Source organism: Vigna angularis, chromosome 7, assembly GCF_016808095.1.
Source record: "Vigna angularis cultivar LongXiaoDou No.4 chromosome 7, ASM1680809v1, whole genome shotgun sequence".
Classification (NCBI taxonomy): domain Eukaryota; kingdom Viridiplantae; phylum Streptophyta; class Magnoliopsida; order Fabales; family Fabaceae; genus Vigna; species Vigna angularis.
In genome coordinates, this window is record NC_068976.1 from 29,035,850 (window position 1) to 29,107,938 (window position 72,089).

At 32.7% G+C, this 72,089-nt stretch overlaps 5 protein-coding genes across 6 annotated transcripts; 2 read left to right on the forward strand and 3 right to left on the reverse strand.

The window, feature by feature from the left end:
* Nucleotides 1-10,898: 10,898 nt before the first annotated feature.
* LOC108337742 (uncharacterized) lies at nucleotides 10,899-11,660 on the reverse strand. The gene has a single exon (XM_017574326.2). The coding sequence runs from the start codon at nucleotides 11,586-11,588 to the stop codon at nucleotides 11,088-11,090; it is 501 nt and encodes a 166-aa protein (XP_017429815.1). The 5' UTR covers nucleotides 11,589-11,660; the 3' UTR covers nucleotides 10,899-11,087.
* Nucleotides 11,661-22,750: 11,090 nt separating this feature from the next.
* Nucleotides 22,751-23,737, forward strand: LOC108336656 (protein OCTOPUS). Its single transcript, XM_052880721.1, has 2 exons — nucleotides 22,751-22,792; nucleotides 22,892-23,737. Exons 1-2 carry the CDS (start codon nucleotides 22,751-22,753, stop codon nucleotides 23,735-23,737), a joined length of 888 nt encoding a protein of 295 aa, XP_052736681.1.
* Nucleotides 23,738-37,722: 13,985 nt separating this feature from the next.
* On the reverse strand, nucleotides 37,723-40,577 carry LOC128197877 (uncharacterized). Its single transcript, XM_052880722.1, has 6 exons — nucleotides 40,132-40,577; nucleotides 39,852-39,906; nucleotides 39,585-39,698; nucleotides 39,281-39,363; nucleotides 38,226-39,198; nucleotides 37,723-37,887 (listed from the first exon to the last, which is right to left on the reverse strand). The coding sequence occupies exons 1-6, from the start codon at nucleotides 40,575-40,577 to the stop codon at nucleotides 37,723-37,725; spliced, it is 1,836 nt and encodes a 611-aa protein (XP_052736682.1).
* An 11,094-nt stretch (nucleotides 40,578-51,671) lies between these two features.
* Nucleotides 51,672-53,826, forward strand: LOC108337795 (GDSL esterase/lipase At2g24560). Of its 2 annotated transcripts, XM_017574391.2 has the most exons (4): nucleotides 51,672-51,838; nucleotides 51,905-52,326; nucleotides 53,175-53,430; nucleotides 53,554-53,826. In XM_017574391.2, the coding sequence occupies exons 1-4, from the start codon at nucleotides 51,712-51,714 to the stop codon at nucleotides 53,745-53,747; spliced, it is 999 nt and encodes a 332-aa protein (XP_017429880.1). In that variant the 5' UTR covers nucleotides 51,672-51,711; the 3' UTR covers nucleotides 53,748-53,826. The 2 variants fall into 2 exon arrangements, with proteins under 2 accessions (XP_017429880.1, XP_017429879.1); XM_017574390.2 differs by having other exon boundaries at nucleotides 51,672-52,326.
* A 9,206-nt stretch (nucleotides 53,827-63,032) lies between these two features.
* LOC108338507 (exocyst complex component EXO70B1) lies at nucleotides 63,033-65,514 on the reverse strand. The gene has a single exon (XM_017575424.2). It carries the CDS (start codon nucleotides 65,082-65,084, stop codon nucleotides 63,177-63,179), a length of 1,908 nt encoding a protein of 635 aa, XP_017430913.1. The 5' UTR covers nucleotides 65,085-65,514; the 3' UTR covers nucleotides 63,033-63,176.
* Nucleotides 65,515-72,089: the final 6,575 nt, after the last annotated feature.

Consider the following 72,089-nt stretch of genomic DNA (forward strand, 5'->3'; position numbering starts at 1 on the left):
TTAAACCATTTGATTTGAAGAAAAGAAAACTGAGAAGAATTACTAAAGGTGTGTTTATGGTTCACTAAAAGAAATGTGCATCGATGTGTGGAAAGAAGGTAGGTATATGGTCCAATCGAAGTAGAATAATAATATATGGATGAGTTGGAGAGTGAGAAAGTGATGTGGAGAAAATGGTGTATTATTGGTATGGGAGATAGGAGAGGGAATCCACGTGAAGAACTGAGTAAATTAATAAGATACAAGTCAAGAAGGATATGCCAGCTTTCTTGCTTGTGTAGCGTGCTCATGTCGCCCATGTTTCTACCAAGTCCCACCTTTTTCTCCTCTCATTCTTTCTACCACCTTACTTTTTCCAATAACAAAATAATAATAACAATAATTAAATTCATTTAATTACTTCTTTTACTAAACCTCTTCTAGTGACAAGTCATTCATCAAAACAAGTTTCCAGCTATTTGAATAATGTCCCTCTCTCTATCAACACTTGTAACTGTTAACTAATATCTTATACCTTCATAGACATATTTATATTATTGAAGAATTAGTTAGAGACTATATATATATATATATATATATATATATATAGCATTGAGTTAACTGATCATTTATATAAGATAATCTTAATAATTATTATGAAAGGATCATTTGCTATCAAGTTGTCATTTGAATACTCTCTAATCTTGTAAATTTAAACTTTTCAACTTCAAGGTTATTAATTTTTAAAAAATAATTTTAATCCTACAAAATTAATTGGTAAACTAAGGTTTACATCTATTTATGTACTATAAATTCCCTTTATATCTTTAGGATGTGAGATTAGTAATATTTTTCTCATATCGAGACATATAAATTTTAAATGTGTAACTACACGTTAATTTATCTTATAGCTACTTAATATAGTGAGCGACACAATAGACTTAATAAACAATAAATATTACTGAGGTAGACTTCAGATGACCTTGATACCATCTTAACTAGTAGACTTTTAAATTTAACATAATTTTAACTAGTAGACTTTTAAATTTAACATAATTTTAAAAAATCAACTTGTAAGCTGGGGTTAATAGTGTAAAATTGTCTTATTTCTAATTGATGTAAGATCTTCAACATCGTAGTAGTGTAGTGAAGGATTTTGGCACCTATTTTTTTTCCATATTATACTTTGATTCCTCAACTTAAGTATATCTAATCGAGGTAGAAAATGAGGGTTTTTTTACTCCAGTTCCTAACCGAAGCATATACTTCTATAATAGGCTTTGGTTGAAGACAACCAAAGTCAAATACAATTAAAAAAAGATTGAAAATAAAAAAAATAAAACTTGAAGTAGAGAATAGGCTTCAGTCTAAAAAAAACTAAAACTTATTTGACTATATGCTTTGGTCTTCCTTGAGTAACTAAAGTTTATTCTTTACTATATACTTAGGTTTTTTCTATAATTGAATCCTATTCTAGAATTCTTTTAAAATAACTTTTTTATTTTTCTTTCTTCCTACATTATGAACTTAGACAAAAACCAAACAACCAAAAACATCCAAACACAAACCAAATATATCAAACATATAAAAAATATAAATTTTTAAGAACCTGGAATCTTAGAAGCTAGGTATTGCGACAATGCAAAAAGCATTTTGGAAGTAAGAAAATGTGTGCTACAACAATGCAAACTGAATGCAAAACTTGGACACAAATGACGACACAAAATGTGTGTGTAAGGAAGAACATAACGAGCCTTAACGAAATAGAAAAAAAAACGAGGGAAGAGAGAATGAACAAGTGAGCCAACGGTGGAAATGGAGCAAGATGAGGAAGAATGGAGAAGACTGCAGTGGTGGAGAAAATGGCAACTCAAGAGTATAGCAGGGACAGAGAAATGGAACGAAGTTTGCGTTTGTAGTGACAATGGAGAAATGACATTGACGTTCGTGTCTCCCAATTACAAAAGAAAACAAAGGAGCTCTCAGCAGTGCAATGAAACAAATGTCTTTAGTGGATGTTTTAAATATCCGAAAAATTAACCTTTGCAAAGAAATAGACTTCGGTTATTTATAAAATCGAAGCCTATATTCTCTTAGACATAGATAAAATCCAAAAATAATAATGACATTTTTAAAATTTTAATACTAGTATAGGTTTTAGTATTTTAAAATCAAAATTTATAGTTATGCAAAACAATTTAAAACTAATTCTTTTGATTTTTTTTAAACTAAAGTCTATTAGACAATTTCAAAAATGTTTTTTACACTAGTGTTAACGCAAGAAAAATTTATTGAAAATATCATATTAATTATATATAGTTGTGTATAAATGAAAATAATCCTTACATTATAAACTATGAGTTTCCTAACTTTAACATATGTGATATTAATTTATCATGCTAAAATAAGTTTTGAAATATAATAAGAATTTTACCTAAAATAGAATTAATGTTTGTACTTTGAGTCGCAAATCTAAACTGAGATGAAAGCATCAACCTTAATTGCGACCAGTCTGTACTCTCGCTCGTTTCCTACGATAATGGGTCGAATATTAAGTGTTTAATTAAGGTATATTTTGACTTCTATTTTATTGTTTACGTTGTTCCAATTACACCTGTTCATCACCTAAAAGTATAACTCATAATCGCTTTAATCTAGTCCCACAACAAAATAATTAGCAACTGAAATAATAATGTCAACCAAAGCCTTTTTATTCCTTTTTCTTTTCCTGATTCCGTGAGTAGACATTGGTGGCTAAAATGCATGTTCTAATTAGATAATCAAATGTAAACCCTGCTTAATCATTGGAATGTGGATCTAATTCAGGATGCCACCATTCATGTTTGGTGTTTAGGGTGCATTCATCGATTACTTAACTAAAAGCAAACAAATTATAATTACTCTTAATTTTTCATTACGAAAGTTAAGGACTTTTCAAAGAAATTATTACATGGTGTCGCATCATTGTCATTGGGTCCATCTTCACGTCATAAAAAATGAATATTTTTATTAAAAATTATAATGTTGGTCTCTCTTTAATTTCTTAAATGCCATTTTTATTCTCTATTTTTTTTATTTTTGTGTTTAGATTCTCTAATGTTCATAATTTTGTTCTCTCTTTAATTTTCACACCATATGCAAATTTTCGTATTAAATTAAATTTGTGGATTTTTTTAATATAGAACTAAAATATCAACCAAAAAAACATGGGACTAAAATTGCTTTTCAGACATTTAAAAAATAAAATTGTAATATAACTATTTTAAAATTAGAGAACATAATTCTGTCAAAAAAGTTGAAGAAAATAAGTCATCTAATTAATACATAATAATATCAAATTATATAATAATTTATCATTAAAAGCATTAGTTTGAATTTCAACTTCTCTGAAATGTATGAAAATTAAATATTCTTTCACAAAAAGAGAAAGCAAATTTGATGAAATATTGACAAGGAAGAAGTCACCTCTAGGAGAGGACATGTGGCAGTAGATAATTAGATTGAATCATTTAAAATAAAATAATTTTAAACATAAGAACTCTAGACTCAAGATCAGTCTATTATCTGAGGAAAACTTTGTCACTCTTCAAAGCTCTTTCTTCCTTCTCCGCCTTCTCTCTACCAAATCTCTTTACTGAGCCATTTGATTTTCGGTCAGATGGTGTCCAAGCATCCACAACGTAGAAACCTTCAAAATCGACTGATCAGTTTCGGGTCTTAGTCGGGTAAGTGGCTCTATCCATTTCTCCGTTGTTCTTGAACAGGGGCATGCAACCTTTGCTAGTTGCATGCGTCTTGTGTTTTTCCTTTTCTGTTCTCTGCTAAATTTTGAGCTATAAGTGATGTTTCCATCATCATTTTGGTGGTTGTAGGGCACTGTTTAGGTTCTTCACCGAGTAGGGTACTGTGCAAGCGGTGTTGTGAGGTAGGTTGTTCAACTCCAAGGTAAGGGAAGCTAGATATTTTTTCTATGGTTTGTATGAACAGTGCATGTGCTATAATCCGTAATATTCTGCTGTTTGATGAACAAGTTTGTGTTTAGAGTGACCTTGTTTTGTATGCATCTGTATGAGCACATGTGGAACTGTGAATTGATGTTGTAAATTGATCTGGGGGAAATGTATTATTGTGATTGAGTTCATTGGTGAGGTAGAGATGTTATGAAGGTTATTAGATAGGGGGTTAAGTGAAACTATAGTATTTTTGGTGCAAATTGGAGGAAGTGAGGTAGTGATTTTGGGCATTGGAGGTCTTGAGTGCAATTGGGTTGTTTGGGTAGCTCAGATAGGTCAATTTTGAGTTGTTAGGAACATCAAACTGGTATAAAACGAGTTACAAGTGGTAAAATTGAATTTGGGTCACTAAGTTGTTGATTTTGGTGTTCTAGAGTAGAAATTGAGTCTAAATCACTTTAGAGTTGTGGTAGGAACGTTTATAATTAATTAGACAAGTTTAATTAGGTCTAAATCACGAATTAAAGGTCTTAGAAGTTGGTAAAATGGCCTAGAAATGATAATGGGGTGTGTGAGTGCATAATTCTGCAGAACTTGCGTTCTGTAGATTATGCAGTCTCGTTATGCGAATGGTCTCGCATAGCGAGTCCCTATAGAGAGTGCTCACTATCTGGGTCATTCGTTGTGCGAGCTGGTGCGCTGTGCGAATGACCAGAGGGTGCTGCTCTCTGCCTTGTGATTCGCATTGCGAATCCTGTCGCTATGCGACTAGTGGTGGCCTGGAGCCACTGCCATTTTAATTAGAAAGGCGAGATAGGCGCAAAACGAAAAGGTTTGGGGGTGTGCTCTCTGTTTGAGCTCTCGCATAGCGACCTGGGTGTGCTATGCGAGAGACCTGAGGCTTGTAGCCTCAACGAGTTAATTCGCATAGTGAATTGGGGTGCGCTATGCGAGACTCTCATGTCTCGCCTTGCGAGTAGGATGCGCTCTGCGAATCCTCTGAGTCCAGATTTCTCTTTTGCTCTTGCTTTGGTTGAATTAAGTGTGTGAAATGATTGGAATGCATAGTATGATGGTGGTAATGTTATTACATTGAAAGTATGTGAATGTATGAGACATGTTTGGTGGTTGAATATAACAAAGTGTGATTATTGGACGTAATTCCATGATCCTCAAGGAGAGGATCTATGGTGGTGCCCTTGATGTGTTTTAGAATGATTTGCATGGAAGCTCAGTATTGGGGGTTATCCTGAAATTATAATGGTCAATCATTCTCAAGTAGAGAGGATTGAACCATGTCGTGAGTAGTAGTAGGAGGTCTTTGTCTTGGAGGCTTGCAGTATGCTCCAAGGCGCGGTACAGACTAACTTCGTGAGTGTGGTAGGGTGAAACCCATTGGCAACGGCTTTGCAAAGCAGTAGAAGCCACCACGAGTGCATGACCCACCATAGCTCGGTAATCATTCTAAGTCCGGACGAGTCAAGTTCAAAGTTCAAAGTGTAACAAGTTATTTTTGTGTAGTCTAGTATATCTATCTTTAATTGCATATTGTGTGTGATTGTTATAACATGATTTTTGTATACCTAGCTCACCCTTGCTTCTGTGTTTGTGTCTTGCTTGTGTGTATTTTTCTTTTGCAATGATCATTGGATGGTGATTATGCTGCAACTTAGTTTGTTTAGGATTTCTTAGTTAAGTTATATCATTTTGAAATACTTCGTTATATAGGAAGTTTTAAATTATGGCTTCTTATTGGATGATTGTAATCTTAACAACTTATCTACAAGTCTACTTCTAACTGTTTAATTATATTTTATTTGATGATGTCAATATTATATATTTTATGTATAATATGAGACGTTAGTATTTGGATTTGTACAACGCAAGCATGTGTTGATTAATTCTGATAGAGGCCTTTTAAATTACCGATCGTCCTTAACGATCGTCACCACTGATCGGTAAGGACTCTCAGACGATCGGATGTACCGTTCGTCAGGTTTTGTTTACTTCTCGTTACTGGTTCTGTTGTCTTCTCACTACCGATCGTCTTCTCTCTAGGACGATCGGTCTAGGAAGCTGACGATCGGTCTAGGAAGCTGCTCGGTCTGCGTTCTACTTGTCTTAGTTGTTTCTTTATTTTTTCTGTATAAATACTTTGTTTTGTTGTTTATTCTGCAACTTTTCAATACAATTCATTTTCAGTTTGTTCTTTCTAGTTTTCTCTTTCTCGTTTCTCTGATCACTTACATGGTATCAGAAGACAAATACTTTCTGTTCTATTCTCATGGCTTTCTCCATTTCCACCACCGATTATCTTTCTAACCCTGCTAATCCTCTGTTTCTCCATCCCGGTGAGAACCCAGCTCTTGTTCTTGTCACTCCTCTCCTTTCTGACAACAACTATCAACAATGGCGGCATGATATGCTCGTTGCTCTTGAAACCAAGAATAAAGAACAATTTGTTCTTGATACTATTTCTTGCCCTTCTGCTGATGATATCCTTCACCAAGCCTGGAAACGCTGCAACAAGATGGTGATTTCCTGGTTGACGCGATCCATGACGCTTCCCATAAAACAATCTGTTATGTGGATGGAATCTGCCTACGAAATTTGGACTGATCTCCTTCAACGTTTTTCTCATGGTGATAAGTTTCGTATTGCTGATCTTCAAGAAGCTCTTCATTCTTGCAAACAAGGTGATTCCACTGTATCTCAGTATTATACTCGTCTTCAAATAATTTGGAAAGAGCTTTCTCTATATCAAACCATTCTTGTCTGTACCTGTCATTCTCCTTGCAATTGTGGATTATTGATCAAGATTCAACAAGATCGTAGTGATGATTCTGTAATCAAGTTTTTACGTGGGTTAAACGATGAATTATCTTCTGTACGTTCTCAAATCATGCTAATGGAACCCATGCCGACTCTTACCAAAACTTTTTCTTTGATCCTTCAACAAGAACGCGAATTTCACAATTCTTCCTCACAAATTCCACAAGATTCCATGGCTAATTTCAATTCTCACGATCCTCAGTACAAGCCTTATAAGACCGATCGTCCTGGTGCTTTTTCTGGTCGTGGACGAGGACGCATTTCTAAATTTGGTGGTCGTTCCAAATACTGCGATCATTGCAAAAGAACCAATCATACTTCTGATAATTGCTGGATCAAATATGGCCTTCCTCAAGGTTATAAACCCATCATCAAACTTAATTCTGCCATCTCCAATCCTTCTGCCAACCTGACTGATGGTGTTTCACACACATCCACTGATTCTTCCGCTGATAAAACTCAAATTCAATGCACTTTTTCTCAAGATCAGTATGACGCCATTCTTGGTTTATTGAAACAGTCTCAATCTCCTACTACTAGGGAGGCCAGTGTTAATCAATGCACTCCACAGTCATCAGGTTCTTTTTCTTTACTTAATTTTTCCTCTTGGATTATAGATAGTGGCGCTACTGATCATATATGTTCTTCAAAATTTCTTTTTCATTCTTTACATCCCATCACTCCTATTTCGATACGTTTACCAAATCACAGTTTTGTTACTGCTAAATTTTCTGGCACTGTCATTTTAGGCAATTTGATTTTGCATAATACTCTTTTTGTTCCCAATTTCTCTGTTCATCTTATTTATATTTCTAAACTGTTACATTCCAATAATTTCTTCATTGTTTTTCATCAAAATAGTTGTCTCATTGTGCAGATGGATACTTACCAGACGATTGGAGTAGCTAAGAAATACAAGGGCCTTTTTTATCTTCTTAGTAATAATCCAACAACTACTTCTGAATTAAATTTTTTTCATTCTGCTTTTCATAATAGTTCTAGTGATTCTTGTAATCTGTGGCACATGAAACTTGGACATCCTTCAAATAAAGTTTTTAAAACTTTAGCTTCTCAATATAATGATATTTCCTTTCAATCTATTGATGATTGTGATGCTTGTGCTTTTGCTAAACAAAAACGTCTTCAATTTTCTGTTAGCAAAACTAAATCTCCTTGTTTCTTTCATCTCATTCATGTTGACATTTGGGGCCCCCTTTCTATTTCTTCTATTGATGGATACAAATATTTTTTAACTATTGTTGATGATTATAGTCGTTTCACATGGATTCTTCTTTTGAAACACAAATCTGATGTTAAAACCTTACTTCCAAAATTTATTCTTTTAACTGAAAACCAGTTTTCCTGTACACTTAAAATTCTAAGATCTGACAATGGCAAAGAATTTCTTCTTAATGATTTTTATTCTACTAAAGGTATTTTTCATGAAACTACTTGTGTTGCTACTCCTCAACAAAATGGCATTGTTGAAAGGAAGCATCAACATATTCTCAATGTTTGTCGTTCTCTCCTTTTTCAATCTAAAGTTCCTAACATTTTTTGGTCTTATGCTATAAAACTTGTCATTCACATTATTAATAGACTTCCAACACATTTTCTTCACAATAAATCTCCTTATGAATTAGTTTATTCTATCAAACCTGATTTTTCAAATCTGAAAGTTTTTGGATGCCTATCATACTCCAGCTCTGCTACTGCAGGACGTACAAAACTTGATTCCAGAAGTACTAAATGCATTTTTCTTGGATACAAATCTGGAACCAAAGGGTTTGTGCTATATGATTTGCATTCACATTCTATCATCCTTTCACGAAATGTCATTTTTCATGAATATATTTTTCCCTATAAAAATTGTTTAACTTCACCTTCCTCTCCTACACATGATGATAATTCTGATGTTATTTTCTTTGATTTTCATACCGTTCTACCTATTTCCACTGCTCCAAATTCTTCTCCTAGTAACATTTCTCATCCTACTTCTGATAGTATCATTATTCCCACTGTTGAACAACGAATTTCTCTTAGAAACAAAACTCGACCTACATATCTAGATCATTACTACTGTGGTACTACTTCTGGCATTCAACCAACCCATACTACCCCGTATCCCATGCATTTGTTTCTTTCTTATAATAATTGTTCCTCTAACCACACTTCCTTTTGTCATAATATTTCTGCTCAAGTTGAACCTTTTTTCTTTTAAAGAAGCTAGCAAGTTTGAATGTTGGAAACAGGCTATGAATTCTGAACTTGCTGCTCTTGAAAGAAATCAAACATGGACTTTGGTGAATCTTCCTACTGGTAAGAAACATATCAGTTGTCGTTGGGTATATCGTATCAAGCATAAGCCGGATGGCTCTATTGACAGATATAAAGCTCGTTTAGTGGCAAGAGGTTTCACTCAAACTGAAGGATTGGATTACTATGAAACTTTCTCACCTGTTGTTAAAATCACCACGGTTCGGCTTGTTCTTGCTCTTGCTGCCATCAATAAATGGTTTCTTCATCAATTGGATGTCGACAATGCTTTTCTTCATGGTGATTTATCTGAAGAAATATACATGAAGCCTCCTCCTGGTCTCTGTTCATCTACTCCTAATCTCGTCTGCAAACTTCAAAAGTCTCTTTATGGTTTAAAACAAGCTAGCAGAAACTGGAATCATAAACTCACATCTGAGTTGTTTTCTCTTGGTTTTAAACCAAGCTCTGCCGACCACTCTCTTTTTATCAAACATTCTCCTTCTGCTATCACTATTATTCTAGTATATGTTGACGATATACTTCTTTCTAGAAATAATCTGTCTGAAATTACCACCGTCAAAGATCATCTACACAGCAAGTTTCACATTAAAAATTTTGGAGATCTCAAATTTTTTCTGGGTTTTGAAATTGCTAGATCTCAAGATGGGATATGTATTAATCAAAGAAAATATTGTCTTGAATTAATTTCTGAAGCTGGTATGTTAGGCTGTAAACCTGCTTCTACCCCTACTGATCCTTCTATCAAACTTCATGCTGATGACGGCCCTCTTCTCACTGATCCTTCTTCTTATCGGCGTCTCATTGGTCGTCTTCTTTATCTCACTCATACACGGCCTGACATCACTTTTTCCGTACAACAACTTAGTCAGTTTATCTCCACTCCTCGTCAACCTCACATGCAACAAGCAATGAGGATTATTAGATACTTAAAGAATGCTCCTGGTTCTGGTCTATTATATGCCACAAATAACTCCTTCCGCATTCATGCATATTTTGACTCTGATTGGGCTACCTGTGCTACCACTAGAAGATCCATCTCTGGTTTTTGCGTTTTTCTTGGAACTACTCTTATCTCCTGGAAATCAAAGAAACAAACTACCGTTTCCAAGTCTTCTTCTGAAGCCGAATACAGGTCTTTAGCTTCCTTAACTTGTGAATTACAATGGCTGCAATATCTTTTAAAAGATTTGCATATACCGTGTCCGACCCCTTATTCTGTTTACTGTGACAACAATTCTGCTATCCACATTGCCAAAAATCCCACCTTTCATGAAAGAACCAAGCATATTGATATAGACTGTCACGTTACTAGACAAAAGCTTCAAGATGGTCTTATCAAACTTCTTCATGTTTCTTCTACCAATCAAGTTGCAGATGTTTTCACTAAATCTCTCTATCCTTCTCCTTTTAATATTGTTACTTCCAAGCTAAACATGCATAATATCCATGTTCATCTTGAGGGAGGGTGATAGAGGCCTTTTAAATTACCGATCGTCCTTAACGATCGTCACCACTGATCGGTAAGGACTCTCAAACGATCGGGTGTACCGTTCGTCAGGTTTTGTTTACTTCTCGTTACTGGTTCTGTTGTCTTCTCACTACCGATCGTCTTCTCTTTAGGACGATCGGTCTAGGAAGCTGATGATCGGTCTAGGAAGCTGTTCGGTCTGCGTTCTACTTGTCTTAATTATTTCTTTATTTTTTCTGTATAAATACTTTGTTTTGTTGTTTATTCTGCAACTTTTCAATACAATTCATTTTCAGTTTGTTCTTTCTGGGTTTCTCTTTCTCGTTTCTCTTATCACTTACAAATTCTGAATCAAAATTTAATTAGTTCAAACCAAACAAAAAAAATCAAAAGAAAAATCATATAGCACTGCAGAAAGTAGTAACTCTTCTATATCCACAAATTTAGATATATACTCGTACATTTAGAAAAAAAGGTCATGTTACATTTTAACAATTCAAGTATTGAACCATCTTCGGTCCCACTCAAGATTCCGGTACCGGCCGCCGGAAAAACCAAACAAAAAAGAGAAAAACCTAATCTTCCGAGATACTCTCCAACCGCGGCCGCCACAATCCACCACGCCCGTTCCGGCGATCCCGCCGCGAGCATTTCTTCTCCTTAGAAATTACTGAGCCTTGGTCATCACATTGTTGTGAAGACGACAAATCGTTGTTACTCTTCTTGGAACACACTTTGTTGTTAACCTCGTTCTTTTCATTATCAATATGACTTGTGCGGCCACTCACATGCTTGACGTGCCTTCTCTTCTCCGGCGGCAGCGACGCCGCGGGGATCAAGAAATAGATGCTTCCTCTCTTTAGCTCAGTCTCCGGCGAGAGGATCAGAATCCGGCGAACCACGCCTTGGGAACTGGGCTTGCTCAAAACGTGGTTTGGATTGGCCTTGAGAACTTCCCCTGCCGTGATTGGACGCGTGATTTCCTCCACGCAGCCGTTCAGGTGGACTATACGGATCAAATCGAGAGCTCCACACGGAAGAACGCAAGCCAAACAGCACCTTAAGCTATTTCCCATTGTTGTTGCTCTGTGAATGAAGTTCCTCTTCCTCTGTTGTTCCAAACGTTGAATGGTAGTTGTTGAGTTCTGTGTTTGAGATGCGTATTTATACAGCGAACGAGCGTGAGTACGATTATAATAATGCAAATATGAATTTAATAATAATTGTGGAGGGGAATTGACGAAACTACCCATCAGAAAAGAATGGTTTTCAATTTTTTGCGTTTTGGCTTTCTCGCAGTCACTCTCACATGCTATGGTGGTGGGGTTCCTTCCTTCTGTAATCTTTCATCGCTTCTTAGCCGCCTAGGGTTGCTGCCATGTAGTTAATTGAGGAGTGTTAAGATTAATTTCCATCATTAATTGATCTTAATTAAGAAATTATGGTTCTCAAATGCAGACTTAATAATAATAACGTTATACAATAGTGAGTTGACATTGAAAACTAGAGCTTATCAAGTTGGTAACGGGTTCCTCTTCTTTTTCTCTTTTTGCTTCAGCTTTATACCTTTGTGCACGAAAACATGAGCCTTTTTGTGGAAAGTTTAAGTAGGCGTGTATAATATGCGGTTTACCCTAATTCAGCTTAGGCACGCAGTCAAAACTTATCCATAGAAAAGTAAGAAACAACCAGGAAAATACTTCTGACTTGACATTACAATTAGCCGAACTTACACAATAATTTCCACACCATTCTTTTAGTTCCTTTCATGACACAAAAAGAAAATCAACAATGCCACGTTTAACATATTCTCGATTTACACAGTACAAAAAAATAGTATCCTACAGTATAGACAATAAATATGTCTCCTTTGGCCATTTTATTTGATAAAAAATAATTAACTGGTATAGATATGATATGATAGTCATTTTGAACTCACAGTTATTTTATTAGTACGTTAATTGTGTTGAGATAATGGGTAAAGTAACGTATGTAAGTCTGAATTTTAAACATTGTTTTCATCTGCACGTACAATTTTATTTTGTAAGAAGTGTGAATATCATACTGTAAACATGTCACTGTCTGCTCCCAAAATAACAACTTATATAATGTACTTTAACTTTGATCCTCCTAATTTCACATATATGTATATAAAATAAATTCAATTGTGTCTTTGATCTTCTTAAAAGAGAAATAAACTTCACTCAAATCAGACACGATTTGGAGGAAAATAAAATCGTAATGAATAATGTTTGAATCGTTTTTGCGGAGATCGAAGATTTGGGACTGGAGATTTCAGAAAGTTTTTAATTTATCTTTTTGTTTCTTATTTTATCCACGATTAAATTATGTTATCATGGATTTTGTTTTCTATGCCTCCATTCCAAAGTAAGTTTCCTTATGAATTCACTTTTGCTCATTTTTCTTTTCCTCGTCAACAATAATAATTATTTATGTAGGTAAGTACAATCTACATATAAATTTTATTTTGTAAGCAATTATCTATAAAAAAATTCAACCTTTTCTTGTAATGGATAATAAACCACTCTTCTTTTATCCTTTCTTTTCTATTTTTACAAGTTTTGTCGTTTCCATTCTTTTAATACATTTTGTTCTTGTTATGTTTAAATGGTTTTACTTCTTTCCAGAAACATCAACTACATCTCAATCATAACTAGTATTTTTATTTAGTCATTTTTGTCCTCCTCAATTGTCTCACCTTAAATTCTACCTTATTATATACTCTCAACTTTATTTAAACACATAAAATTATTATCATGTTAGATAATTAAAGTGAGTTTAACATCTACATTTAGTAGAAGGGATAAAGTTAAGCGTCATATAAGATGTAGACCTATAAATCTAGTATTAAGACTTTGGGTTAAAGATAGTGTCAATTTTTATGTGAGTTTAGTTTATATCTGAGAGCGTATTCTATTAAGATGAACCACAATATAAGTAAATTGGTACTTGTGGTTAGCTCGAACATAGGTTTTAAGATAACTTATATCGCAGACGACTCTAATAGCACTATTAATTTTTTTATGGGAGATTCACTCACAAGATAACACCAATGAGATATTGAGTTTAATTCATATAAGAGATTGATATCATTTTTAACCTAAAATCTATTAAGACAATAAATTTATCGATATTTTTTCTTATATATGTTCAATTTTCTCATATTTATTTAACATGAAATTTAAAATTATACTTGAATTTTCCAATATTATAACATAAATGGAGTTTCTCCCAATTCTGTTTTGGAAAATTAAATTTTGTTGCATCAATAGTTTTTTCGTTCTTAAGGTACAACTAGACCCGTCAATTTTTCGTGGGTTGGGGCCAGAAAAATCCACAAGGCCAAAAAGTCCCTTGTAGAAGAAACCCACTGGACCAAAATATCTTCAAAAGCCCTGTGAGTCAGGGCCAATCCATGGACCTTTTTTTTAGAAAAAATGTTCATTTTGAATACAAGAAAAAATATAATTAACTCCTAATTTGTTATAAAAATAGTTACTATAGAAAATAAATTGAAATTTTTATAGGAGGAGAGTTCTAGAATCAAGAAGCAAAAGCAAAATGACAATATTTATTGGGTTAGATTCTCTAAGTATATAATTAAAGGATCATTTTATAAATTAGAAATTTAAATATTTAATAAACGCCCTTTTCTTAGGTTATAAGTCAGAAATTAACTTTCTATCTAAAATTATCCTAATTGAAATTTAAGAGAAGATTTTCTCTAATTGAAGCTCTTAATTTAAAAAAAATGAGGCTTCTTTTTTTTTAGAAAGCTATTGAAAAAGAAATTAAATATAAATGATTTTCTTTTTCATTTTATATTCAACAAATCATGCTCATAACATAAATAATAAGTAAAAAGAGAAAACTCATAGGATTCAATCTCGCCGTACTACTCACTCAAAATGTTTACATTTTAAATGTCATAAACATAAACATACATTTATGTTATGTGTTCTAATTGAAAGTTAAAAATAAATTATTTAATGTGTTAGTTAAAGAATTGAAACACTATAACATTTGTCATTCTTTAGTACTTTTAGGTCTATTTAAAATTTTCATTTTTTTATAATTTTTTAAGAAATTAACTTTCTTTTTATAATATATCTTATGGTAATTTTGAGAAAAGATTATCAGAGAGAAAAAAATAAAATAAAACATAAGTTTAATTTACACATAAAATATTAATACTATTTATGATCCAAAAAATTTAGATAATAAATTTTTGAATTATTTTTAATTTTAAATAGTTAAAAATAGATTGAGTGATATTTTAGAAGTCGAGGAAACAAAACAGTGATTCTTTTTAAGAACCGTAAAAGCAGTGTAAATATTAAATCAATTTAATATGTTATTATCTCTCTTTGGGGTTATTTTGATATTACTAATTATATATAATTTTCTAATAATTGGTGTCTGCGTTATAAGACATGATTGTATTAAAATTGACAACAAAATAAAGCATTTTTATAATATGTTAGTAAAATAAATTTGTAATACTATTTAGTTGTATAAAATTAAGTGTGTGGTTTACAATTGTTTTTAATTATTTAAAAAAGTGGTTATTTTGAATATTAAATATTCTATTAAACTATAATTAATTAGTTTTATTTAATAATTTGAAATAAAAAATCAATTACATGAATATAAAATTTAGTACTTTTAATAGTTACTATGAGAATATTGAAGTTTAGTTTCCAAAATTTTTTTAGTGGGTCTAAACCCACCTTAACCCTGACCTTAACCCCCTTGAGAGAGAGCTTTGGGGTTGAGGCTTTTTTTTTTACCCCCATTTGAGAGACTTCTTAAGATGAGGCTTTTTCAAGAGTGGGTTAAGACTAACTCTGGAGTCATAAATCAAATTGACAGCTCTAAGTATAACTAAAGATGACTTTGATTCCATTCTATTACCCTAGCATCAACTGTTAAATTTGAGATATTTTATAACTCTATCTTCACAAACACACAATTCTAGAACATAACAATTTTCACTCATATAATTGCATATCAAGAATGTTTTCACTCAATTTTCCTTTCGAATACCTTACCAAGTCTAGAATATTTGATACTTTTAATTACAATGTTTTCATTCAGTTTTCCTTTGCATATTTTCTTTTCTCCGGTAAACTAGGTGCATTTTGAAATCTTTCTTTCTTCAAGAGTTTGTCTCTTAAGTATTCCCAAGTTAAAGCGAAACACCTTATAGAAGAGATTTCACATCTCCACATTCTCTTAATGTATTCACTTAAATTATTATTTTTGTTATAGAGCAAGCTTAAATAGAAAAATATAAATTTTCATCAATGTTTAAAATCCATATGTTTAGATTAAAAAACTTATTTTAGTCATGTTTATGGTTTAAAAGTGAATTTTTCAATTTTATAAAATTAATTTATAAAATAAGATTTGTATCAATTATATATATGAAATTGTTTTATCTTCAGTCGATACGTAATTCACATCTATGTATATATATAAAAATTATTTACTTATATAAAAAATCATTTGAATATTATAATTACTTTTTTCTTCAAGCAAGATTTCAGAAGCAAAATATCTGTTTTTTTATAGGAAAAAATTATGTATTGCTATAACTATATATAGAATTACATAAAGTAGATTCCAATTACATACATATATCCTTCTTGAATTTCTGCCTCAACTATTCAAATTAGCCCCTTAAATTTCACCTCTAATCTCACAGTAATTAAAACCTCATACTGAACTAAAAATTCAGTACAACCTATGACTGTGTTCAGGAATAGAACTAGTCAAATTATCACCTTAACATTACTCCCATTAACTCCAAAAAGTCACCCAAATATCATATAATGAAACTATGTAATGACAATAAAAAATGTGCATGAGTAGTGTAAAAGTGTAAGGTAAATCACTTGAACCGTCTCTAGTCCCTGCCTCAACGGGATCCTATCACCATAGTTAATCTAGATTATTCTAAAATATTTTTTTTTCTGAGAATAAAAAAAAGTCGGATTAAAAATACGATCTATTACTTCAAAATCGTAAACATGTATTGCTTAAATCCGTAAATATTTAATATTTCCCTAATCTTTAACTCTTAAAAAACTGTCTATAAACAAAAAAAAAACGTATAGCTTATAAAATATAAATCATTTAAGTGTGAAAGTACTTTGAAATCTAGTATTTTCATCCCTTTCTACGCACATGTTAATATGTGCGTAATCTATTTGTTTGTACTTAAAAATATGACTAAAACATTTTTTTTTAAATAAGAAAGTTATTTTTAAGATAATTTTTATAAGATAAAAAGAATATCTTTTAAAAGAACTATATATTAATTAGAGAAGCATTTTTCAGGGATTATCCAAACATAGTCTGAATATTCCTGACATATTTTTCTTGTATATTTTATTTTTCTGCTAAACAGAAATTCATACAGCCTGATCTTAATTTTTTCTGCTAAGGAGACTATATTCTTTGATGTTGTGAAAACACGTAGGGAGCAGCTAAATCAAAGTATAGCACAAACAGAAGAAATATAGTAATAATATAAACAGAAAAAACAAAAAACACCAGTCCCCATACAACTGCGAGGCTTGATCAATCAAGATCAATCATGCCTGTAGATCCAGAAGCAACCGTGGGAAATAGCGTGCACCTAATAACTTTAAATACTGCCATTGAATCAAGAAAAAAATTCAGTCTTTCATCATAAAAGACAAAGGAAAAAAAGTTGGGGAAGAAACCAAATGGAGATAAATGCCCTCCACGCTTTGCAATACGGACAAAACCAGAAAACATTTACATTATCGATATATATTTATAAAGTAAGTTCTTTTTTATTTCTTTATTTCTTATTGAATTTCTTAATTTATTTTGGTTTCGAGGGTTATTTTTTATATTTAAACCTTTTGTAAAATTTATTTATTAATGATTTTAAACTTCTATTATTAATTTAATCTAAATTTAAACCTAATTCAATACAATATCAGTCTTCCAAAATCAATTTTGTCAATTGAATGTTAGGTATTATGTTATTTTAATTCTCATATATACAAATATGTCTTCAAGGATACAAATTTATCTATGGAAAGTTCAATACAATTGTACGACCAATTTATTGATTATGGTTCATTAATGTTAACTTAGTACAGCCAAATTAAGGTACGGTGGTAGAGATGTAATTAAGGATAGAAATCTGAGATTTGGAAAGTACCGTTATCTTTAAGTCCTAGTTGGTGTCCTATACTCAAAAATGGCTTATTAAGTATTTGACTGAAATTCTTATATAAGACATGTGATTATAGTTTATGAAAAACAATCATTTAAGCATTTTATCTCCAATTTTCTTAGCATCGAATCCATATCCTAGACCATCAATGTTTAATAAGTAAAAAATTTTAAAATTAATTCAAATTTATGTAAAAATTAGTTTGTAAAATTATATTTTTCTTTTTTATATATTATAAATTAATAGAATTTCAACCTATCTTTTATTTATTTTGAAACATATATATTTTAAATATGAAATAAAACATTAATAATGATATAATGTCAATTTTACGGCGAGAATAATATAATAGATCTAACATAGAACAAATCTATCATAATAAATTTTGAATAAAAATAATATTTTCAAAAATAAATTTAAAGTTAATTTAATCCTACAAAATTAAAATTAACTTATAAAATAAGATTTATACTAACTTATATATACTATAAATTTATCTTATTATTAGTTAATATTATACTACAGTGATAAGACAAATGTAATGGAAAAAGCAAATTCAATGAATCATAGTGTTGTTGGATACCCTGAACAAATTTTGTTAAATTCGGAACGATGTAGACATAAATCATAAGGTATAGATATTTGTTTTTTAAGATAAAATATAAAACACTTAATCCATTTTAGAAAATTAAAAAGAGTAAGAAACACTAATTTTATATTTTTTTATTTCAATATGCAAGTACCTCTAGGGATACACGTTAACTAAACACATGTATCTGGAATACTCTTATCTGAGAATTGATTGATCGATATGATATGCGTACGCATGCAGTTTGTCTAAAGTTTATCTAAACCCTAGAAAATTGCTTATGAAGATTGTAAGAATTTGAATATTTGCATGTACGACAAAAACCAGCATACACATGGGGAATATTTACCAAATGCAATACAAAGTAGGGTGAGATGACACAATCCAGCTCCTTCACGTTTAAAATTGATTTGAATACATTCATGTTTGAAATTTAAAATTTGCTGTATTTCTTTTTTTTTTCTAAAACAAAAGTGGAGTTGTATTTCAAATAGAACAAAAAAAATTCCATAAAATGTTTTATATAGCATAATATTATATTTTAATAAATTTATTTATTTTAAAATGTCTATTATAAGCATACTTTTATTTAATTTTATATTTCATTTTAAATTTCAACTATAGATGATATTAAATAGTCTAAACGATCTGTTTTATCTCATTTTAAATTAAATGGTATCCGGATAAGTCAGCATATATACAAATTCACCTTACAAATAAGCTTTTATATTCTCTTTTTCATAATACTAATATAAACACATACATTATGTCTATGCACATATATGCTGTACATATATATTCTTTTTATAATAATAAAAAATAACTTTTATAATTTTATTATAAATATAAATAATTTTTATAATTTTAAGTAGATTTATAATTAAAAAATACTTAAATTTAAAAAACAGTCAAATAAAAAATAGTTAATTTTTTTTAAAAAAATTACTTAAAAGATAAAATTGACTTATAAAACTTTTGACTTGATCATATCGAAAAATATTAAACAATTAAATATGGTATTTGAGATTATTTATTACTTAATAAAATAAGAGAAGATAAAAGAAAAAACACACACAAAAATTTTACTAATTAAATTCCTCCTGAATTTCTCATTAATTTTTAATTAATATAACATAAGTAAGTTGCTTGATTATCTTAAAATTTCGTACTTTAAACACATTTCACATACATAAAAGCAATAACCAAAAATGGAATATTCTTGAAGAAACTATCAAACATAATAATAAGACATATTTCAAATCTAGATGTACAAAAATTCACATTACACTAATGCGAAAAGTTGGCTATGGCTACGGAAAAAGTAATGTAAGTAGTATGGTTACAATTTGGTAAATATTAGAACAACTTTTTATGTATACACTCCTTTGATTTTAAATTGAGGCTTTAGGTTTTTGACATAGTGTTGATTTATAATATGTGTACTTTTTACATAAATTGCTAGACATTAATATAAAAAGCACCTCACTAAGTTGTGCAATCATACAGTGTAATTTTGAGGGAATTAAGAATTTGAAAGTTAAACGCAATTTATATTTTGGAGTGCAAAATAAAGAGGAACTAATAATTGGCTTGGTTGAATTGAATAGATTGTGGCCAAATAATATGAAAGTACGAACCAGCTTGCATGTCCATCAAATCAGCGTAATCATCCGTATAGTCAATCATCTTTCTCATACACGTATTTAGGGTTCTACTTCAAATGTGGACCATTATAATAATAATCAACTCATTTCCAGGTCTCAATCTATAATTGGATAATTGGGACCACCACCATTGTCATTTTTAAATTATTTCAAATAATTTCGCTTCATCATACTTATTGTATTTCATTTTAGTTTTTTCATTTAAAAATTAGTATATATATATATATATATATATATATATATATATATATATATATATATATATATATATATATAAACAAATTATTGGATAAAAAAAGTTTAGAATAGGAGCATGCGTGAGTAGACGGGCTTTCAATTCAATCGAGTATTTTATTTTAAACGGATAAGATTTTTTGAGGTTTTTTTTAATGAAAAAAATAAATTCAAGAATTTTAAAATTTTCTATCGCGTTAGATCTTTAGCTGTGAATTATTGGTCACTAGTTTATTTAAAACAAAAGTTCAGACATATTTCAGAATTTCAAATAAAATAGGTTATCACTTCATCTCTAATAAAATCCACAGTTGAATTATGAAGGAAGAGAGACCGTGAAGTGTTATATGTGCAGCTGGTTATGTTATATAATTATTTAATACACATACAATATTTAATTAATTTTTAGGGTCAAAGAACTTCTGAAGTAAGTTGAGTATTAAATTTGAATTAGAGATTGGGTCAATGCTCCATTAATTAATTTAATTGGTAGAAAATATTTTTCTACCGGATTTAGAGCATGACCATTTGAGTTGTTTACTTAGTTAGCAACCGAATAAATAAAAGTATTTTATAAGTTATTTAATTTTATTATGAGTTTTTTCTTTGTGGAAAACATTTGGATGGCATTCTTCAAATAGCTTATAATTTTTATATAGGTCAGAGCTTAATATTTGTATATTAATAATAAAAATTTTAGAATATAAGATAAATTAATTTATTTTAATTAAAATGTATAAGTGATTTTTTTTTTAAAGAAAGGAACTTATTTTCATAAGACATAAGGACAACATGTATGATCTCAATATCATAAAATTCTTAGACTTATATTATATATGTATAGATTGTTTGTCTATCAGAATCTTTTCGAAATATACAAAAGGCATGCGAAATAAGATGAAAGAGAATAACATTGTTTTCTTGAAATAAAAATATATATTTTTACTTTTTCCTTGAGATTCTAAAAAAAAATGAGAGATAAGTTATATGCAATGTTTAAAAAAAATTATAGTATTAACTAAATGTCAATTAACATCTGAAAACTTTTATTTTATCTTTAAAAATTTTAGAAATATTATTGAAACAATTGATTAAAGAAATAACTCAATTTCTTTGATATTCATTCAAGTCTTCTGAAATTTATAAGTATTTTTAAGACATATTTACATATTTCAGTAAAGTCTTTAACATAGTCTTTTTATTACTGATATATATTGGTAGTTAGTATAAGAAATGAATCCTCACCAAAGAAGAAGAAAAAATTGTAATGTCCCTATTTTGCATGGGTATAGCTATTATATATAACTTATTCTTCATCCAAAAAATTATATATATATATATATATATATATATATATATATAAGTTTAAAATTTTAAATTATATGTACTATATTAGGAATTGACAAGAATTAAATTAATTTTTTTATTTCTTTTATAAAGCATAACATTTAATATTAATAAATAATAAAATAAAAATAAATATAATAAAGAGTAAAAAAAATTATTAAGATTTTTTATTTCTTTAATTGTCTTTTCAGTTTCTCACATATTAGTCTTATTTTCTATTCTTACCTATTTTCTTTTATTTCTGAGAAAAAACACTCATTACTTTTACTCTCATTTTTCATTTGTTATCTTCCATTCTTAAAAAAAAAAAAAACTCTCTCTTGTCTCGTTTTAGAATGAAATATTAGTTTAATAATTAACATTATATTTTATCTTAGGAGTATTTTGTATATTCACTTTTTATGAAAATAGAAGAAAATTTTTTTACTATGTACTTTTTCATAACTAATTTTAATTGTGACTTGAGTATTATATATTTTTTAGTATTTATATCTCTCAATTTTTTATTAAATTATGATAAATTACTTTTAATCTTCAACTTTTATAAATAAGTATATTAATGAGGAATAAAAAATATATTCAATTTTTAAAATTGATAAAAATGAAACTATCCGTCAAAATAAAAATATAATATATTCAACTTCTTCCCATATTCTCAAATATGATACTAATAATCTAATTATTCAATTAGAAAATCATCTCTTAAAATTTAAAGAATTATAAATGAGAAATTTCATATTAATTATTTCGAAGATTAAAAGAACGTCTTCAAATATAAAAACATCATGAGTCAAATAAATAAATTAGAAATACTTATTTAAAATGTAATATATATATATATATATATATATATATATATATAATTTTCAAAATATCTTTTTTCTTCAAAAGAAAATATCTATTGAAATTTCAATCTAATTAGTTAAAAATATGTTTTCTTTTTGCTAAACTATTCATCAACTTTAGATATTGTAATTTCTTTTATAATTATAATTGTATTAAATTATGTATTCACTTTTACTGTATTAGTGATACTAATTAAATTAAGGGTTAAATATGTTTTTTGTCCCTATTCGCAACTTTGATGGTTTTTAATTCTTGTAGTTTTCAAACTATTAGTATTAGTCCTTAAAAATGGACGGTGTTAAGTTTTAGTAGATGTGGCAAATGGCGATGCCAGGTTTGATGCCAGTTGCGCTCTGCATCTCTGTCACGTTAGTTTTCTTTTTATTGATGAGATTAAGTGGCACGAGTTTTTGATTCAAATCAGATTAAGAATTAGGATTGTTAATTGGGTTCTTAATTAAGGAAGAAGAGCTTGTTGCCATCGTTGAAGAAGAGGAGGAGCTGAAGACAATGAAGGACCACATCGACCTTGACTCATCACAAGCGAAGCAGCAAAAAGCACGTGACTTCAAGGACCTCGCGGGAAGCTTCTTCTCCGCGGCTTCGGTTTTCAGCAAGAAATTGCAGAAGTGGCGGCAGAAGCAGAAAGCGAAGAAGCGGAGGAACGATGCTCTTCCGGTGGAGAAGCCGATCGGGCGACAGTTCCAGGACACGCAGTCGGAGATCACCGACTACGGCTTCGGGCGGCGGTCTTGCGACACCGATCCAAGGTTCTCACTGGACGCAAGGCGGTTCTCCCTAGACGCGGGGCAGTTCTCGCTTGACGCCAGGAGGATGTCGTTCGACGACCCTCGGTACTCGCTGGAGGAGCCACGGGCGTCGTGGGACGATTATTTGCTCGGACAGAGCAATTTTCCGAGGATGCCGACGATGCTGTCAGTGGTGGAAGACGCGCTGGTGCAACATGTGATGAGGACTGATATGCAGATTCCTGTGGAGGAGGAGCCGGTGAATGACGATGAGAGCGTTCCTGGTGGGAATGCACAGACTAAAGAATACTACTCTGATTCGAGTTCTAGGAGGAGGAAGAGTCTTGATAGGTCTAATTCGATTAGGAAGAGTGTTAGTTTGGAGGTGGATGAGTTGACTAACAATGGAAGCGGTGGTGCGAATGGGAATGGGAATGGGAATTTGAATGTGAATGTGAATGCAAATGCTAAGATGGCTCCTTCTGGAGTGGATTATGTGCAGGGTGTGAGAATGGGGTTTAATGAAAGGGAATTCGGGTCGAATTCAATGCGGGAATAAAAAGATTATTGCTTGGTGGAGAAATGCTTATTAATTTGATTTCAATCAACAACTCGTGCCACTTAATCTCATCAATAAAAGGAAAACTAACGTGGCAGAGAGTGCAGAGTGCAGTTGGCATCAAACTTTGCCTCGCCGTTTGCCACATCTATTAAAACTTAACGCCATTCATTTTTAAGGACTAATACTAAGAGTTTCAAAACTAGAAGAACTAAAAACCATGAAAGTTTTGAGTAGGGACTAAAACTAAAATCGTATGATACTTAAGGAACAAAAAACATATTTAACCCTTAAATTAAATATATATATATATATATATATATATATATATATATATATATATATATATATATATATATATATTACAAATTTGCACACCCAAATTGAATAATTAGGTGAACTTGTACGTCAAATTTAGGATATCTATTGTACTAGGCTTTTATTACGCGTGACTCGTTTGTGGCTACCCTAACACTAGAATTTGTCATCGGTTCTACATAAATGCATCTACTCACATATTTACATAAAAATATTATTTTTAATATGGTTTTTTTATTTTTGACATATTTGTATGATACTTAATTTTATAATTATTTTAAATTTTATATTATATTTAAAAATTCGGAATTATTAGATTAATGTTATTAAATTAAGGACAATATTTTTAGTTCAATGTAAAAGAATAATAAAATATTCATTACTGTTAATATCTCTAATTTTTAACAACAACATAAGTACTGTTAATACTTTTGCCAATAAGTTTAATGTCATACTAATTACTTAATTACATACTAATGTATTATAAATATCTTAAATAATTTCTTTCTCTAAGTTACAAGTTAAACCAATTATCTCAAATATGTAAATACGAATACAAATATGGAAATAATTTGTCGCTATCTATCACTTTATTTTTTATTTTTATTTTATTTATTATTATTTATTTAATACGTACATCTTAATAAATATAAATACAATCATCTTATAAAAAGTATCAATACGTATTTGGTTTACGTGTATCTCCTTCATTTAGCGTTAAGAGAATATATCACTAATCTTACTTGTAAAGATATAATAATCTCACTAAATTAGAAGTTTAAATTAATCATCATAATGTGAAGTACATCTAAACCAAAATTTAAAACATAACGTAAAAGAATTAAACTTACACACGGTGAATATAAATGTAGAATGTCGTTTTATAAGCTGTATAACGTAAGTAACTTTTAGCAATATAAATTAGTATATTTCAATCCTTTTATCTTTTATAAGAAACGAATTTATAATTTTGACTTTTTAAGTATAGTATATTCGTAATAGTACGATTTTAGATTTAATAAAGTCAGAGACTAAAATTATATATTTATAATATTCGAAAAAAACTTACTTTTATTACAAATATCAAATTAGCCTAATTAGTAGAACTAAAACTCGAGATATTAAAAAGTACTATTATAATTCGTGAAAAAAAAATACGAGTAATGTTTCAAATAAAAGAAGGAATTGATAAAGGAAGAAAAGTGAGTTGATCCACGATTTGTTCTGATTTGGCAAAGATGAGTCAATAATTCATAAATTCATATAAGGTGGAATGGATAGAACATATATATATATATATATATATATATATATATATATATATATATATATATATATATATATATATATATATATATATATATATATATATATATATATATATATATATATATATCGGGAAATAAAGGAACCCTACCATTTATTTGGGAAGTGACCTAAAAATAAATTTGGTGAAATGTCATGTCTTACTATGTATGATCTAGAGTGAGTAAGGTTTGATTTTTTGGCACCGTCCAAATCTATAACTGTTTGAAAAGATTCACGATCGTTGACTGGGCCCTTGTATTATTGGGCCACTGCTATTGGACCCGTGTTCCAAACGTGTAACTAAGATTTGTAGTTCTATTTTATTTATTATTTATTTGTGGTAAATGTGTGATACTTTGAATTTAAATTTTGCGAGGATCACGTGTTGGAAAATGTGGTAACTAACACTGCAATTACTTCATAAAAGAAAATAAAAACAAGGAGAATAGGAATATAATTCAAATAAAAAATAACATGAATCAAATTTTATCTCTTAAATTATCATTTTTCAAGTATGTGTTCAATCACTCTAATTAAATTAAAAACTAAACAAAACAAACATGGTGTAGTAGTTTCATCATTCATCACCCAAATTTCTCTCTTTCTTTTTCTTCTTTAGATTCCTATATATTCAAACATAATTTCTTTATCTAAATAGTACATAGATAACCAAATTCACTTGAATTCCGTTATTGATTAAATCGATCAAATGATTGATATAGACTTAAGGAGTGTTCTTTTTTAAAATAAAACTTTGACATTAGGAGAAAACGAGGATTTTATAGTGACTTATTATGACAGGTGAAATCCACTTGTCATAATAAGTTGACCGATAACATTTTCATAATAAAAATTTGAGTTATTATGAAGTAGTTTAGGAGACCTGTAATAATATGTCAGCACAAAGACAAAATTGGAATTATATTTAAAATATATTATGATAGGTCTTCTTTATTATGACTTTTAATTTATCACGTGCCATAATAAATGGGACATAATGACAAACTTGAAATTATGTTCAAAAGATATTATGACTGATGGTAAAACACCTCTCATAGAAGCCCTTAATTTCTAATTCCCTTGCCCTTGTTTGTTCTTTGTAACACTACTCTTCACACTTCTGAACTCCTACTTTCTTTCCCCTCGTGCACATGTTCCTTATAACGCGTATGGATCTCTTTTCTTAGTTCATCATTTCGTTCACCATTGAATCGACGTCGTGCAAGAACACTGACGTTGGTATCGATATCCCCGTCATGGTACACAAAGAAGAGAGATCATTGGAAGAGATCAAGTTCAGAAGAGTTCGCTAAAAGCACCCGTGCTAGAGTTTTGAGAAGAAGTTTTGATCTTCAAGCGCATTGGGGAGTCACCGAAGCATTTGCGAAGGGCCGGGTAATGAATGCCCCCTTTTGTTCTAAGGTGATTGGGTCTGGTCAAGCACTAGGTGTCCATCACCAATGATTCCACCCACTTCAAAGAGAGCTTCATAGATCTTAACTTCCCTGCTCCACCCGAAGAAGACAACCCCAACGTTGTTTCTGATGGCCAATTTCATGACTGATTAACTCATTACATGGGTAAAGTCCTCTGTTTTAGTATATTATTTATATTTTTTTTATAGTAGGTGAGAATTAGTATTCCATTGGATTCATTGTTTGATCAAATGCTTTTGATGGTATGATGATAACTTATAATTTATGTTTTCACCAATTGTCTGTTGTGCCTAACTCTAGAGTTATACATGCCACTGAATTGTACTGGCTAACCATTAAAATTTCATCATCATGAAGTGCATGAATCAACTAACTTTGTTTCATGTTTGTTAACTCTCTATTTTTCCCCATTTTTCTGTGTTTAGAAGTCATTTTTAGTTTCTTTTTTTGTTTTTAATTGTCTAGAATTAGGTTAGTTTTAGGTTTTTCTATTAATTATTTAGTTTTATAGAATTTTAGTTAAAAAATAGGTTTTTAGGTGTATGTTTAATATTTTTGTAAATAAGTAGGAAAATAATATTTTTTTAGAAAATCTTTTAATAAAAAAATTGTTTTTCTTAAATAGGTTTAATTTTTCTTTAATTGTAAAATTTCCTTTTCTTTTCCTTTAATTGTGGATTGATTTTCTGTAGATTGGGCCATTTGATGATTGGGCTGAAGTACAAATTGGGCCACTGTCTACAATAATAGGCTGGGTGTTGCTCCCTCTACCACCACACCTTTCTCCCTCCACCTCCCCTTTACTATTTTGTCCCTCAATAAAATTTTATTTTTAGGGTTATTATTTTTTAATTTTACCCATTCACAACCTATTTTATTAATAACCTATTCTAGTCCCGTACATGAGTAAAATATTTTTCTTTCATTTTAACATTATATTTCTTCCTCTTTTTCTTTCGTCGTTGTGAGATACTACAAGTTGCAAAGGTTGGTGGTGGTGAAAAGAATTATCAAGCAGTCTCCCTCTCGTGGTGTAGTGCGTAGAATGTTTCCTCGTATTCGAATAAACCTTGAAATAAAACCCTAAAATAAAAAACGTAAAACCTTAAAATAAAAAACGTAACCTTTAAACGGAGGTGACATCCCTCAACGGATGTCAACATCCGTTTAAGGAAAAACAGATGTCAACATCCGTTTTACCTTAAACGGATGTTGACATTCGTTGAAGATGTCACCTCCCGTTTAAAGGTTACATTTTTTATTTTAGAGTTTGTTTTATTAGGTGACATCTCCATTGATGTATACTTCCTCACGCTGGTTGATGCTTTGGACGTTCCTCGATGTTCCTCCACACCACGACGGCGACGCTCCTTCACACCACGGCGGCAATGGAAGCTTTCAAACCAAAAAAAAAAAACTAGGAAGAAAAAGGAATGAAAGTGCGGGAGGTGGGGAGGTGAAATGAAAATGGGGAAAGGGGAAGAAAGTTCTGTGGGTGGGTGCTGGAAAAGTAAAATTAGGGTTTCAAATTATTTAAAATAGGGTAAAAGTAAAAATCTTTTTAACTTAAGGATATAATTGTATTTAAAATAATGTGGGGAGGTGGAGGAAATATAGGGTGGTGGTGGAGGGAGCAACACCCTAATAGGCTTTAAGTGAAACACATGTTTTGGACCATCAGTGTTTATTGAAGTGCACCGTTTTGAGGTTGGCAGCAGCTTCCTTAGGGGTCCTTACCTCTCAACTCATTTGGAGAAAAAGATCCCTTGTGCTAAGGCTTCAAGGAAGAGAAAGTGAGCGCGAGAGAAAGAGGCTCCATGGCCCAAATGCCACTTGACTAGAAGCTTAGTGAAGATCGGGGCACGTGCGGGAAGCTTAATCAGCAGAAAAGAAGAAGAAAGATGAAGAGGATGATCGAAGGGTTCAGAGAGAAAGAGTGAAAGAGAAGAAGGGTTGATCGTCCGATTGAAGAAGATGCGTGAAATGTCAGAGCGCAGGTTCTCTTTTCTCTTGAACCCTATAAAAAGGGTTTTGTTGTACTAAGTAGAGACTCACGGTGGAGGGTGACAGACTCCACTCGAGTGTGTTGTGGTATCACGAAGGGTGACAGACTCCGCACGAGAGTTCTGAGTAGAGAGTGAGAACGTGGCGGGTGATACACGCTGCGCGTAAGGTATAGATCGCGATTCATTTCTAGTCTAGGTTTACTCGCTTTTCATAGGTTAGATTTTCATCATTCTTAAACTGTTGATCGGGAAATCACGGTGGTGACAACCTGTGAGCATCTCAGTTCTTCTTTTCCGGTTACATTCTTGTAATTTCTATGTTTTCTTCTTAATAAACTCTAATTACATTGTGATTCTGTCTTTACTTCATATTGATGCAATTTAAATGTTTCCTCTTGATTCAATCATGATTTTAGGTTGTTAATTGTTCTGGATATTGATAGATGTAGTTCTGTTTCAAGTTCTGTTACCTTTTGACAAGTGATTAACATATTTCTTAGTTTTCGATTTGGTTCTATTATGTTTCACTGTTTAGATTTTAATTGATTCATTCTATTTTTCATGTATGTGTTACTTTTATGTTTCAACATTTAGTTTTACCCAATTTTAGGTATATTTTCTGAATACATTTAATTTCAAATCTGTTTTAGGTATTTTAAATTTCTTGTTCTTTTATTTCACTTTTTTTTTCTCTTTAAATAGATTTTAGTTTTAATTCTTTTCTTTTTTTTCATTTAGATTTTTCTACTGTCCCGACCTTGCATTAGTAAATAATTGCAATATAATACAAGATTTAACTTTACATTTTCTAAACTTAATTTAGTCGAGTCCTTGGATTGATACCTAGGTTGTCCTTATATTTCATTAGTAGGGAAACTTAGTTTGTTTTGATTTTGTGTAACCAAAAGTCAATTTAACAATGTTGCTACACAAAAAACAAACATGACATTAGTTAGGAATCTAAATACTCATAATTTCGATCAGGTAGTGTATTACTTTTAGGAAGCATTTCCTTAAACAACTAAAGCTATTCTATAAAACTTTTATCAGTCCACCCATTCAGTGTCTTCAAATTCATCCACCTTAACACTTCTAATAATTGTGTGAAGTTAGTTGAAACAAGATATAATGGAGTCTCTACATCATGGACATATTTTCATACATCGCTTCAGAAAAGGATTGTACTCAAACATCATAGATCATGTCCTTTAATCTATTGTCCGTTGTCTAATCAACAAATTCATGTGTTTCAAACATACTTGGAATGTCTAACAATTCACCATGACACCCATGTTGTATAATTCTTCAGAAATCCATCGCACGAAAGATGTTCTCCAATTTTGGCAACATCAAATCTTCTCTCATTCAACAATTCACTCAAGAATATCACATCTTACATTTTTTGTACATTACCAACATTACATTGAGCGAACTGTATAAAATTTTTCACCCTTCTCACGTAATCATTACCTATATGTGGTAAATTAATTTAACTCTAATCCATATCTACGTGATCGAAATTAGTTTTCTATCAACGCATATCTAAGGATCACTCAATGAAACAATGCAAGATAAAGAAACAATGCACTATCACATGACACAACACTAACATTGACATGTAAAATTAATTTTAAAAAATTAAAAAGAAAATACTACGAGCTGACAGGTGACACATACAAAAACAAGGTTAATGTCAACTTAACGGAATGGATCATATTGAATCTAAATTTTTTATAAAAAAACTAAGGACTCAATTGAATCAAATATAAATATAGGGACTAAAGCAAATTAACACTACAAATGAAGGGACCAAATTAATAATTAAACCTATGATCACATAGATTTTTTATGTATATATATATATATATATATATATATATATATATATATATATATATATATATATATATATATATATATATAATTGATAAAAAGATTCAAATTCTCAAATGCAATCTATAATTATCTAAATTTTATATTACACTGATTTCATTTAAATGGATCATTCTTAAATTTAAAGTAATATTTTTGGATTTTAAGTATGATCTATTTTATCATATTTGGATTGGCTTTAAATTAGATAAATTTTTGGATTTTGAAATCCAAAGTTGAGGTATATAAAGGTAGAGCCAAGTCAATTGGGGCTTAGGATGACCTAAGTCAACCAAAGTCAAAGAGTGAGTCAAATTGGTTGATTCCAAGTCAAGTTGAGTTAACTTGGATCTATGTTGAGATAAGTTGAACTAGGTCGAGTCATGTCAAATTAGGCTTAGGTTGAATTGGTTCTGCCTGGATATAAGATATAGTTGAGTTAGTTTTGGTCCAAGTCAAGACAAGTTGGACTAGGTTGAGTTGAGTTAGAGCCAGGTTGAACTGGATCTGCTCGGGCTTAAGGTCAAGTTGAGTTCACCCAGGCCAAATGTCAAACCAAGAAATGCTAGTCCAGAGGTCAAGCCGAGACGACCTGGATTGAAGGTTAAGCCAAGTTTATCCAGGCCAAAAATCGATGTGTTTGACTACATTGAAGGTTAAGGCAAGGAAATCCAGCCCAAAGATTGAGTTGAGTCAACTTGGGTCGATGGTTAAGGTGAGACAGCCTAAACGATGGTCAAGTTCTGTCGATTATAACTAATGGTTGAGTCGACTCAATCCATCACTCCAGACCAAAGGACAAGTCGATTTGGTTTATGTCAATATTGAGTTGAGTCAGATCGAGTTTAGTCACCCCATACAAAGGATTGAGCTAAGTCAGCCTGGGTCAAGCGCAAGCCAAGTCAATCTGAATCAATGATCGAACCTAGTCAAGTTGAGTTGATGGTTGAACTTAGTAAACTCAGACTAATGATCAAACTTATTGATCCAAATCAATGGTCAAGTTAGATTGATCTAAACCAATGATCAAATCAAATTAGTTCAGACTAGTGATTGAATGAGATCAGTCTTGACTAAAAGTTGAGTTGACTCATCAACCTTTGATAGATTGGACTATTTTATTATCGAAATATTTTTCTTCCTTCCTCCTCTTTAAAAAAACATAAAATGTATATTTAGTAATTGACAAGTAAAGAATTTATAAACTTAAAATTATTATTTGTAAATATTAAAATACGCTCTTATTAAAAAATGTAATGTATTTATGTTAGTAATATTAAAATCCTATTTACTAATACATCACATAAACTTTTAGGTCATACTTTAATTTGTATGATTACATTAATAAGACTTATAGTTAATTCATACACAATAACGTATCACCTTTTTTCTTTTAAATTTCCATAAATATATGTTTTCGTCACATAAACATTACCAACTTTCTATTTCGTATAAATATATGTTGTCTTTTAATGTAATATTTGTTTGGTAATTGTAATCTCCAAATTATGTCAGCCACATTTACTTACAATAGACGGATACTTTTTTATTGATATATAAAAAAAAAGTTAATATATTTCTTCTGGACCCTGAATGAATAACGTTCATATTTTAGGCCATTTCTTATTACACCTTAAATGTTTTCTTCCTGCACCCCTTAACGTTTCTTAATCTCGCTTTTACCCCTTCAGTGCATTAAAAATCCTAATTGGTTTTTTGTCTCCCATCTTCCCCTGTCTTCTCCACGCTACCGCATGCACCTCATCTCTACTTTTCTTTTTATAAAAATGCGAGCACCTTTTCTCATCTCCTCCACCCCTTTCTCTTTCGATTTTTTTTTCTCTCGTATGAGAGTACCTCCATGCCAGGAACCACCATCCTGTGCCTCCCTTCTGACCAGAGCCTTCGCCAACGAAGCAGGTCACCGCCACTCTGCCTCCATCCCGAGAACAAAGATTATGCACCCCAACTCGCAGCCGTGCTCTCTTTCTATATATATATATATATATATATATATATATATATATATATATATATATATATATATATATATATATATATATATGGTGTTGCTCCCTCCACCTTCCCAATTCCACTACATCTTTTTCTAATTACAAAAATAACCTTTCTTAATTATAAAAATAACAATTTTTACTTTTACCTAATTATTTACTTTAACCCTAATACTCATTTTTACTTTTGACTGAGCCCTACCTCCCAACTCTCCTTCTCTCTCAGATTCTCACCTCCTATCTCCACCACATCTGTTCTTCTCATCTTCCATCTCTCCTCCATATCTGTTTTCTTGCTTCAGCGACGGTGTGTGCAGTGGTCATTAGGTCTACGAGAGGTTAGTCGTTTTTCATGATAGTTTTAATTTTTTTTTTAAAATGTATTGAATATGTTGTTTTGCTATGGATTTGTGGTGGTTCTATGTTTTGTCTGTGCTGTGTGCATGTGTTCGGAGAGAGGAAGAAGATAACAGGCCATGAACGGATGTCGCATATCGCATAAATGTTAATTAATTTATAGAGTATTTAAATTTAATGATTTTTTCTAATTTGTTATTTATTTATATCTAAATTAAAATTATTTTATTTAATGAAATAATTATTATTAAATTAAGGTTTAAACCCTCGGATGGTTCTCATATATATGTGAGAATCTCAGTTCGGTCCTCATATTTGAAACTGTCTCAATTGGGTCATAATATTTGTAAAATTGAACAAATTTTACCCTATCCGTTAAGTTGTCCTAAATGGTGTTAAACTGTGAAGACGTGTTTATGCTGATGTGCATTATTTAATTAGGTGGAATTTTTATTTAAATTAAAAAATTATCACATGTGTCAGCCCCTTCCCTACCCAAAATTAGGGTTTTAGATTTGGGAAAGGGGCTTCTACTGTTGCACCGTCACGCATGCGAGAATAGGGTTTCGCCTCTTCTCCTCTGCCGCACCGTGGAGATTCATGGTTGTGCTTCTCTTTTTGCAATTTCATAGATGATACAGGTGAATCAAACTCATGGTGTAAATTAGGAAATCTTGATGAATAGATTTTTGCAGGGAATTTTCTACTGGGATACGAAGGTAGAGGCTTGGTGGTCACGGTGTTGTGGTGGTGATGAGATGACTGCGCAAGGTTCGCAAGAGAATTGGGGAAAACGATATTGGGTTTTGCTGTGTAGGTATGTGCGATAGTGGAGATGAAGGAGACGAACATAGTGACGCGGTGCATGGTCGCGGGGATTTGCGATTGGGGTTTTTCTTATTGTAGGTCAATGTTGATGGTGGGGAGAGCATGATTCTGGGTTGGTTTCTGGTGGCTTCGAGTTGCGAAAATGGTGACTTGTTGTGAGCGTGTGCCGCACGATTCTGGAGAATGCCATGGAAGAGGCTTGCGATTTGGCTCACAGAGATTATGGATGTGTTCGTGGAGATTTGCGAATCACAGCGACCATGGAGGCGTCGTTGGCGTTCCTGTGATGGTCTAATGCGATGGAGAAAATTGGGTGGTGGCGTGAAGTCTTGCGCTATTGATGGCGGATCTTGTTTGAGGCAAGGTAGGCGTTGTATGTACTGTGAAGAAGATGATGTGTTGATGGAGGAGAACGAATTAGAGTTACGCGACGGCCTTGCGGCATGATGGTGGCGGCACAGTTGCGGCACGACGACAAAGTTGCGGCACGGCGACAAGGGTTATGAAATTAGGTTTTTTGTGGAGAGGATGATGAGGTAGCAGTAAAAGTTATCAAATTCCACGTCATTATTTAAAATTTATTTCCACGTAATAAGATCACACATATCAGTATCACCACATCAGCAGACTTTAAAGCCGTTTACGACAACTTAACGGATATGGTAAAATTTGTTCAATTTTACAAATATTATGACCCAATTGAGACAATTTCAAATATGAGGACCCAACTGAGATTCCCACATAAATATGAGGACCATCAGAGGGTTTAAACCTTAAATTAATGAAAAAAATAATATTAATTTAATGAAATAATTATTAATTTAATTAAAAATATTTTTGTCAGAAATGGTAAGAACATGAGGTGCATCTTTTAGTTCTCATGGAGAGAGTTCTCGAGGAGAGAGTTCTGCACAGGGTGAAGGTAGGAGACGACCTACAGCTTTAGCTCGGAGAAGACGTGCAGCTCCAATTTAGGATGACCCTATAGCCGAGGACCGAGCGTTTGAGGAGGAGGCATATAAGGCCTATGAGGGTCTTGTTCACGAGGAGGCATTTGAAGCTCCTGATGACAATAATGAGGAGGATGAACATGTCGATGTTCCTGACATACAGGAAGAGGATGTCGATGGATTTCCTGGAGGTCCACGTGATACTTCATTACTGACTCACTATGTTCAACATGTTGCTTATGGTATTTCGCAGGGCCGGGTGAGTGCATAACTTAAATTTTAATTATTAAGTTTTTTTCGAATACAATTGATATTAAATATTGTTGTGTAGGATCGAGGGGAGATACTGAAGTTGATCTCGCATGGTAAAAAAGTTAATAATTTAGGACCGTGCGCCGAAGGAATTCAACACATTGCGCCGAAGATATTTGCTAAGATTACGTTGATAAGGGCTTGTTGCTCGGTTTCATAGAGAGATGACACTTTGAGACGATTAGTTTCCATCTCCTTGTAGGGGAGATGTCGATCACTCTTGACGACGTCTCCACTTTACTTCACCTTTCGATACTGAGACAATTATGTGATTTGGAGGAGTTGGAATTTGAGGAGGCTCGTACAGCCCTTGTAGACTTGCTCGACGTTGATGGTGGCGCAGCTGGTGCTGAGATGGAGGATGCACGTGGTCCGAAAGTCAGAATCAACTGACTTAGAGAGATATATGTTCAGAGGTGTCAGTCGCAGCATTGGGACTATGCTGCCAAAGCATATCTGTTGCATCTAGTAGGATGCACGATTTTCTCAAATAAAAGTGTCACTTTTATACGCGTGTCTTACCTACTATTATTTAGAGATTTACACGCGTGTGGCAGATATGCTTGGGGTGTTGCTGCACTCGCCCATTTGTACGACCAGGTCGGGGATGCGAGTCTGGCTTTCACGAAGCAGATGGCTGGATTTCTGACTTTGTTTCAGGTATAGACATATACCCTTCACATTTATTTGATGTACTTATTTCCATGTTCAAAGAAGAAAGATATTTAATTTAATAATTGCATTTTTAGAGTTGGATATACGAGCATTTCCCTAGCATGGGAAGGAGGCGGTTGATGTCTTCTTATGATGAGACCACACCACGTGCGACTAGGTAGCAGAGCCCTCGGCAGAGTTCGACTCTTGCAGAGATTCGGTCGCAGTTGGATGGCCTGGCATACAGTGAAGTTGTATGGCATCAATATGAGGGACATCGGGGAATTCGTCCATTCTTCGACATCTGTATGTATTCTGGATGGATTCGGATTGATGACACCCTTTCCCGTCATTTTCCTGAGCGTGTGATGAGGCAGTTTGGGTTATACCAGGAGATTCCACGACCACCCACTACCGTTGCAGACGCAAATGTAATCGTTGTTGATTATGCGTGGTTGCACTTCATGAATCACGTTATTATGAATGTGAGACAAATATCATACCCTTCTGAATGTGTCAATGGATACATACAATGGTTTATGAGGGTTTCACATCCCTATATTATTCCTGCTCCACCACGCGAGACCGGCTCTTGCGTCTACACAACGTCCCGATGTTCCATAGGAGGCACGACCCCATCGTAGATCCTCTCCACCTTCACCATCTGGTGTCGTGGTATGTTATTTTTTATTGCTTATGTTATTAAATTTTCTTAACCATGTTTATTTATTTGTTTGATATAATTATAATGTAGGCTAGATTTAGGCGAATGGCGAGAATGTTACAATCGTTGATATCGTGTCGTCATATGACCGAGGGTACTGTTGCACATCAGGTTTCGATGGACCTGCTTCAGATTGCTAATGAGGACATTGACGAATATTCTCCGACTAGGAGAGTGCAAAGGCATATGCGTGGTAGACAATCGACGTCTAATTGATAGGACTTTGTATTTCATTTTTTTAACAAGTTACGACTCACGAGATTATGTGTTATTTGGGATACACTAATGTTTACCTTAAATGTTCGTTAAATAATTTTTTTTTCCAAAATTTGGCCTTAAGTAAATTACTACATTTTGTATGTTTTTCATTTCTTAAAATTTTTTTGTATTTCCTAAATATGCAACTAATATTATGAGAGTAGAAGTCTTTTGTTCATCGTTGCTACTAGGTCTGTGCATGCTTAATGAATGTTGGAAGGCTCCTTTTGGACAAGTTGTAATATATTATGGCATTCACCCTATTTTCATTTAATATGATTTTCGTTTTATAAATATGGTGCAGAGGTTTATTTCAACTAATGGCTTAGAGTTGTAATTTAATTTTTATAAAACTTGCATTATTAAATGCGGTACAGTACTACGATTTTCTACAATGATTATATTATTCATTTTATTTTTATTAATCTAAATATACACCATTAATCATACTTTATATGGAATCCTTGCATGTAGTACTTATTTTAAGGTAATATGTCATTTATTATGAAATTTTTATGGATTCCTTTCAAAACAATTGCCATTCATCACATTACTTTTATAGAGTACATAAGTTTTACTTTTCTTCCAATTCCTTAGGTTGGGTGCTGCTTAAATTCTTGAAAATTTTATGCCAGGTATATTAGTGATTTTAGCATTGGGAATTGAAGTGGGGTCGCTTTGATATGCATGCTATAAAAGTTACGTACATATATGTATATATAAATATATAATATATTATATTAGGTGTTATATATATATATATATATATAATATTATATTAGGAGTTACGTAAAGGAAAAGAAGGGAGAGATATACGTCCAGGAGTTTTTTTATAAGATAGAAAAGTAAATGTTTAGTATTTCAGTTGAATGAATGGTGTGGGTCCATAATAGGCTTAAAATACACCTTAACAAAAAGTAATAGTGTATTTTTACATATCTTCATAAATATCACGAATCACCCAAGTCAACATAAGATGTCGTTACGCCCATCAACTTTGCAAATGCTTGCATCCTACTAGTATAAATAGATGACCACGCTCGTGCCTCAGGATAATAGTAGGTTGAGGAGATGATATTCACCATGGGCAAATGACAACCTTCTTGTAACTTAACCTACCATAATACAAATTACAATAGTTAATTGAGTCATAAGTAATTTTCAAAGGAAATCACAAAATAATACAATTAGCTGCACGAAATGACATCCATGAACATGTCCTATACAAATTAACCGATGTTGAGTTATATCAGAAGGTGGTGTGGAACGTAGTGGGAAGATAGTATAATTTTGAGATGATGACATACACACTAAGATAACATTATATCGGTTAACAATTGCATAACCAATGTCTGGTAATGTCATCCACTTATTCCTGTTAGCCTGTTATAAATAAAAGTTGTTAGATAAAATAATTATAATAAATAAAATACATAAAACAAAAAACACTTACCCTTGACTGTGACTGCACCAACAAAGAGTTCCTCCATTCTTCTAGTCTATCATACCCTCCTACTAGGCTTGCGTATTCATTACGCCATTGACTGAGTTCTTTGTACAAATCATTTCTGATAACGGACCATGAATCTTCTCCGAGTCCCAACGACGCAGCAATGCATCTATATCCACAATGACAATCAGCCACAACATCAACAACGTCCATAATGAAGGGGTGAGTAATAGAATGAAACTGGTCTATCATTGGAACTCTCTTTTTCTTCACTACATTTGGCTTTGATTGTAATTTACTTTTCACGGTTGAAGATTCTATGGTTGAATGAAAGACATCGACATACTCAAAATATGATGGATCTCGCGTAGTAGACCTTTCTCTTCGTTGAACTTTACTTTTTTGAGCACCCTTTGTCTTGACTTTATGTAATGGAGGGACCATTGATGTCAATGTAGGACAAATAATGTCAAGTAACTTCTGCTTGATGGTGACTTTACCTTCAATGTCAACCTCATTGAATCGTTCTTCTACTTGTTTCAACTTATCTTTAATGGATAACTCGGGCTCGGTTTCATTTAATTCAACATTTGAGAAATGCAATCTTCGCCACATGATATGAAATTCACCCAAAGGGATCAATCCAACATCATACCGTGCTAATTCACATGCATAGGAGACACCAAATGTCCGTCTCAATACGCATCCACACTTTGATGAGTTCAATCCTATCTGTTGCACTGTTTCCAATTCCTTAGCAATGAGATCCAATGCATATTGAGAGACACGCCTAATAAGTTTTTTATATATGTATCCTTTAAAAGGGTTACTCGTGAGCAACAAACTTCTTTGAAATGATTCCTTAATCTTGTTGTGTTGTAGGATAACGACATTATGAATACTATCCCAACAAGAACACAAATCACCCATACTATTGCCCAGAACTTTCTTCAGACTCCAATGAGCAGACTCAACCCTAAAATAAAATAAAAACCATCAACAAGTGCAAATAAATATTTATCTATAAAACAAAAAAATAAAATAACATTACAACATACCTATTTGTGGTTGTGTTCCCTAAATGCATTACTTTGTTTGTCCAAAACTGTACAAAGTATGTACTGTACGGAATAATCCAAGTCTGATTCACATATTCAAAGAACAAAGGCCATGAAATTCTTGCGTATTGAAAACCATTCACATACTCAGCAAACAAGCTCTCATCAACACAATCCATTACATTTTGCCATGCATCCATCAACACACTTAAACCTCAGTAGAATGAACTAACATTTTGCATTTAGCTTTAACATTTTTAAGTATGTGGAACTCACATAACATCTTATATGACTCAGGGAATACATTTGCAATGACATTCATCAAAGCCAAGTCTCGGTTAGACACAATGACTTTAGGAGCACCCTCAGATGTTAAAAATAAACCTTTCAGCTTTTCCAAAGCCCATGTGAAATTACTCTGTTATTCAGTAGACAAGAAAGCAAATGTTGCAGAGAAGTTTAACCCTGTAGACGTCATGCCCACAATCTCAAGCAATGGAAGTCTATATTTGTTTGTTTTATATGTAGAATCCATAAAAAATACAACATTAAATTAGTTTAACAATTTCACCGCTTCAGGATGTGTCCAAAACAGGTCAGTAACAACTTCTGAATCGTCGGCACACCTACTCCAATGAATGTACTTATCCCGGTCCAACAACATCATAAGTTGTTGTAGTTCAGTTCTGGACCCTCTCAATGATCGTTTATACGCTTGCCTTGCGTTGTAAATTTGTTTAATCGTTGTGACATTTCGATCATTATTTTGTTTGAGGGTTAATAAAATATTTGCAGGTGTAACTTTACACTTTGTCATATAAACCAATAATGACTGCTCACTCGTATTTAACCTGCCAGCATAAGGATGTCCAACTAAAGTTTCAGCCAACTCATGGTTGTGATGTCCACGCATCACCTTCAACACCCATCCATCACCGTCTGAACATGGTTTACCCTTTAATCTAAACGGACACTCACATTTACGAGTGTCGTATACACTAGGCACTGCATCAGCTTTGTATTTTCGATATTTCCCTCCTCTTTCACATCCAAGTATGACGAACGTTTTTCTTCCCCGTATACTAGTAGCTATATCAGATCTTACTATTACCACAACAAATCCTAAATCATAAGCCATCCCTCTTACCCAATCACTTAAGTGCTCTCGTGAACGAAATATTTCATTTGTGGTAAATTTATTTGTCAAATCTCCCTCTCCAACTTTGCTAATGAATGAAGAGAAATCGGATATCAAACTAGAACCAACTTGAGAATCCATATGAAGATATTCATCCATTTTAAACAATAATCACCTATAAAATTATAATAAATCTTATTAATATAATTAATAATTAATCAAACAAATATAAAAATATTAATATAATAAAATTATATATTTCATATAATTAAACTAATAAATAATTTTTTATATAATTATAAAATTGTTAAATAATACAAAAATCATATATAAAAAATATATATATATACAAAAACATTAAAACAAAAACTAATTATATATAACGTGCAAAATAAAAAAATCTAAATATATACTAATAATAATAAAGATCTTCAAAAATACATTATTAAAATACATCAAAATATGTTCAAAAGTAATATATCAAAACATATAAATTACATTATTAAAATATATACAAAATTAATATAAAAAAAAAACTCCTGGAAAATAAACGTATAATCTTTAAACGGATGTGAGCATCCGTCAGCGGATGTCAACATCTGTTTAAAGATTATACGTTTAATTTTTAGGGTTTATTACGCACCTTCACGACGAATATCAGGACCTGCACCTTCAAGCACCACCACACCACCACCACACACAGCACGGTTGATCAATTGCTTCCGCCACTTGCAATCTCTCACTAAGCTTTCAGTCCACCACACTCTCACACCACAATTCTATGAACGAGAGGAAGAAGTGGAACGTGAGAGGAAGAAGAACACAATGAAACAATGAGGGACGAATGATAAAGAGGAAGAAGAGTTGTTGCGCTTCATACATATAGAGAGGTTAAAAAATATTAAGCCTAAAATTTTACTAAGGGTAAAATAGGAATGGAAAAATAAAGAGAATGGTAAAAGAGGGATGGGGTGGTAGAGGGAGCAAGTGATGGTGGTGAAGGGAGTAACACCCATATATATATATATATATATATATATATATATATATATATGATATTGGTAATTCCTTCAAAATATATAATCTAGAATCATGCTTTTCACATTGTCACATGTGCAAAATGTAAGTAAAGCTCTCTAAGCAAGTGTTCTAGTGTTCCTTAGGCCTAATTTAGCCCAAATAAACCTTAATTTTTTTGCAAGACCTAGTCACTCAAGAATTTATTTTTCAAAGCCAAACAAGTGCTTTACTAAACACATTCTATTTTAATCAATTAATAGTTTACATAATCAATTAAAACACAAACTTTCCTATTTTAAGTGACCAAAATACAAAACCCAAAAAATATTCTGTTTGTCCCAAATACAAGACTCAAAACAAGCCTATTTACAACCCATTTAAAACTTAACACTAGATAAAGATGATGAAAGAAAATTTATGTATTTCATTCTTCAAATCTATAGTCTTCCTCCATTAGTCTTCATCTTCTTTAATCTTTGTAGCCATGGTTTTGGTTGTTGAATGGTTTTCCATCACACAATATAAATCTCTTTCACCAAACTTTCCAATCCATACATTGTTTGATATGATAATATAATCTTCCTCAATGAATTCACACGTACCATAACAATATTTAAAAAATTAATATGAAAACTAACTTAGTACATATTGCTCAATGTCAACCCAATAATGCCTAGCGACACTCTGTGTTGGAAGTCCCACATCGACTAGAGATAAGGCCAAATTATAATATATAAGTGAGGTGCAAACCTCACCTTACAAGCAGGTTTTGTGGGGTTGAGTTAGGCTTAAAAACCCACCTACTAATATGGTATCAGAGCTTTAGAGCCTATCCTAGCGAGTTCTAAGTGGGCATTCTATTCTTCTATTCCAACCGCAATCGGGCCGTTATCGGACCACCAAATTTCTACTATCATGCACGAGATGTCTTAACATCGGCGTGAAGGGGGTGTGTTGGAAGTCCCACATCGACTAAAGATAAGGCCAGTTTATAATATATAAGTGAGGTGCAAACCTCACCTTACAAGCCGGTTTTGTGGGGTTGAGTCAGACTTAAAGTTCACTACTAATATGGTATCAAAGCTATGGTTAAAGCCTATTCTAGCGAGTTCTAAGTGGACATTCTATTCTTCTATTTCACCCGCTATCAGACCATTATCGGACCACCCAATTTCTACTATCACGCACGAGATGTCTATACCTCGGCGTGAAGGGAGGGTGTTGGAAGTCCCACATCGACTAGAGATAAGGCCAAATTATAATATATATATATATATATATATATATATATATATATATATATATATATATATATATATATATATATATATATATATATATATATATATATATATATATATATAAGTGAGGTGCAAACCTCACCTTACAAGCCGGTTTTGTGGGGTTGAGTTAGGCTTAAAAACTCACTTTCTAATACTCTGGCAGAAAGCTCCGTGGGAAAAGATCAAACTTGTGCCCAACAGTTTGAGTCTTCCTCCCAATAGTAGGTCCCACCCTAATGATGAATCCAACTCCCAACACTTCAGGCCCTAGAGCTTTATGGAATTTAAATTCCAAAATGGTTCCCAACACTAACTATGCTTAGAACCCTTGTCAAGTGAGCGTCTAATGGTCTAAGCATGGCACCCAATGCTCTGGACAAATGGAACTCATTTTCAAGTGAGTGTCTGATGATACAGAGTAACACCCAATTTCATGACCACTAGATCTATTTAACTTGGCTATTTCGAAGTGGTCCCCGATGGTATATGGAATTTAAATTCCAAAATGGTTCCCAACACTAACTATGCTTAGAACCCTTGTCAAGTGAGCGTCTGATGGTCTAAGCATGTCACCCAATGCTCTGCACAACTGGAACTCATTTTCAAGTGAGTGCCCGATGATACAGAGTAACACCCAATGTCATGACCACTAGATCTATTTGACTTGGCTATTTCGAAGTGGTCCCCGATGGTATATACCTAGAGCCCAATATCATATTAGTATACAAAAAGAACTTGACATTTTAGCATGCAATTGGCTTAGTAGATTTCTTTTACTTCTTTTCTACTCTAAACCAAATATCATTTTAGTGCACTTGGAAAACATCCTTATGAACCAATTGCTCAAACCAAATATCAAATTCTCAACTCTTCACAATTTTAAGTACTTTGTCAAATACAAAATAAGGCAATAAAATAACACTTTTATCAATTTCACCAAATAAAAAATTTCACACAATTCATACAGTCTTAAAATCTACCAATAAGTCAAAAGCACAAAATTTAACATGAACTTTCCTTACCTTGGTTAAAACGCTCTTTCTTGCACATATGTTTTTTAGAGTTTTATCTAACATAAGATAACCTAACTAGACAATAAATAAGCATATCATTAAGATAAAAAAAGCAACAAAGATTCACTAAGAGGATCTTTAAATTACAAGCATAACTATATAGCTCACATGTAAACCAAATGGTGAAAATAGCTCAAAAAGGGTAAAAAGAAATATACTTTGTTCTACACTCGGATGAGTACATAAAGCTCTTTCCAATAAACAATCCTACCATCTTTGATTTTCAAAAAGATGAAGATTGAGATAAAAAAAAAATCTAGAAAAGTATAATAAAGAGAAAAGTTATAAATAAAATTTAGAGAAATAATAATTTTTAAAAAATAAATTTCAATTAATAAAAATTTTATTTATTATTCAAATATTTTATTATTAAAATATTATAATATTCTATTTTATAAGAAGACTACTCTTAGGCAATTTTCTACGCTTTTACAAGTTTTAAATTAATTTTTATGTCATAATTATTTTTTAATAAAGTTATTTTCATCAAATTATTGCAAAATTAATTTTTTCAACCCATATATTTCGTATTCTTCTACATTTAAGAAGGAAATATTTTATTTGGTGGTAATGATTTATTTAAAATTATTTTTGAATTGTTATATGCAAATATTTATAAACCATTTGACACTTTAAAAGTATATTATATTGAAACACTATTTACCTTTATCTCAGAAGTATAGATGACAACGGGTCAGGGTCGAACACAAATAGTGTCTATTCGCAATCCGATCTGGAAAAAATATTTGACCCACAACCGATCTACTACTTGTACAGATACCTACTTAAAAAATACTCACGAATATTTTAAAACCCGTGGATACTCGCAAATACACGTAAAAGATTAAAAAAAGTATATTTTAGACATTTTTTAAATAAAATTTAAATAAAATTATAAAAAATATAATATAATATAAAGTAAATTAAATATAAATAAAAATTTAATTTTAATTAAATTTAACTTAATAAAATAAAAAATTAATTTTATTTTTAATTAAATTTAATTTAAAAAAATAAAAATTAATATTTTTTATTATTTTTTGCAAGTAATAAGACATTTTTTAATATTCACACGCAACCCATTTAGAAGCGAGTATTAAAATACCCATTATCCGTTACTCGTAGATAATAAATATTTGCAAAGTAATAACCACTCGAATTTTATCCGTATAATTTTTTACCATCCCTGTTAACAAGGTTTACAATATACCTTAATTTTTATGATTGCATTAGTCAGACTTACCACCAATTCATTCACGATATGCTAACAATATTTGTCTTTAAATTTTTATAAATATATATGTTTTCTTTTCTATTTCGCGAATAACTTTATAATATAAAGTAGTATTGTCAAATAATTTAATATCCCCGAATTCTGCTATACATTTTATAAACCCGTGAATCAATTTGTAGGTATATAGTAAAATTACAAGTTCTTTTATATAGAGTAATAGAAGTATAAATAATTGAGTGGTAATATATTTAATTTTATTAATATTTTTATTTAGGCATTATCATAATTATTTATTTTATTATTAAAGAGAAATATAATATTAGAAAAAAACTATTTTAAAAACATAATTTATATCTACATAAATATTGTTAAATATTAATAATAAATTTGCTATAGATATTTTATGGGTTAAATATGTTTTTAGTCCATATACTATCAAGCAATTTTGGTTTTAGTCCCTCTTTCAAAGTAAGGTACATTTTAGTCCTCCTTCTTAACGAAACTTTGATTTTAGTCTTCCAAAACTAACACCGTTAAAAACCAGCTGATGTGGCTAACGGTAGACTGACACAATTTTTTTTTTGTCAGAGTTTATCAGCTTTTCTTCCTCTCTCTCTCCCTCGTCTCTTCCTTCAATCCAAAAACACAAAACAGTAAAATCTTCCAGTGAAGCTTTTCTCTCGCATCTCCCATCACCGGTCAGACAACCACCATCATCAAAACCACGAACGCCAGCCCCGAGAGAAGAACCCACACCGAGAGAAGGGCTCTGATCTCCTAATGCCAACTGAAAACTTAAGGTATGGTTTGGATAATGCCAACTGAAAACTGTGTACATCTTGATACCCTCTAAATCAACTGAAAACTTAATGAAGCAGTGAATTTGTTTGCTTCAAAAATTATATTTTGAAAATTAAAATGTTGTTTCGGTAGTTTCGAAAAGCTTATTTCAGAAAATTTCCCAAGTATGTAATGTGGAAGTAACTTTTTCAAAAGTAAAATGATTATTTCGAAAGTTTGAGGAGTCGTAGGAAGTAAAAGGCTAGTTTGCAGTGGTAAATAGAAAATTAAAAGGAAATAACCCACACAAACCTGTCCTTAGAGAAATATCCGGTTATGACGGGTATATAGATGGCTATATCTCGAAGAGAAGAAAAATCACATAAAATCCTAGAAAAAGGGTTGAAGAGAATCTGTAAATTTGTATCCCAGAAGAGTCCTCTGGTATCGGTGTGGGTTCTTCTCTCGGGGCTGGCATTCGTGGTTTTGATGAAGGTGGCTGTCTGACCGGTGATGGGAGATGCGAGAGAAAAGCTTCATCGGAAGATTTTACTGTTTTGTGTTTTGGGATTGAAGGAAGAGACGAGGAAGAGAGAGAGAGGAAGAAAAGCTGATAAACTCTGACAAAAAAAAAATTGTGTCAATCTACCGTTAGCCACATCAGCTGGTTTTTAACGGTGTTAGTTTTGGAGGACTAAAATCAAAGTTTCGTTAAGAAGGAGGACTAAAATGTACCTTACTTTGAAAGAGGGACTAAAACCAAAATCGCTTGATAGTATAGGGACTAAAAACATATTTAACCCATATTTGGCTTAATAGCCTATTTTGTCCCTAGATTTGCTTATTGTTCTCAAAAAGGTCCGTGGTTAAAAAAAAGAGTCAAGTTGGTCCTACGTTGGTAAATATTGTGTCAACGTAGTCCCTTCTGTTAAATAGAATGAAACGGAGTTAATGCATTGGTGATGTGGTAGCACACAATTGTAACATGTCATTATTTAGCACTATGCCTAATGACTTGTTATTTAATTGGTGGCTGAGGTGGATATTTAGGTATTGGGGGTTTAAAATTGGGGAAAAACTCACTTAGGGCACGAGTTGGATTAGGGCATTTAGGTTTTGTGCAAACAAAGACTGAGACGAGTGAAAAGAGAATTGTGCATTGCAATGGGTAAGACTGAGACGATTGAGGAAGATTTCGTTGAGTAAATGTAGGGGAGTTGGACGCGCATTTGCAGAGTTTCTCAAATCGTCATTCGAAGGTGTGTATGGTAGCTTTTATTGTGTGTGTTGTTGCTTTTTGTCCCCCATTATCGATGCTTTTCGTTTGTTTGTGGTTTCCCAGTGTCCAAGTGTCGTTGTGGTCCCCCACGATGGTGTGTGAAAATATTTCTTTATGTTTTATTTGTAGTCCCCGTACAAAGTTGTTTTACTTCTTTATGGTTTGTTATTGGTGTGTTTATGGTTCTCCATAGTAGTATCATGGTGTTTTAAACAAAATACAAACAAGGGTGATGTTAATTAACCCCATAAAACATAACATCCATATTAACAACTTCTCCCTTTTCTGACAACCAATAACAGATTTCTCCAAGCTATTAATCTTTCTCCTTTGCCTAACAATAATACTGCCACCATCATCTACATTATCTTCATTATGCCATTTAAAGAAATTGCATCCTTGAGGTTCTTCATTTCTTGTCCGCTATTCGAAATATCCAACACAATGTAATTACCAAAATGTCCGCTGTTCATTAATCACCAAAATGTCAAATCATAAAAATTAAACTACAAACCTTGTAATTAGGGGAGCCCCAGAATTGCTTCCCCTCATTTTTGACTGTTTTTGCCACTCTCAACACAGTAACCTCCCCACAATGGCATATTTGGCTTCCAACCAATCCTCTCGATGAACCACCACGAGAGCTCCCCTAAGAGCAAGACGAACAACCTTGATTGAAAGACATTGCCAAGGCCAAAACGAGAAAATCACGAACCACTTCGCCAAGCAACTACGAAAGAGGGAACAACACTTTGCCAACCACGAACCTCCAACCTACTGCAAACATAGAACAACAAAATCCAAACCGTAACCAACAACAGCAAAATGGAGAAGAAGACAAACAAGAAGAACAACACACACCCACCACTGTAGCATTTTCGCGCAATGTAGCTAAAGAACCCTAACTTTGTTTCCAACCCGTGCCCTTTTCCCCAATTTAAAACCCCCAATACCTAAATATCCACCTCAGCCCCCAATTAAATAACACGTCATTAGGTATAGTGATAAATAATGACACGTTACGATTGTGTGCTGCCACATCACCAATGCATTAACTCCGTTTCATTCTATTTAACAAAAGGGACTACATTGACACAATATTTACCAACGTAAGACCAACTTGACTATTTTTTTTAACCACAGACCTTTTTGACAACAATAAGCAAATCTGGGGACAAAATAGGCTATTAAGCCAAATATTTTATACCTTGTTTAAATTTAAGTATTTGTCAAATATATTTATTAATTTGACATGTAACATTCCAATTTAGTAGTATAAAACTACTAAAATAGATCATTACATAAATGATAACTTACCATGAACTACAAACTTTTGATGAAGAAGATCGTACACTTAAAGAACAAACCTCTATCTATGATGCTGCTTCACTCTCAACCTCCCGCTGATAAGACTGGAAAACATCTTCCCTAAGCTCACACCATTTAAGATGATAATCACTAAAGAGAAACATACACAAAAACAAACAACACAAAAAGAAAGGGTAAGCCAAAGTACCAAAGGAACATACATACATTTTTAAAACAATAATACACATCCATATTATAAATTAAACAACACAACATAATTACCATCAACCTTAAAAATCCCAAACTCTCTAGATAGATGCATTGATGTCGGACTCATGAAGAACTTGCACCCGTGAATGGTGGAGCAGCCTTGCTCAGAAATAATAATAACCACATCCTCAACTACCACCAATAATGTCATACACCAAGGTTAATTATTCGTCACACATCTATGGCCCTAACTAGTGACCATAGACTAGGAGCTCCTACTACTTTCCACAACATAATCGCACATCTCTATATGAGATGAGGTTATTGAGAGTGTCAGGATCATTCCACAATCCCGGAGTCTCTACTTCAATACATATCACAACATAACCAACTAGGATATTCCTCCTTGGAATTCCTTTCTCACATGATATTTAAAATCCATACCTCACATATTACTTGAACATCATCATCACATCTCATACATAATCATATTCATATACATATATTTCACACAAACATTGCATATTATCACATGAAACCTCTCATTATACATTAAACAACCAGAAACACCATTACAAGTCATCAAAAGTTAGACAATAACACAAATTTCTTCATGGCATCTTGATACTCATACTTAGGTAAGGAAAACAGCTTGGAAACCATCACTAACTATTTCAGAAAGGTTCAAGACCTCTAAAATGACCTAAAGAACGTCCAAAACTAACACTCGAAACCCCAAATTTAATATTTCCAAAATCTGAAAAAAAAAACCAAAAATGATCCAGTAGCGATCAGCGCCCAGAAGCTACACCTCAACGCTAGAAAACTAGCCCTCAGTGTAACTAACAACTCAATTATTTACCTTCCAACACCCAATTTTTGCAACTAACAGCTAGAACAAGTCCTAATAGACTAAAAAACATATTACAAACCCTCACCTTTAGCCCAAATCTTCTAATTCAACATCTCACTAGCTAGTTAAAACCCCTAAATTGTACATAAAATCATGCAACCACCCCCTCACAACTCCTCTACTGCATAATACACTATATTTTACTAGTTTTTAACACTCCAACAAGTCTTAAATGACTAAACATCAACCCCAAACATCAGGCTTTTCTCCAAAACCATTTCCGTAGAAATTCACCTATTAAAACCCCAAATTTGGACCAAAAACATGCAAAGACTCTCATCTTTCACTACCTCAAGGTTTAACAAAATTTCTCCACCCAAATACAAGATCATCTTTACCATTTCAAGCAATCAAAAATAGGCACATGGAACAATAAAAAATAGGCACATCGTAAACATGATCAAGGTATATCATTAGAATCATTGATTAGTAAAAAACTTGAGGAAATGCCCATATGAAACATGCATAGGAAATCAAGTCCACATGCATTGAAAACTCAACCAAAGAAAAGGGCAGAAATTAACTTACCCTTTTTGAGAAACTGATCAGACAGGCTTGAAGATCTCACCGCAAGAATCACACAGGCGGTCTCTGATCTTCAAACAAATGAAGAGGGTGTAAGAACCTTTAGAGAAAAGGCATAAGACTCTATAAAAGTAGTTTATAGAGAAATGATATTTTAAAATAATGAAACTCATTTATAACAATTCATTTTATATTAAAACATTTTAATATTAAAATAATATATTCTCATTATTTTTAGCTCACTATCAGTTCTAAAATACCACTTTCTAAGTCTTCACATGACACAGTTAACTTATAATGAACCACTAACAAATTTAAATTTTGAAAGAAAAAAATTAATTTATTGTTAATTATATATTACTATTAAATTTATTTTTACACATAATAATTATTAAATAAAAAAATATATATTCTATTATCTTAATATATCAAATATAATTGATAAAACTAAAGTTTTTTGTATTGTAACTATAATTTTTTTATTATACTAATAATTAAATATCTTAATATTTATTATATGGGATATTTATTTTTTTATTTGTGCTAAAAATTTAACTTTTTTTTTTCTCATTTACTTTCACTTTTCAATTTTTACACCTATCATACATCTTGGATCCAAGTGCACATCATAGACAATAAAATTACAAATTTTGAAGTCATTGAACCAACATGCTATGATGGAAATATATACTGCTGGTGAAATTCAATTCAATGCCTTCATATCCATATAATTAATATAGTATTTAATATATGCAGATATTTTAGAAGTAGTAAATAAATCCTGAAATATGACAATGATAATTTAAATATCTTTGCAGAGGTACTTCAATTCCCCATCTCTTCATAACTTCTATTTCTATGTACCACCTTCCAAGAAGATAAAAACACTCATTTTCAAACTTCTTCATTCACCCTCTTTATAAATTTTTAGTCATCTTTTTCAACAAATATTCTTATTCTTATTATACACAATTAAATAATTTGGAGGAAATCAATAAAAAAAACATCATTCTGTATAAAAAGTTTCAAATGTTACATTTTTTTAATTTTTATTTTAATTGAATTGTTATTCTAAGTTTATTTTCGCAATCTTAATATTTTGAGTACAAATTTAAATATAATTAATTTAATTTGGAGCTAAATCTAAAACTATATTAAGTGTAGATTTTCATTATGTCAATTCTCCTTTTTGTTTTCAGTCAATGTGTAATTTAACTAACTCACTACAAAAATATAAATATTTTATGATATTTACATTTTAAATGTATAATTACAAAATATATTATTTATCAAAATATTTAAAACACCTCTTGAAAATAAATAAATATAAAGAAACAACTAATATAATTAATCATAGAGTACATCACGAACCTTACCATCACTCATATAACCTTTCTTAACACAATTTTATTAGTAGATAATTTGTGTAAAATATTTCAAATAATAAAAAAATGCTGTAACTAACAATTTAACTTATTAATAAAGTATGTTTTGTTCGAAGTCATTGTGCCACGAATATGACAATATTGGAAATTAATATATATATATATATATATATATATATATATATATATATATATATATATATGAGTGTGTGTATGTATATATTTGTATTGTATGTGAGAAGGTATCACTGAAAATAAGAGGTGAAACTTGAAAATAGCAGAAATGTCATCTGCAATGCATCTTGTGATGCTAATGTATGGTTGCATTGGTGTTGTTGCTTCAAAGAATGTTCTCGAATCTTCAAAATTCTCATCCGTACTTGTTTTTGGAGATTCTACTGTTGATCCTGGTAATAACAATTATCTCCTAACTATTTCTAAGGCTAATCATTTTCCTTATGGCATAGATTTTCCAGGGCATGTAGCAACAGGGAGATTCAGCAACGGAAAATTGGTATCTGATTTTCTTGCGTCTGCCTTGAATATCAAAGACACTGTTCCTCCTTTTCTAAATCCAGACCTAAGTGACCAAGAACTTCTAACAGGAGTTTCTTTTGCCTCGGGAGAATCTGGTATTGATGAGCTCACTGCATCTCTCACAAATGTTTTATCGATGGACCAACAGCTTCAATATTTCAAAGCTTACACAATGAAGCTGAAGCAAATCGTAGGAGAAGATCAAGCCATGCAAAGACTTCGAGATGCTCTTGTTCTCATCTCTGTCGGTACTAACGATTTCATTTTGAATTTCCATGACTTCCCCTCTCGAAGACTCATGTTCGTCACCATTGATGCTTACCAAGATTATTTGCTTGATAAGTTGGAGGTCATAATTAAGGTAAGAGGTTAATTTGATACATACATATTTTTTATATTTATTTCACATTATTTTTTCTTACTTTTTATTTTTTTTATTAAAAAATTACAAAAGTTTAATTTTTTATAATTATTTTACTTTTGTAATATCTATTATATAAAAATAAATGTATGTTACTTTATCATTGCTTTTAAATTACTGTTAAATTATAAATAAGGAGACAACGAGGATGGAATATATAACCTTAATCTGACCGATAGTTGATTCTTAAGAAATCGAACTTGTCTAATTCGTAAGTGAATAAACTAAATTTTAATCTGTTCCGTTAAACGCTGGACAACATATCCGTCAACTATTTTTTTGACTTTTTTAATTATATATAAAAATGTATATGTCATATACTTTAAATAATTTTTAAGTTTTAATTAATTAATTAATATTTTTTAATTAAATAAATTAAAATAACTATTATTTGTATGTATAAAATTACTATATTATAATTAATAATTAGAATTTAACTTATTAGTATTAATAATTAAAATTATAATATATATTTAAAATAGTATCATATATAAAAGTTTTTTATTAATTATTTTTTTTTAAATCAGCTTGTTCGTCAATTTGATAGTTAATCAAATTAAAAATTTCAACTTCATCCGTCAAATTCATAGAGTGATGTGCTGGTTCGTTGGACAAGATCCAAGATCCCTGTTGCTATTCCTAATTGTAAAGTTAATAATAAGAAATTCATAACAGAAGAAATATACATTTTTAAAAGTTCTAATTTTTATTTTTTATGAAGTTTAACAAAATTAAAATCCATTAATTGAAGCACAAACATAATAATTATCTTCTGTCTGATATTGTAGGAACTGTATGATGAAGGATGTAGGAACATTGGTGTGGCTGGGCTTCCTCCCCTTGGTTGTGTTCCTCTTCAAATGTCCCTAAAATTCAAAATTGATAGGCAATGTTTGGTGCATCAGAATGCCGACAGTGAGAAGTATAATCGGAAGTTGGCTCAGAGACTCTCCCTGTTACAAGCTACACTCCCTCAAAGCAAAATTGTATATGGAGATTTGTACCACCCCCTACTCAACCTTTATACTCATCCTCAGCATTATGGTAAGTCATATCATACTCAATACTTATTTATACCTTAAAACATATAATTCATTAATTAACTTCATTTTATATTTCTATAATGTTCTTATATTTATTTTGAATATGTGGAAATATATGAAATAGGTATGGAGGTAACAAACAGAGGGTGTTGTGGATCAGGTTACTTGGAAGTGATTGAGATATGTAATGCATATACACCTCTATGCAGTAATCACTCAAAGTATGCATTTTGGGACAATGTTCATTTAACCGAAGCATCTAACAGTTATCTTGCAGATCATCTTATAAGAGTAGCTTTGCCCTTATTCTTCAAATAGTACTATAGTACTATAGTACTAAGAACTATGACAACTTTCTTCTTATATTTTAGGTGTTTCCTTTATTTCCAAGATTAGTTTCTTTATATATTAGAAGTAAATTATAAGTTTAAGTCAATCTCACAAAATCAGTTTATAAGATAATATTTGCATCTCACTTATATATTATAATTTGATTATATCTCTAGTTAATGTGGGACTTTTAACATACGCCCTTCACGCTGAGATATAGACATCTCGTACATGATAGTAGAAATTGGGTGGTCCGATAATGGCCCGATAAAGAGTGGAATAGAAATAAAAATACCCACTTAGGACTCATTAAGATAGACTCTATGACTCTAATACTATATTAGAAATAGATTTTAAACCTAAATCAATATCACAAAATCGACTTAAAGTAAAATTTATGCCTTACATATTATAATTTCTTTTCAACTTATATATTATAATTTCTTTTCAACGACGTGGAACTTTGAACATTATATAATATCTGTAAAAGTGACCGTTAGTGTATATTGGTTGATGTCAGAGATTTGTTTAAGCTCTTCCAGTTAATGCTATTTCAAGTTTGAATAAGATGTAGAATGAAACTAGAAGGACACTTAGGTTACAGACCTAGTATCTGTCAATATTTAACTTTATTAGAAGTGATAAGATATAGAAGCAGAGTGCTAAATTATATTTCATTTGGATACTGATGAGTTTTCCAGAGCTACGCAATCTTATTGTTCATTTCTCTGGGAGGCATGTGATTGATCTGGCAAGTCACAGGTGACAGACTCTGAAGCTGGGTCAGTCTGCCTTGAAAGACACAAAGACATTAAACACACGAAATCAAACTTAATCCGTTTCGTTTTCCATTCACAGCTTTATCAGATACAAAGAAGTGAACAACAAAACCAGAACACCTACGTTAACTTTCACCGAGAAACGCCTTGCCCGTTTCCATTTTTTCATGAATAACATGATGCTGCTGATAGAGAAACTTACCATGGAACGCCCATCACAGTTCTATCGCTCAGCTTAGTCTCCTCTTTCTTTTCATTTTCTTTATTCCTTTCTCACAATTTTTCACATTTTCTTTGTTCATATTTGTTATTGCTAAAGAAAACCTGTAGCACACTTGAAAAAAGAAAAAGTCGTATTATTAATAGAAAACTTTTAAAAGTAACTCCCCATTGAGAGTTTCATCTTAATTTTAATCCACTTCTGCAAGGCATAAAAAAACAAAATAATTAATTCTTAAAAACTAAGAAAAGACTTTGACCCAATCAAATTAATAGTTAATAGTAAGACAACACTCTTCTATGTTTTAGGAATTGTAAACACTAACTCTTGACCTTAAAAATTTAAACTTATTCTGTTTTGTAAGACAACACTCCTTTAGTAACAACATAGAACATTTGTAACTAAGATCTTCTCTTTTTGTAATAGATAAGAATCTCATCCATGCTTTTATACTTTTCTCAGGAAAAATAGCTTGATATTAAAGTATTTAGTCTTTCCATAAAACACATATGATTATAAGAGATAACACTTACAGCTTGGTTATCAAAAGAATCTTTGTGTTTTTTTTATGTTTAAGGTCAATATAGAGTACAATTTTTCTCAGCTATAAAACTTGATTGACAATAACAGTTGCAGCAACAAACTTTGTTTGGTCGTGGATTAAGCTACAATTTCTTGTTTCTTTGAGTTCCATGAGAAAACACCAAAGGTAAGAGTAAAACAATAACTTGAAGTGTTTCTCATATGATCCATGGAACCTCTTTAATCACTGTTAGAAAAACCAATTAGCTCGAACTTCTTACTCCTTGTGAACTTCACACCAAAATCACTTGTACCATTCACATACCGAATCACTCTTTTGACAGTCTTGATATGCAATTCACTTGCACAATGCATGAATCAAGACAAAATACTTACAATATTCAAAATATTAAGCCTTGTCATTGTGAGATACATCAAGCAACCAATCAAGCTCCTGAAATATCCTTCATCAACTTTGTTAGCACAATTTTTTTTCTGCAGCTTCTTCTTTTGATTCATTGGAGTGCTTACTGCCTTGCATTCTTCCATTTGAAATTTTTTAGTATTTTCTTTGTATACTTTTTCTGGCAGATGAAAACTGCACATTGCCCTTGCTTGATCTCCAAGCCAAGGAAGTAGGACATAAATCCAAGATTTGTCATTTCAAACACCTTTATCATTTTTTGTTTGAAGTTTTGAATATGGTCTATATTGATTCCAGTAACTAGTAGGTCATCGACATACAATGAAACAATAAGAATGTTAGTATCATTGTTCTTGACATACAAGGTTGTTTTTGATAGACTTTTCAGAAATCCAAAATTCAGCAAATATTAATCAATTTTGTTATACGAAACTCTTAGAGCTTATTTTAGACCGAAAAGGGCTTTCTTGAGAAGATAAACTTTATCTCCCTCACTTTCCTTCACAAATCGTTGGGGCTGCTCATAATAAATTTCTTCCTGTAAGATACTTTTTAAGAAGGTTGATTTTATATCCAACAGGAACACTTTCCAACTCTTTTATGTAGGTATGACAAGGAGCAACTTGATTGTGTCCAATCTAGCAACAAGAGCAAAAACATTAGAATAATCAACACCAAAGATTTGGGCATACCCTTTAACCACCAGCCCAGTTTTGTGTTTGTTGATTGAGCCATTAATATTAAGTTTAGTTCTAAACACCCACTTGAGTCCAATTACCTTCCTGTTTTGAAGTTTATCCACTAGGATCCAAGTTTTGTTTTTCACTAATATTTGACAACTCCTCCTCCATTGCATCTATCCACCTGTGAACCCTTTTTGCTGCTACATAATTAGTAGGTTCACATACAACGATATTGCACCTTTCCTAAATATCTTAGAGCGACCTTGTTCCTCTCAAAGGAGTATCATCCACTTTTTTATTCTGCAAGTCATCTTCTTCTTCAATGCTTGAACTAGAAAACTTGAGTTTCAACTTTGCCATGGTTTGACCCTTCTTTTCTAAATTATCCATGTTCAACTCTTCATCCTCCACGAAGTGAACATCCTTACTTATAATAATATTTCCAGTTTGTGAGTGAATATTTTTATAGGTTTTGCTGACAGTACTATAGCCTATAAAGATGTCTAGTGAAGCTTCTCTATCATGACTGTCACTCTTACTTTGTGGAACATGAGTGAAACACAAACAACCAAATAATTTAAGGAATTTCATATATGGTTTATAACCATACCATGCCTCAATGGTGTCAGTCCTTTCCCTGATTTTATGGGAAGCCTATTTTGAAGAAACACAGTTGTATTTGCTACCTCTGCCCAAAACTTCTTTGGCAAATTTTTCTCATGAAACATGCATCTTGACATCTCCATGATGTATCTATTTCTTCTCTCACTAACTCCATTTTTGTTAAGGTGTGTAAGGGATGTAAGTTGATGCTCTATGCTTGAATATTCACAAAACTTGTCAAATTCTGCTGAAGTTCCTTCCCATTATTAGATCTTACAATCTAAATTTTACAGTTGCTTTCACTCTCAACTCTTGTTTTAAACTTCCAAAAAACTTGAGCTACTTCGAATTTAAACTTCAAGAAAAATATCCAGCACATTCTAGTGAAGTCATCAATAAAGGAATAAAATAAAGATTACCTATAAAGGAAGGTGTTTTGTGAAGGTCTGAAACATCCATGTGGATGAGCTGCAATTTGTGCGTGACTCTCCATGTTGACTACTGGAATGGATTTATTTTTTGCTTTCCAAATTGACACGCTTTGCAACTTGAGATTGTATCACTAAGCTTGGGAACATCAAGTGCCAACCCCTTTTCTCTTAGTTTTAACAAACCTTGATGATGATAATGTCATACTTTCTTTTGTCAAAGTTGAGTGACATCTTCTTTGAGAGAAAAAATAGATTGCTTCTTTTAAGGATTAAGTGAGAAACTCTTTCCCTTCATTTTTACTTTATAGGTATCTTGATTAGTTGCATCCTTAATCAAGCAATATTCATTTTCAAAAATAAATTTAAGGTCTTTTTCAATAAGTTGACCCACACTTAACAGATTTTGGTCATTGTCAGGAATAAAGAGAACATGTATAATTTTTGTACTTGTACAACTTGTGATTGCAATAGTTCCTTTTCCTTTGAAAGAGATATAGTCCTTATTGCCAATTCTGACTTTGGTTATGTTAGTTGACTTCAAGTCTTTAAACAACTCCTTGTCATGAGTCATATGATATATGCATCACTGTCAATAAGCCAACTTTCATTTGATTCACTGCTCACGAAGCATATAGCCACAAACAGTTGATCCTCCTCTTCTTGATCAACAATCTTAGCCTCTGCACCTTGTTGTTGATTCTTGTTCCTACAAATTACAACCTCATGCCCCATTTAGTTACATTTGGTACACTTAGCTTTTGGTCTTCTCTAGTAGTTGAAAGGAGAATAACCCTTTTTATTGCAATGTTGACATGGAGGGTAGGATCCCTTCATAACTCCTGTTTTATTGTTGGCTGAAGATTCTCCAATAGGATTTTAATTCTTCTTAAAAAACTTCTTCTTCTTGTTCCTTGCATTCTCATGATGTTTGGCTTGTAAGGCTCCTTCAATGGCACCTTCTTGCCTTATGACTCTTGTTTTCTCCTATGCCTATAAAGCATTGAGAAGCTCTGCAAAAGTAATTTGAGTAAAATCCTTGGTATTTTTCAAGGCTGAAATAGATGCCTCAAATTTTTCAAGCATTGTTACAAGAATTTTTTCAATAATTCTTGAGTTTATAAACACAAAGTAACTTGATTTGGTTTGCAATGTCCAATAATCTATTAGAATACTCTTTAATTGATTTTGTTTCCTTCATCTTTTGCAGCTCGAATTCTCGAAGGAAGTTTAGCACATATAATTCCATATCTCATACTCTCATACTCTAATACTCTGACTTGAGATAATTCCATATCTCATATGGTGACTTCAGAGTCATAATTCAAGTGAAGATAGTATATGAGACTACAACAAACAAGCAGGCTTTTGCCTTAGATTTCTTGGTCTTCTTTTCCTTGTGTAAGTTGATTTGCACCATGGTAGGATTGTTTGGGAGATTAGGAATTTCATAATCCTTTTCAATTGCTTCCCAAATATCCACAACTTCTATGTGTATACCTTCATATGAACTGCCCAAACTTGATAGTTCTTGCCATCAAACATCGGTGGAGAAATTGAAGAGAGTCTGGGACTTGTTTCAACATCCATAACACAGACCCAAGCCGACAACACTAAGCTTGCCTAAGTCAGAAACATAAAGAAAAAATCAACCTAAGTCCACAACATTTTTATAACCTAGCCAAAAGACCAATCCACCTGCAAATTTCATAAGTTGACCCAACTTGACCAAGAGATAAATCACAGCCACAACAACTCGTGTATTAATCAAACTTTTAAGACTGAAAACTTATGTACCTACATGACTCAATATATATACTAAAAAATATGGGCTAACAAAATTCAATCAACCTCGTTATCTTGAGACAACTTAAAATACATCTATTAAAATAAATAATCACATATTAACAATAATTATAACAAATTTTGTCAGTTTAATTATACCAAATGTTATTATTATTTACAATAAAGTATTACATTATTATTTTTATTATTACTTATTTGAAATAACATTATTATTTTCATTATTACTTATTTGAAATAAGTACTTATTTTATAAATATTATTTGATATCATTTTATAGAAAAAACAAAACCCTATAAATATATCTAAGTTTCAAACGTTCAATATCGGTTAAGAATTGCTCCAGTCAAATTTTATCAACACCCCCCCTTTTGTTAGTTGAAAGAATCCATTATCTGCTTAACACGGAGTAAAAACGGATTCTGAGTTTATATAAATGAACCATACGACTATTTGTAATAAATGATTTTAAAATGGTTTAAACCCTTCATTGGTCCTCATTTTTGTATGGAAATCTCAATTGGCTCATATTTTTTGTAAAAATGAACACATTTTACCCTAACCGTTAAGTGCTCTCTGACGGCGTTAGCAGTTGCTGATCTATGCACGCTGATGTAGAAGTGTTTTATTACGTGGAATTTTCTTTTTAACATTAAGAGCTTTTTGATGTGGCTCATCCAAATCTGGTCAGATTCCCTTCACCACCCTCTTCACTGGACTCACTCTCCCATGGACCTCGTTGGCGGAGCTTCGCCGGCGCAAGTCATTAGTAGGCATACCATTGATTGGGTAATTAAAAAGATAAAAACCATTGAGCGAGTCCTCCTTGTCGCGCCTTCATCGTCGATCGTTGTCGCTATGCCGCATCGAACGATCGTTGCCACTGTGCCACACCAAACAATCGCGTCATTTGTGAGAGAATGAAATCTGTCATGGTTGAGCAGTGCACCGAAGGAGAAGAAGAGTAGAAACAGAACGCGAAAACCAAAAATGGCGAGACCTGATGTACGAACTGCCACTGCTTGTGCCTTCACGACCTGAACCAGGAAGAAGAAGAAACCAGAAAATTGGATTTTCCTTAGGGTTCAAGAGCATTAGGGTTTCAAATTGGAAATTTTCCCAATTTAGATTTCAGATTTTAATTAGGGTTCTTAAAAGAGATTTTCTGGAGGATTAAATTCTAGAAACATAATTGGGATTTTAATTTCCAATTTGGTTTAAACCCTCGGTTGGTCCTCAATTTTGTATGGTAATCTCAGTTGGGTCCTCATTTTTGCAACTGTCTTAATTGGGTCATATTTTTTGTAAAAATGAGCAAATTTTACCCTAATTTAGTTGAGCTGTATTTTATGTTTTGATGGCGTGGCATTGTGCATTAAACTGAATGGGTGATGTGTTTTATAATAATCAAATCCACGTGGCGATGTCCAACCACTGATCACCTTTCACCTCTTCATCTCTTCCACCCAAACTGCTTCGTTCCAACTTCCACCCTCAAACACTCACTCTCCAACCGAGGGTAAAATTCCTCAGATTAAAACATTTTTACTGAAATAAGATTAGAGAAAGAGAATTAGGGATTTGGTCAGTGGGAGAAGAGGAATTGGAATCCTAGAGAAGACGAAGACAATCAACTGCATTCTACAAGTCCGAAACCCATTAGGGTTTTTTGCCTCTCCTACTAGACCAATTGGAATCTGCATCCTCCACTTGAAACCAAAAGGGAACCAGAGGAACCCAAAAGCGCTCATCTCCTTCGCTCATGCGCGTCCGCCTCAGCCTCCATCCAATCGGCCGTCGCGAGTCGTGGTCCAAGGCGTCGCCAGCACCGCTGTTCACCATCGGAGGCATCGCCGACCATGGCGTCAGGTCCTCCCTTCTCCTTCTTCTCTTCGCGTGTGAGAGAGAAGCTCTCTTGTTCCTCCGTCAATCGCCTCTTGTGCGAGGTCGACCGCCGCAAGGCGTGAGCCAGGATGCCACCAGCGCCATCGGTCGCCGCCAAGCTCGCCGCCGGTCACCGTGCAACGTCACCAACGATGAAGGTGATTGGTCTTCGCGATGGTCTGATTCGAACTCAGATTTGGGGCTTTCTGTTTCTAATTTGGGATGAGGCGCGATGATGTTGAAGGAGATGGTTGATGAAGGCGGTGATGAAAACTGTGTTTTGTGGTGTTTCGCAGGTGATTACAATTTCAATTCGGGCCAACCACTACCTGAAGGGAGAGGCATCGTGGAATGTTACATGAGACACGCGGTTGGCGCGGTGGCTCCGTCGTCCTGATTCTGCGTGGCTCCTCTTTGGAGCTTTTGGGAGTAAATATTTTTCTTATTATTGATGGTCTGGCGGTAAACGATTAAAAAGGATGAAGTGTTTTATGTTTGTGATAATTTTCTAAGAAACTCAATATTGAGATTGATACTGTTAGAGTTACATTTTTTTTAGCATTTTTGTGTTGTTGATAATAGAAAATTTGAACTTCTGAGAGAGAAAGAGAGAGACAGAGAAAGATTGTCGTCGGCGAAGCTCCGACCGTGACCGGCGGTCGGCAGGAAGGCCCATTACCTGACTTGATGATGAACGTTCGGTGGTATGTCCAGATCCCTAATTCCTTTTTCAATTCACTCTTTAATTTTCTGACCCTTTTCAATCCCTAACATAGTATTGTAACATAAACCAAAAATTTTACCACGTCATAATTTTTTAATTTAAATAAAAAGTCCATCTAATCAAACAATCCACATCAGCATAAACACATATGCTAAATTTAACGCCGTTTGAGAGCACTTAACGGCTAGGGTAAAATTTGCTCATTTTTACAAAAAATATGACCCAATTGAGACAATTGCAAAAATGAGGATCCAACTGAGATTACCATATAAAATTGAGGACCAACCGGGGGTTTAAACCTTCCAATTTTATCATAAACGTTAAAGTTTCCCGAATTAGATTTATCATTAATGCTAATTGGTTTGGGTTTCATATCCTGGAGAACCAATTCGATCCACCAAGAAATCAAAAAGAGAAGAACATCATCTTCCTCAATTCATTCATTCATTCATCATTCGTTCCTGCATTTTTCTCCCAACAAAGCTATCTGAAAAGCCTGGATGAAAGGAGAGGGTCCAACACCACCAACAATAAGAGAAATTGTTTTGAGATATAATACCAGGTCATTGGAACAACAATATTTTTGGTAAGTGTTGGAGGAAGGGTCGTGGGAAGTAGCCGCTATGTTTGTGAAGTTTATCGATTAGGGATGGGAGGGAGGAGAAGATGCGAGAGAGGTTGCGGAGGTTAGGGTCGGAGGAGAAGACGGCGTGGGACTTGGCTTCGAGGTCGAGGAGCGTGTCAATGGCAGTGCTGGGTGTGAAGGGCTTTGGAAGCTTTTTTGATACCTTCAATTTTGATAAGCCATATCATGATTCTTTAATTTAAATAAAATTTCTACGTAATCAAACAATATATATCAGCATAAACACGTTAGCTATATTTAACACAGTCAGAGAACACTTAACATTTAAAGTAAAATATGTATGACCCAATTGATATAGTTGAAAAAATAATGACACAACTGAGATTTTCATTAAAAAAATTAGGACCAGGGAGGGTTTAATCCTTTAAAAATCATTAAACTTTTTGGACCATGGATCAGAGCCGGCATGTTTGCACCAAGAAAACCAGAAAATGTAAACGTACATAAAAGATTAAACATATAAACAATTGCTTAATTCAGTAAATACATACTATTCTTAGCACAGCTCAAAAGAGTTTATATGAAAAATAAGAACCACCTCAAATGGTACCACAGAATCGTTTCAAATGCTCTTCTTCCACATTGATGCTAAGCAGAATAACATAAGTAGTATTTTTAGTACAAGACTATTTGTGATAATCAAAACATTGTATTTTAATTACACTACAAATACACACGAACAACTCGAAGCAGCTTCACCTTCACTTTCGGTTACCACTTGATCCCTGAAACAATTCGTTGAGTTTGGCTTGGATATCCTCTGTTCCATACTTGATATACTTATCAGCATGCTTACCGATTTCTGGAACATTCTCAAACCTCGCTACAAAGTTTCCATAAGCAGGCAACAAGATTTTCTCAAGAGAAATTCTTATTTCTTCCCTGAGCTGTTCATCAAAAACAAACCAGGAAGATTGTTCCTTGCAAATATCATCAAACACTGTGTTAAACCACTTGAGCTTCTCCTTCATTGACTTTGCTAAGGCATTAGGGGGCAGTGAGACAGTACTATCCAGCTTCAGACTTCCCAATACCCTACTCCACGAGCTTCTTTGATAGTGCACATGGAATTGTCGAACTTTTGCAGCATGTTTTCTGATCCAATCATCTCCCAAGAGGGTTCCTAGTTCACTATCTTTGGCCTTTTGAACAATATACCTCCCATTATTCATCAAGAAAACATAGCACAAAGCAGGGTCCTTGTAAATCTTCGACTTCGCTTCCAGATTGCTCTCTAACAGCTCCATAATCCAATCCATTTGCACTGATAGAGAAGATGAAGAGTGGACTCTATCATCAAGCTTCGGGTACTCTTTCAACCCGTAGTCTTCAAAAACCTGCTCCAAGCTCTGCCGCGACCGGCACGCCGCACGGAGGTAGTTCATCACGTAGCGAGTTATCGGGTGCAGACCGCCACCGGGAACCGCCGTCTTCGCCGGATCTCGGCGAATTAAATTCTCCAGCTCCATAAAAATGCCCCTAATTGATTCCCCCAGCCTTTTCCAAATCGTAATCACTTCGTTCCTGAGCGAGACGCTGAATTGATCAGAAAACAGGGCTTCAAATTCGGGAATTAGGTCACGAAGCGTCTCGAACACGTCAAGGATTCTGAACAGCCGTTCCGGAGACCGGCTCCCTATCGCGACGGCGTCAGCGAAATTCAGCAACTGAATCGCGGATCCGCGACAAACCTCCATGAATGAAAAATCCGCGGCGGAGGCGAATCCGAAGAAGACGCGGTCACAGAGACGCCGCTCGCTTGGGAAGAGGATCTTGAGAGCGACGTTGGAGGCTTTAATCCATTTCTCAATTTCATCTTCAAGTTCCTGCCACGTCATCTTGTGGACGTCCTCGATGCTGAGCTTCTGTAACCCTAACCTCGACACGCTCTCCTCCAGGAACTCCCTCCGGCAACTGCTGTACACGTGCGAGCACTCCTTACCGAACCCGCCGGCCACCATTCGCTTCGCGATCTCGTGGAGGTCGTTGATCGTCCCCGCTGGCAGCGCGTCGATGACGATGTCGAAGTCCGTGACCGGCAGCGCCACTGGAATCTGCTCCTCATCTCCCCCGTTTCTCACTTCGTCTTCCTCCTCGTCCTCTTCCTCCGACTCGAACGGCATGTTTTCAGTCGATTCACCGTTGCGGTAGCTCCTAGTGAGGCCAAACGACTCACCGCCGCGCTCCATGAGCGTGCGGAACTCCTCCTCCAGGCGGAACATGGCGTGCTGGAGCATGTCCTCGGCCCGTACGAGGCACGCGGCGACGGCCTTGTCGGAGGCGAGGTGGTTCCACTCGGCAACGACAGCGACGAGCTCGTCCACGGCGTCAAGGAAGGCAGCGGCGTGGGCGGCGTTGGCCCAGATTGGACGGTCGGAGGAGACGTGGTGAGAGATCCGGTGGTCTAGGGATTTGAGGGAATGATCGAGTGCGGCGCAGGCTCTAGAATCCGCATCTGCGCCCTTTTCCGAAAGATTCTCTCGCGAGAACCTTCCATCGAAGTTGGACAATATTTGGAAAATGTCATCAGACATGGTGTTGTTGTGGCCCAGCGTCTTCGCTATGTGCCGCGCCACAGCAAGTAACTTCTCTTCTCCGTTTTCGGACATGTTGAAACCTACTTAGTTCATCACTTGCACTGCCAAGGGAACAAGAACCAAGAAGAGGATCAGAGAATTCTCAAATGACCTTTATACCCCCTTGTGAGACGCGGTTTGTTGAATAAATGGGGACAAAAGCGGAAAATGGAAACAACGCGGATAGTTAGCAGAGAGCAGAGAAGAAGATAAAGTAGAGAGTGAACGTGGCTACCGGTTTCTTTCTTTGATTGATAGTTCTTGCAGGTAACTCTGCTTTTTCTATTGCTTCTTTTTATCTTTCTATTTCTTCATTCAAAACTTCCTTGTTCCATTTTCCAGTCTTTTGACCTTTGACTTCACTTTTAATTGCGAAAACAGAAATATTAGGAACCTCTGTTATAAAAACATGGTGTCACTTGTAATTTTCTTTTTCTTTTCCTAGTATTTTTGTTTTAATTATTTATCTTCTTCGGAAGCAGCAGATCCAGAATCTTTTTGAATGATATGTTGTCGTTTTTTAGTATGTTTTAATCTATCCACCACACTTTTCAGAGTCGTTCAGTCGTTTTCAGTGCGAAATGCCTAGGGTGTTTCCAAAATGAAAATCAATAACAGTACGTTTGACCAGCAAGATGAGAATAATATAAGGTATTAAAATAATCCCTGACTTTAAATTTTGAGTGATAATCTTAGATACGTGAAAAAAAATATTGCTAATGAGGTGTATTTCGAAAAGGTAATAATAATCTTTCTTCATTGTTTAAATCTTGGTGACTTGTAGTTCACTCTAGGCGTTTTTTTTTTCTATTGTGACTGAAAAACATACCAATATCTTACTGCTAAGGGTTGCTTAAGAATTTCTTAGGGTTTGAATTAAATAGTTTAGTTTACTTGGTCCAAACTGTCTGAGCCCTCTTTTCACGCTAAACAAGGCACGATGTGACTTTTGCAGATGCCCAAAAACGAACTATGAAATTAAAACTAATGTGATGTTAGTTTTCATGTAAGTAGACGGGAGAGTATGGCCTCTATTGGTCGTTCTTTATATTTGAAAATTAGGTTTCTTTAAAATAAAGATTACAAACAAACTTAAGTCGTGTTTACAATATTAAACTTTGCTGTGAAAAATTGCAATCACATGACGATTTATGTGAAAATGTTGAAATTGTGTAGGTTAAAAGACAACTTTATTTTAATTAATTAGATTTACATAATTAAACTCATGTAAGCAATATATGACTTTAATTAAAGATGTTGAAATTATGGAAAAATGATGTGATTTTTTTTTAAATTAAAAACATTAAAGTTGTGGATGTGAATAACAACTTTAATATAATTATAGTTGAACTGAAATAGTCATTAGGATGAAAGAATTTCTTCAAATTCAACTTCTTTATTCATTCTATTTAAAAGCAAAAATAAAAAATTGTGTTTAAAAACATTTTTTTGGATATTGAGAAAAGGTGTGTGGACAAAAGGCATGAAAAAAAGTTGGAATTTTGATTTGATAATTGAATAGAATGGAGGATATGACTTTTCTCATAATTTATGAAAAAAGGCCCGCCTATTATAAATATTTTGTTAATTTTTGTTTTTAAATAGAATCATATAATCAGTTAAATAAGAAAGTAAATGGATTAAATGAAATATAATAACCTTATTTTTTATTATAACATAATAATTAAAATATATAAATGTAAATAGTGATTAAATATATTTTATTATATTATGACAAAATGACTAATTAAAATAAAAGCACAAATAATTAATAAAATTTAATTTAATTAAATATAATATTTTATTCATATATATTTTATATTAAAACGTAACAAAAAAACCAAAATAAATTATTGAAATGTTGAAGATTTATTTTAATTTATTTTTATTCTGAAATATAATATTTTTATTATTCTTCATAATATTACTTTAAAAATTTAAAATTTGATTTGTCTTTAATTTAAATTTTCAAATAATTATTCTTTACCCAGCGAAAGTTCCAACTTTCTTTCGTGCTTTTATTTTTCACGCTAGTTTCCTATGTATGACAAAGTGTTTCTAAAACAATTATTTTTGTTAGGATCGCGATATTCTAACAACGCCAATTTGACAAAGATTTGACAACGTCACGTGTCAAATTTTAATTGGTCAAATTTGAATGTTTTTTTTTAATTTAAAATTTGATTTGGAATGGGTTGAAGTTTGAATTCCAAAACTGCCCTCTTCATTTTCGAACTCTATCTTCTCTCCTTATCACTGTCTTCTCTCTCCATTTTAGGGATTTGAATTTCATTTCAACTTCTCTCTTCATAGCAGTGTTCTCCCTCCTCCATTTTTGCAGTTGTTTGTTCGTCATCATTGAAAGACCAAGTTAAGGTGTTTCTGGGTTGAGAGGTGAGTTCCTGCACCATCGACAAAGAACTGATGTTGTTGTAATCGATTACAGGGAGCTGGTAATCGCTTACCAGTAGAAAAATCTCCTTTTGTACCGAAAGTTGAAGAGTGCTACCCAGACGTGGCTTAAGCACTCCCCAAGAATATTTTGGATTCGTTATGACTGTCTTTTGAAGGTTTTATGGATGGATCATTAATGGAACACTTCAAGTTGGAATACTTCAATATTAAACAAATATAAACGAAATAATGAAGGGTATTGAGTAATGAAAAATTATAACAATATTAAAAAGCACATACATTAATAAAAAAACGTAATGACATTTCACGAAACAACAAGTTTTGAAATGAAAAGATACATAACAGTATACAATGAAATGTAATCTAAGAAGATGATTGTCGATCAAATTGATTGCAGAAGTTAATAACTTCTTCCTCTACGAGTTGTGCAAAAATTGTCATGAACTTGAACTACCTTGGTTCAAACACCTATAGGTGGTTTTCTCCAATTGAGGTGAGGTGCATAACCCATGCTGTCAACTTTGACTTTTGCTGACTATTTTAATCATAACTTTTTCCACAGACCTCCAAATGATGTGATTCTTTTTTTATTAGAAAGTAGACTCAAATGTCTTTCCATTGACTACTAATTTATAATTTTTGGACACCTGAGTAGGTGCAGTTAATTCCTTAAAGTTAACGTTTTATATATTTCTACCACCTCTGACCTTTGCGGGTTGTTTTGCTCATAACTTTCTCCACCAAACTCCAAATGCGTTGATTCTTGTTTTGTTGGAAAGCTCTTTGAGTCTAGATTCCAACAAAACAAGAATCAAGTCATTTGGAGTTCGGTGGAGAAAGTTAAGAACAAAACAAGTAGCAAAGTTCAGAAAAACAGAGTTGTGGAGCAGTGTTCATCTAGATGGGGAGTACAGTTGAAGTTTTTGTACAAATTACCCTTTTTCCTCTGGTAATCGATTACAAGACCCCTGTAATAGATTACCAGAGGAAAAAGGGTAATTTGTATAGAAACTTCAATTGTACTCCCCAGCTAGATGAACACTGCTCCCCATTCTCTATTTTTGTTGAATTTTTCCTTTTTTGAGATGGGTAAGTGAGTTCAATGTTATTCGGTGAGCTCTCTGCACCAATAATGAGGTTAGGTCATTGATTTCTTCAAAATAAAAATGTCCATTTAGGTGGTTTTCTCCAATTGAGGTGATGTGCATAACCTATGCTGTCAACTTTGACCTTTGCTGACTATTTTAATCATAACTTTTTCCACAGACCTCCATATGATGTGATTCTTTTTTTATTAGAAATTAGACTCAAATATCTTTCCAATGACTACTAATTTATAATTTTTGGACACCTGAGTAGGTGCAGTTAATTCCTTAAATTTAACGTTTTATATATTTCTACCACCTTTGACCTTTGCTGGTTGTTTTGCTCATAACTTTCTCCACCGAACTCCAAATGCGTTGATTCTTGTTTTGTTGGAAAGATCTTTGAGTCTAGATTCCAACAAAACAAGAATCAAGTCATTTGGAGTTCGGTGGAGAAATTTAAGAACAAAACAAGTAGAAAAGGTCAGAAAAACAGAGTTGGGGAGCAATGTTCATCTAGCTCGGGAGTACAGTTGAAGTTTCTGTACAAATTACCCTTTTTCCTCTGCTAATCGATTACAAGAACCCTGTAATCGATTACCAAAAGAAAATGGGTATTTTGTACAGAAACTTCAACTGTACTCCCTAGCTAGATTAACACTACTCCCCATTCTCTATTTTTGTTGAATTTTTCATTTTTTGAGATGGGTGAGTGAGTTAAACGTTATTGGGTGTGCTCCCTGCACCAATAATGAGGTTAAGTCATTGATTTCTTCAAAAAAAATGTCCATTTAGGTGGTTTTCTCCAACTGAGGTGAGGTGCATGATCATTGTTTGTTCGTCATCATTGACACAAGACTGATGTTGTTGTAATCAATTACAGGGAGCTGGTAATCGATTACCAGTGGAAAAATCCCCTTTTGTACCAAAACTTGAGGAGTGCTACCCAAACATGGCCGAAGCACTCCCCAACAGTCCTGACGATTGTGTTTTCAAGTTTTTATGGATTGATCCCCCTATTGGTCATGGTTTAAGGTGTCCATAACAAGCAATTTCGAGTTTGGTGAATCCTATGTGGATGGAAGACCCACGAAGGTTGTTTATAGGTTGAGAAGTGACGTTCTGCACCATTGTTTATAGGTTGTTTATACGAAAAAAAAATACCTTTCGAGAAATGATGCCAACAAAACCACTCGCTAACCAAAGAGGAAGGAACAATGCACCTAAGCGACGAAGGAACAACGGTGCCAGCGGAAAAACGAGAGCTTTGGAGAAATGGCGCACAAAAAGCACTTCAATGGCGTAGAGAGAGAGAGACGACTTCCTCCAAAGACATTGGTGGACCCAAGCGACGGACGAACAACGGTGGACAGAGACACCACTTCAATGACAGAGAGAGTTTCAAAGGAAGGAACTTCAATGACGGAGATAGAGTTTTGAAGGATCTTTCGGTGAAGGGGGAGAGAAAGTTTTGAAAAGGGGGAGAAAGAGTTTCGAAAAGGGGGAAAGAGAGTTTCAAAAAGGAGGAAAGAGACTTTTGCAGGGTTTCTGAAAAGCGCCAAAAAGTTTCTAAAAATTATTCCAAAAATGCCCTTCAAAACAAAATGAATCTTTAAACAAAATTTAATAAAAACAATCAATGACAGTGAGACACGTGTTGTTGTCAAATTGTTGTAAAAAATCTGTTGTTGAAGAAACGTTTTCCTTTTTTTTATGCCTTTAAAGAGAGTGAGTGAAGAAGTGTTGAGTTTTCTTCAGTATTTGGATAATCTCATACTCTATATAACTATTTGAGTTTAATTTTATCATGTTTAGAAGAAATCGAATTATTTTTTCACGAATTTAATTTTATTAGATTTTTCATCTAAAATTTCATTGAAATCGTTATATGGTTGTTCAAGTGCATTTTTACATGTCAAAAGTCGTCGTGTTACAATATGATGAATGAAATCGTAATCAATAAGCATGATTTAATCTGGACGTAAGTTTTTAAAAAATACATTCATATACATAATTTTCAAATTTAATTGATCCGTAAAGAAACCTCTACTCATTTTCATTTATAAGATTTGCCTCTAATTGAGATGAAAAGAGGGGAAATGCAGAATACTTTAGATGTATTACCAATTTACTGTTTTTTTATTGTTCACAAATAGAGAAATTATATAGTTTGTTTGAAGAGATAAGTCATAATAGATTATATTCTACCATCAATTATGGTTTTATGTATTTTATTGAAAACATACTTTCTTTTATTGTGATTATTTATTATGTCATCAACCTCCGGTGTTGCGCTTTTGTCAGCATTTGGTGTGTGAGAAAGGATTTATCACTAGTCCATGAAAACACAGCATAAACAAAATACCTATTTAATAGTAATTAAATTTGGTTTCAAATCTTTTAAATTTTAAATTTAACAGGATTATAGTAATTCAACTTGTACAAACTATTTAGTTGTTATATTTTGTTTCTTATTTAAAGTAGAGAAACTTTTTTAGAAAGGGTTGAATCATTTAAATTTTGATTAAATGCAGCTGAATCAACTTCATTAATATTCCATCTAATTTTCTCTTTTAAACAAGGACCATTTAGTTATTTTATAAACATATCAATAAAAAAATATTTTTTAACAATATTTTTCACTCTTAAAATTTAGATCTATATCAATATTAAACTTTACAATCAATTTTTTACTTTTTATTTTCTTTTCCTTAAATCAAAGAATCTTATTTCTTAATCTTATATTCCTCCCAAATATTGAATCTATAATGTGCAAGGATGGCTTGGAAAAATCACAACTAAAGACTTGAGCACAAAAACCAAGACAGGTTATCTTTGAATCAAGAGTTTGAGTTTAATTTCCATAGAGAAAGGATATATTTCCTTCTCAAAGGGAAATGGTGATGGATCTTTTCAAATCCTAAGAAAAGGAAATAATAATGCATGAAATGATGGAAATTTATACATGATCAAACATGCTAACTGTGTTTTTTTCTTTTTTCAAAATAAATTTTAAATTGTCATTGGTTTTTAAAGAGGGTCGGAATACTCTTGTAATATCGTGGTACTTCAATTCTTTTGTCTCCACGGTGATTGGAGTAACATGGTTACCCAGAGTGAGAGGACTTAGTATATGTGCAACATGTGTTTCAAGACCTTGAATTTGATAAATCAAAGACATTTATGGATGTCAAACTTCTAAAAGTCTGCCTAACTTTCATGTGTACCAAAATACTTGTAATAATGAAGGTAAGTATTTGAAAAAGAAGCTCATTGCATAACAGAGCAGACTAATGACAGTTGACATAAATACAGAAAGTATCCATAGATAGGTTAAGTCTGTATACTAAATCTTCCCAAACTTAGGAATTATTTCCCTCTCTTCAGGCATAGAATTATGAAAATGTATCCAAACTTCAATTTGAACCAAGCCAATCTAAAATGTGGAAACAAAATAAAAAAGGAAACATATTTATGATTGTTTTGAAACATCAGTGGTATACAGAGCACAAATCCTTTGGAACTGAGATAATTAAGT

Coding starts and splice junctions, on each gene's coding strand:
- LOC108337742 (XM_017574326.2), bottom strand. CDS start 11,588: ATGGGAAATAGCTTAAGGTGCTGTTTGGCTTGCGTTCTTCCGTGTGGA.
- LOC108336656 (XM_052880721.1), top strand. CDS start 22,751: ATGGCGATGCCAGGTTTGATGCCAGTTGCGCTCTGCATCTCT. Junction 22,793..22,891: donor CAGTTGCGCTCTGCATCTCT/GTCACGTTAGTT, acceptor TTCTTAATTAAG/GAAGAAGAGCTTGTTGCCAT.
- LOC128197877 (XM_052880722.1), bottom strand. CDS start 40,577: ATGGATGAATATCTTCATATGGATTCTCAAGTTGGTTCTAGTTTGATA. Junction 39,907..40,131: donor GGACATCCTTATGCTGGCAG/GTTAAATACGAG, acceptor TCATTGGAGTAG/GTGTGCCGACGATTCAGAAG. Junction 39,199..39,280: donor GGGAACACAACCACAAATAG/GTATGTTGTAAT, acceptor ATTTTATTTTAG/GGTTGAGTCTGCTCATTGGA.
- LOC108337795 (XM_017574390.2), top strand. CDS start 51,712: ATGTCATCTGCAATGCATCTTGTGATGCTAATGTATGGTTGCATTGGT. Junction 52,327..53,174: donor AGTTGGAGGTCATAATTAAG/GTAAGAGGTTAA, acceptor CTGATATTGTAG/GAACTGTATGATGAAGGATG. Junction 53,431..53,553: donor TACTCATCCTCAGCATTATG/GTAAGTCATATC, acceptor TATATGAAATAG/GTATGGAGGTAACAAACAGA.
- LOC108338507 (XM_017575424.2), bottom strand. CDS start 65,084: ATGTCCGAAAACGGAGAAGAGAAGTTACTTGCTGTGGCGCGGCACATA.